This window comes from Talpa occidentalis, unplaced genomic scaffold (genome assembly GCF_014898055.3).
Source record: "Talpa occidentalis isolate TD23 unplaced genomic scaffold, MPIMG_talOcc4v2.1 talOcc4.15, whole genome shotgun sequence".
Lineage (NCBI taxonomy): Eukaryota > Metazoa > Chordata > Mammalia > Eulipotyphla > Talpidae > Talpa > Talpa occidentalis.
The window spans coordinates 5504967-5577055 of NW_023601543.1; the positions used below are offsets into that span (position 1 = coordinate 5504967).

General features: G+C 38.7%; 1 long non-coding RNA gene across 3 annotated transcripts; it reads right to left on the reverse strand.

Moving 5' to 3' along the window:
- Positions 1 to 7772: 7772 nt before the first annotated feature.
- Positions 7773 to 33141, reverse strand: LOC119246500 (uncharacterized). 3 transcript variants are annotated; one of them, XR_008551961.1, is made up of 7 exons: positions 32997 to 33141; positions 30739 to 30834; positions 14386 to 14447; positions 12451 to 12677; positions 10139 to 10211; positions 9250 to 9365; positions 7773 to 8574 (listed from the first exon to the last, which is right to left on the reverse strand). It is a non-coding gene; the product is annotated as an uncharacterized LOC119246500 (long non-coding RNA). The 3 variants fall into 3 exon arrangements; XR_008551962.1 differs by having other exon boundaries at positions 12506 to 12677; positions 14386 to 14484; XR_005125508.2 differs by having other exon boundaries at positions 14386 to 14484.
- Between the last annotated feature and the right edge of the window lie 38948 nt (positions 33142 to 72089).

The window sequence follows — 72089 nt, forward strand, 5'->3', positions numbered from 1 at the left end:
TGTGGATTCATGAGATGATGATCAATTAATGAAAGCAAAATGAATGGCCAGCATTGTCACAAGGCTGAAAACCAGAGAAATTTACAGCCACATTACTTTCCCCAGGGCTAGGAAAAGGCTAAAAACCTTTCTAGACTAATGCTAGCTGGTTAGCTTGCATATTTCAAAGGGCAATATGGTGTGAAAAAACATTAAACGCGTAGGTGAGGCAGATTCTGCAGATCAGCAGGCTGAGGAAGAATTGCTAAAGGATCTGTTAGGTGTTATATAAGAAAAGGGTACTGATCTCCAATGCTCACAGCACTGTTTTTTTTTTTTTTTTATAAGAACGTCGATGAGTAAACTGTAGTCCACAAATGTATTTTCAGTTGAAGAAAATGGGACCAGATACTCAAAGTAACTTCATCCTATTGTTGACCTCAAAGTGTAATACAGTTGTCCCCGGGAAAGGGGGAGGTTCCATGTTTCCTGCCCCACCCAAGATATGGTGGAGCTGAGCAGGGAGAGAAGAGGCTGCAGAGAAGACTGAGGAAGGAAGGAAGCAGGATGGAGCCAGAAGGAGACCTGCAGGAGGCACATGGAGCAGGTGAAGAAAATGCGCTTACCTTTTGGTTGGGGACTGGGTGACACAGATGTGGGTGAGAGACCCGTTGGGAGGTGACAATAGTGGTTTTTGTTTTGATTTTGATTTTGCTCTTTTCCTCCCAGACTTGTCTGGTTGTTTCTGACCCTTTTCTGTGGGTCCCCACTGGAAGGTGCTTTAGACTTGTGACGGGTTTTGGGGCCTTGCTCTGGGCCAATCCCGTTTGGGTGGAATTTTACCCACGAGGGGACGGGTAACTTTGGGTGCTTGATTTCAAAACCATATTCTTTGTCTTTCCCGTATTGTTTCCTAATTGTATTAAAGTTCCTTCCCATTAAAGTCTCATATGCTTTGTTTTGATGCAGCGGATAGCAGAACCTCTTTAGAGCAGGCAGGTTTGCAGGGTCTGGGCTGCCCCTCTCCCTGCCCTGTAACAAAAGGAATTAAATCAGTGGTTCCAACAACAAAATGGGTTTATTTGGAAATAAGCAATAGAAAAGAGAGCAGATTGTAAATTGTGTTTATGGTGAGATGTACTTGCATTGCCATGACTCAGAGGCTAACAACTCCTTAAATAATCTCTGAAGGACCTTCTGCCAAGTTCTGCTGGAGGAGGAAACAGCATCGCTTCCCATGGGAGATGCAAGGCGTGTTGGGTCCTGTAGTTAGCTGATTTTCATGTGTGGGCACTCTCTTTCTACTTAAGTAGGATTTCTGTATCTTTTATTCACACATGGCAACTTTATAGAACATAACTACCATGAATAATTAGTAAGCAGGAAAATATAAATTAAAACCACAGGATGAAATCATTATCCATGTCCCAGATTGGCAAAATGTTATAATCCGATAATCTCCAGTGGTGAAAAGGATATTATTCTAATACTCTACTGGTGGGAGTGCACAATTAATAGAACCACATTGGAAAACAGGGAGTGATGTAGTAAAATTGAAGACAGATACACTCTGTCACCAGGCAAGAGCACTCTTGTGTGGAAAAGTGCATGTGTACATGTTGCAGAAGACATTGAAAAGAATTCCCATAATAGCTCTCTTCCTAACAGCCCCAACTAGAAACAACCCATAGGCCCATTATTGGTGAAGCTAGGAATAATATGTGGTATTTTGTCTTATTGTGAGCAGAACTCCAAATATGAAGGAATGTACCTACATTTTCTGAAAAGATTACCATCCTCAAGTATGTTTTATTAAGTATGGAAAATGTTACTGCTCAGTGAGGGCTGTAGAAAATGGTAATATGCTCTAAGCTAGGAGCAACAGATGGTTTCCCAGATTGATTCTACTTTGAAAAGCATACCAATTTTCATTGTGTTAGCTTAAGATTGCACTTAAAATATTTCAGATGTAATTACATATTAAGATCTACCCAAAGCTAGAGAAGAATTATCCTGTTGCTCTATAAATGACCATATCCCATAACTCACTTAAATTTCATTTTCCTCATCTATTAAATGGTGACCAAACCCTTCATTGGGACTATATTAGCAAATGACAAAATACCTGACTAATGGCGACTCAGCACTCTCACAATAATAAAAAAATCCAAAAAATGTGCAGCTGAAGACATTGTTTCAGGGACTCAACAAGGAATTAAGGGACTTGGGCTCTTTCTAACCTTCTATTTCACGTGCATTCCCATGTGGATATAAGATGGCGCCTCTCCTTCCAGGCATCATATCTGTGTTTTAGAGGCAAAAGAGGGAAAGGGAAAGAGAAATCACTGACTTCATCTCTTTCCATCAGTAATCAAACTAACATCCTAGAATACTTAGCTTTTTCCTTTCATCCTTTAGACTAGAGCTATGTCATATGGTCAGCCTCGGAGGCAGGCAAGATGGGAAAACCAAGAATTCATCTTCCAGCCTCCAGAGTAGAAGAATGACTAAGACAAGGGATGGAAGAATGGACATTGTTTGAGCCAATGCAGTGCTGGGGACGCTCACTTTACCTACTTCAAATGGTTGTTTGAGGATCAATGGTACTATCAGATTTGAAAGTATTTAAAACGTACAAAGTACTAAACAGATGAAAAGATTCATTATGCTTATCTTTTGGAACAGACAGCAGAAGATATTGAAAAGAATCCCCATTATCATTTAGTATTTTATTGAATTCAAATTATGAATCAATGATTAATTCTTGAGAAATGGCTTTTTATGAAAATATTATACTAGATGATTTCCATCTATTTTTACCTATTTTGAACATAATCTAAGAATACTAACTTGGAACTTTGCTCAAGATAGAATACTTCAACCTAATGAACCAGTGTGAAAAATTCCTTTCTTTTCTAGAAGATGAATCTGGAAAGCTTGTCATATTATTTATCTCTGACTAAAGTTTCTACTGTGGATAGATGGAAGGCAAAGTGAAAATATTCCCTATAGAAACAGGCAAGGGAAAACTGATATTGATTTTTGCAAAATAAATTCAGAATAACTCTCACAGGCTTTAGGTGTATCTAGGTCACTGAGGAAAAAAAAAGACTAATATTTTGCTGACAGATAGGAGAAATATAGTTATTTCTTACACATGGTTATTAAATGGATTCAGACCTTTTTATTATTATACCAAGATTATTTCAACCAAGTAGAAACTACATATATATATATATATATATATATATATATAGAATACAAGAAAATAACTTTGAAAATATCATGCATTTAGATCAGTTTCCCATAGGAAACTCATGGTTAAATTAAATTTAAAATCATTTATCAAAAATTCAAATAATTTAAAAGAGGCATCTACTTCACATGGGATTATGTGGCCCCAATAGAGTATTATGAATTAGTTATTTCTCTTTCTCTTTGGACTCCAAAATCATTCAGAATACCCTGGCCATTTCAGGAGTCATCAAAATTACTGGCCTTCAGTATTACCCCAAGTAGTAAATTTAGCAATCTCTACATATGAATCCAGTGGATTAGAAAGAAAAAAAAGTCTTCATTAGCTCAGAGTAAACAATAAATATATAAATAACCTCTTTGATTACTTAATCAGTCAAAAAACTATAGTAAGCATGTAATATGTGCCAGGTTTTATGGAACACAGGAACATAATGATGAACAAAAAGACACAATAATTGTCATGAGTTTCCATGGTACATACAGTCCAGCATAGAAGATAACTTTTAGGCATATAGTTAAATGAGATCTTCAGCTACTACTACCATTGATGAGACAAAAATTAATAAATAATAAATACATAAATTAATTAAAAGTGCAAAGTGATATGAAATCATAAAATAGGAGGACTAAATCTACTTTAGAGAAGTCAGAAAATGCTTCCTAAAAGATGTGATATTTAAACTGAGTTCTGAAAGGTGAGTAAATATTAACTCAGCAAAAAGAAATATGTCGTATTAGTTTCTAAAATGAAGGTTGTATGCAGATTGTGCTATTCACCGATCCCTAATAATACCTTATAATTAAATGTCAATAACTGCTCAAATCAATATTTCCTCTTAAAGAGTGCTTACCTTCCAGTTTTCCACCAATTCAGATCTCATTTCTTTTTCAAAGCTTAAATGTGTTGAATTACTCTGTAAAAACTCAGCCTTCTTGCAAAAGTGACACTCAATCTTAATCATTACAAGCTAAAATATTTGAAACAGTCTAGTTTAATGGTTAAGAATATAACCCAGAATCTTCTTTGAGAAATACCTCACTAACCATATTTAGCAAAATAGACTCCAAATGACATTAGCTATATGTGAAGCTCAATTCCTTCTCAAAGCAAAACTTTGTCACCAATGAAGAGATTCAGTGGAAAACATCATCAGACCAAGGGACCAACTTATTATAAACCTAGGGCCACCCCAGAGCTTGATTTAATGAGACTGTGCTAATTTATATTCAAGGATAGTACAGTCTTTCATTCATTCGTTTGACAATTGCTAAGAGTATAGCAATGACAAAGAAAGGACTTACTATTTCTTGGACACTATGGTGAGCACATATCTGTTAATCTTCTCAACCACCTTATAGAAGGAGTATTATTTTTCCCATTTTATGGATTCACAAACTAAGGCTTAGGGAGATCATGTAAATTATCCATGGTCACCCAACAAATGACAGGCAGACTCCAGAAGAAATCAGCTTGTGTTTGCCACCAAAGTGCACTTTTTTTTTTTTTTTGGTCTGCCTGGCTCGCTATTGAACTTATCCTAAGTTTATGTTTGTTTTTTCAAAACAGAAAATAGTTTGCTTGATTTTTAAGTGATTTCTGGTACTACAATATTAAACATAGTTGAAAATTTTCATTCTATCTAGTTCATATAACACACTCACAATACCATATACCTATATGTACTAAGTAGCAACATTAATTCCATTAATGCAACAGTAACATTTACAGGCTCTTAGGTCACTCAGTTCCCTAAACAAAGCTTCTGCTTCTCTCTGTGAACACAGAGCCCACCCCCCACCACCCCCGACCCAGGCTCACTCTTCCTGTTGTAACTGGCAGGTGTCACCACTGAGTTGTTGCTGCTGAACCAGGTGACAGCCACAATGGTCCCTGGTGGAGTCGTACCCTGAGGTGGCCTGGAAAACAGTCTCAGATTCACACGAAACTCTGATTTCTCCTGCATGGCACTGGAAATGGCCATTTAACTTTTTCACCAGGCATTGTAAATACCACCTCAATTTAGAATCCATTAATTCATCATCAGGTTCGGCCTCTTTCCACCTAGCTTCCATATTCGGAGCGTTTGGGGGACAACTGTCTGTACCATAAACTTGGGGCCACTCTTTCTATTGTTGTCAACAGTCTTATTAGGAAACTCACAACAACTAACGAAAGAGTGAACGTGAAAATAGGTCAAACAAAATTATACGAATAGAAATACAAAAAGAATGAAGGAGAAAGAGAGGGAGGAATGGAGGGACAGAGAGAGGTGGAGAGACACAAGGACAGGACAAAAAACAAACATTGAGGATATATGGCACGGTATTAAATAAGTCTTATGATGGGTAATTGAACTCCCAGAAGAAAGGCAGACAAGGACAGAAAAAAATATTTGAAAAAACAATGATCAAAAATTTTCCACAATTAGTGACAACCAATCACAGGTCCAAGAAGCTCAGAGAACAAACACTCACACAAAACCCCACACGGACATAGGCATGTTATGTTCAAACTGCTGAAAAAGAAAAGACAATTTCATATTTCAGTTCCAACATGTAAAGATCCTAGAAGTCATTACATCCATACAGGAAAAAAAACAACTGAATAAACTTAAAATCAGTGACTTTTCTTGGAATAACTAGAGAAAAATGTTGCAGGGCAAACTGCTATCTCTAAATCTGGAAAGGTGAATTCAGAGAAAAATTGAGATCAGTTTACTGGGCATAGAAGCCACTAGAGACAAACTGGTAAGAACACAAGTAGTAACTTTGAAAAATAACTGGGCAGTGTGCTCACTAGAGTGAGAGTGAGAAACTCCTGGGGACTGCGGTCGGTCGTAGGGAGTCTATGCTTTTGTGAGATCGAACTCTGGCAATCTCACCAGGTTCTAATGTTAAAGAATCAAGAAAACATGTCTCTCATGTCTCTGGCAGGGGATGCAGGAAGTAGCCAAGACTGGTGGCTACAGGAAATCAACTCTAAAGACATGGGTTAAAAGTAAATATATGGAGATAGGTAAAGTATGGCATCATTAAGTTCAAGGAAGTTGGAGCAGCTGTATTAATTTTCAACAATGCTGACTTCAGAGCAAGAAAAAGTATCAGGGAGAAAGAGGGCCAACAAATAATCACAAAAAGGTCTGTTCTCCAGGGAGCAATAAAAACACTTCAAGAAGTGAGCACCTTAACAAAAATGTATCAAAATAAAGGAAACAAAACCTGATAAATTGCAATGAGAAATAGAGAAAGCAACTATGATACCAATACCCACCTTTCAATAGACTAACAAAATCAGTAAGAATATGGTTGACCTGAATAGCACTATCAAACTGACCAAACTGATTGTTTTCCTGGAAAGGATGAATCTGAGTGAAATTAGGTTGATTTCTGCATGATCAATCGATATTTTGATATATAAGCTAAAATTCCAATGTGGTTTTATTATTTGGAAAAAAAGTGAATTCACAAAATATTGCCTGCGATAATATGTATGAATAGAGCTAATCAACATAAACTACTGGAAAAAAAAGGAAATCTTTTATATACCAGATAGGAAATGGCATGGCAAAATTGCAATGAATAAAAAGGGGGCTTGAAATTCAGGGGAGGGGAGAGAGAGAATTATCTGGAGAACACTTTTAATATGCAAAACATTCCTGAATGAAATTTACCAGGCATGTTAGCATTGATTAAGAATGAAATATAGTATGAAAGGTCTGTGTTGGTGGAGGTTGAGGATTACTAATTTTTATTATATGGGTATATAGGTTTGTATATTTCATTAGGTAGATGTTGCTTGGTGAACTTCAATTACTTGGGTGAAATCAAAACCGACACCCAGACACAGAATGCACAGAGATAGAGAAAAGAGGCAGGCCACTACAGATTGGTAGGTAGTGGTTTTAATTAGCAAGGGGAATTACATGAGGCTTGACTTGGCCGACCACTAAATGAGCAGATCTCTGCCCCTACCTTACTGAATCTTAAGAGTTTATACAGACCAGGCAGTGAGAAAGGCCCTAATGCTTGCACCCAGCTCTCCATTCAACTGGCATTCAATACTCTCTCCATGTCTTCCTCCAGCCCTAGGTTTTCTTCCTGCTTTGCTGTGTAAGCTTTTTGTTTGTTTTGTTTTGGCTACATGGGTTGCTCTCTTTGGGAAGGTTGACCCAAACGACCTAGTCTGCAATCACCCCAAAAGAAAGTCCATACATAGTGTTTTTAGGTTGATTATGCTCACTGCAATATTGCAAACATGTCTATAATGTGGAAATTTACTAATTCCCCATTTAGTACTTTTTAATGACTAAATACAGCACAAAATGAACTAAGTAATTTGATGCTTTCAATGTAAAATTAATCCAATAAAATGGTTTTTGATTGCATAAGTCAATGTATTTATCTAAATAAACATGACTAGGTTTTTTTTTTTTCAGTGTGGCGTATGCTGTGGAAGGGCATATATGAGGATGCTAGCCAGGAACACACTCATGTACAACTTGCAATCAGAAGATAATGAGGGACATCAATACTTTTTCTGAATCTAGTTTTATACTATGCCCCTACTTCCATAACTAGATATTTCCAAAAGAAGTATGTGAAAGAGAAAAAAAAACAGGTTTAGTAAGTATCTTATGACAATTGCTTGTCTTCCTAACTTCATTGAGATATAATTGACAAAAATCCTATACATTTAAGTTGTAGAACTTGATATTTTGATATATGTGGACATTGTGAAATGATCACTACAATCAAGAAAATTAACATTTATTTTTTCACATAGGTCACCTTTTTCCCATGAGAACAATTAAGATTTATTCTCTTAGTAAATTTCAAGTATGCAAAATGGCATTACTGACTATAGTCATGACTGTAAATTAGAGGTCCAGAATTTATTCATCCTGAATAACTGAAACTTTGTACCCTTTGAGCAACATTTTCCCATTTCCTTAATCTCCCAAGGCCTGGTAACCACCATTCTACTCTCTGCTTTTATGAGTTTGACTTATTTAGGTTCCATATATATGTGAGATCATGCAGTATTTGTCTTTCTATGTCTGGCTTCTGGCTTATTTCACTTGCCATAACATCCTCCAGGATCGTGATGTTGTCACAAATTTCAGGATCTCCTTTTCTGGGTTCTTTTCATGTTTCCATACCTATATATACCTAGAAGTGGAATTGCTGGATATAAAAGTAGAAGTGGAATTGCTGGATCATATGGTGGTTCTATTTTTATTTTTTTGAGAAGCCGCCATACTGCTTTCCATAATGGCTGTGCTGATTTACATTCCCAACAACAGTGGACAAGGTTCCAATCCAATTTCAAACTTTCTTCTAATGCACAAAGGAGACAATAATATACAACAATGACAACAGATCATGTTTATGGTTGCTTTATGAATATTCACTGTGTTTCACATGTTGATGTAGATTATCAAGTTTTAATTTTACATTAACTAAATGAAATATACATTTATTACCATATCCAAAAGAGTAACATAAAAAATGAGGTGGCACATATTAAAAAATATGTATATCTCTAATAATCATATAAAAATAAATATTTATATTATAAATATATTATAAATCTATAAAGATTTAATTGACAAATCTAGTACATTAAAAACTAGCAATTACTTACAGGTTATGTATATATATATATAAAATATACAAACTCAGTCATAAGTAAGAAATGATTACAAGGTATAACACTATTTTCTAATTCCTCTATGAAGTTACCTTGTTAATATATGAAGTCTTTTCTTCAGTGAATTTAGGTCATTCACATATACTCACACAAAAATGGGTGAGATATAAATAAACACAAAAATATTTAACCTGAAGATCAGATAATAGGGAGGACCAAAAATTGTTAAAATCAAACCAAACACATCAGAGAGTCAGGCAATGGCAGAAATTCTTAGGTCAGATTAACTTTCTCCAAAATAATAATTACAAATACACTGGAAAAATCATAGAAACATATGCTGGAAAGCATGAGAGACCTACCAAGATAGAGGGCTTGTGATACCAACATCTTGGAGAAAAAAGAAGCGACCTCAATGATTGTGCCTGTTTCCTTTTCCCTAGAGGCATCTGAGTTTTCAAAATCAATGGCTGAGAGGCTAAGAATTTGAGGAGAACATTTTACTCAAAAAGCTTAAATATAATGAAAATCAAAATCAACAAAAAACTATGAACCAGAGACACTTTTTGGGGGGTGGGGGCGGGAGGGGAGGGATTGGGGTCAGAATGGGGGGTTGCAATTGTATGGGGAATATAAAAATAAAATTTATTATAAAAAAAAAAGCTTAAATACTGAGCTGAGCTTCCACCAAATGCACAGTGTTGGGAAAACAAAAACATTACTTTTAGAACCAAAAAAGGGTAATCCTGAAGAATAAGGCTGATTTGGGAAAACGCACTCTCCCCAAGACTGCAGTCTAATTGGAATCACTCACTCTAATTAGATGACATTTTCTCTACAGTATTTATTATTAAAATGTCCGATTATTTAAAAAGGATAAGAACTCACCAAAAGTGAAGAAAATAGAGGTAATAAATACAAACCAAATTCTATCAAACCATTGGATTTAGCAGACAACAACTCAGGAAAGATTTAGAGCATAAAGTACCTAAAACAAATTTTAGAACTTAAAACACAAACTTAATAGATGGCTTTACAATTGATAAAAAGAAGAAGAAAAGGAAGTTAATGAATTTGAAATAATTACCCAGGCAGAAACATGCACACATTCACTAAAGAGGATAAATGGATGGCTAATAATTATGAAAAGATATTGAACATCATTAGCCATGAAGGAAATGCAAATTAAGACTACTATGAAATATCATTACACACTATTAGAACAGCTAAAATAAAAAAGAGTGATATTACCTTATGCTGGTGAGGATGCAGAGAAACTGTATCTTTCACATGGGTGGGAGAACTTAAAATGGTTACAGCTGCTCTGGAAAATAGTTTGGTAGATAATTTTAAAACTAAATAGACATTTAATGCATTACTCTTCACTCATACTCATAAGCATTTATCCCAGAGAAATAAAAATTTGTCTGCAAAAACAGTTGTGTGTGAATGTTCATAGCAGTTCTATTTGTGGTAATCAGAAAAGGAGAAATAACACAGATGTCCTTCAATAACTGAATGATTAAACACACTCTGGCATATCCACACTCAACATTAGAAATGAACTCTTGATACACACATGTTAGATGGCACTTAAAATTAGTACACTGAGTGAAAAATAGAACCTCAAATGATTACATACTTATGATGCCATTTTTCTAACATTCTTTCAATGAAAAAGTGTAGAGATGGATAACAGATTCCCAGGGTTTAGAAATGGAGTTGGGTGAGGATTATGTGACTATAAAGTGGTATAAAATGGCACTCATTTGTGGTTCTAGAATAATCATGGATTTTTATTGTGGCAAGAGACTGCACAGATTCATATTTGTGATTCCATTTCATAAAACTTATATACAGAGAGGGAGAAAGAAAGGCGGGAAAAGAAAGAGGAATGAGAGAGAATAGCACATGTAATAACAAGTAGAATCCAAAAAAACTCTGTAGTCTAATTAATAGTATTCTGTCAACGTCAATCTCCTACATTTGATAATGTAGCATGGTTATGTTGAAATTAATAAGGGGATGCTGAATAAAGGATACATGGGAACACTGTATTCTTTTTTTAAAGATTTATTTATGCATACGAGAACTGAGGTACAGGCCAGAGGTGTGAGGGGTGAGAGGATTCACCAGAGACAGAGTGGGAAACAGAACAGGCAGATTGACTGAAATACACTGCTGAGGGGAGCAGTGGGCGAGTCAGGAGAGGTCTGCTGTGCCATGTGGGTAGTTCCCTGGCCAGGGATCGAACTCATGCTGCAATGGCTGTGGATAGCTTCATAGGTTTCATCTTAACCCCTTGCGCCACCAGGGAGGTCCCCACTTTGTATTCTTTTTACAATATCTTGTTTGTCTAAGTTTACTTCAAAACATAAACTCAAAGAATAATATGAATTATCACAGCAATTATGATCACTTGTGTTAGTATTTATAGATGGATAATCTCATATGATCCTCACAGCAATCCTATGATTTAGAAAGTATTGTTAATTCTACATCACAGGATTGCCATGAGGTGTCAATGAGGAAGTTCTTTTGGAAGGTTAAAAGTAACATGTCATTGCAGCAAACCTCCAATTCCCATACACATTCCCTATAAAACACGCACACACACACGTATACATACACAAACTGAAACACAATGTATAGAATCACTTTTACTATATGCAATGAAACCCTTCATTCCTTTGAATTATCGTTTATTCCTTTTAAAAATGATAACAAATCTATTACCTATTACAAATAGCTCAAAGTACATATTCTAAAATATGCTTACCTAGAAGAAAAAAATGACCATCCTGCATGTCTAAGGTAGAAAATTATTTGTAGAAAAATGTATATAGCATTGTTCTATATTTTACCAATAAAAATAAAGCAGTGATATCATATCTATGTCAATTATATGGTTTTGATGTTATATTACACTATGCAACATTGGTGGAGGCTGGTAGATGAATGATAGGTACTTACCTGTACCTTTCCCGTAACTTCCTGTTTAAGTATAATTATTTCAGAATCAAATGTTAGAAGAAGGGTTAAAAAATCTATAACGTGAAACGTAGGGGTGGGGTGATAAGCATGATGGTGTTTAAAGGTAAAAACTTATTGATTACTAAAGAAACTATAGAGAGCTGATGTGCAACACACATATCCAGACCAGCACAATGAAGCAACTATGGCTATAAAGTGAGACAGATGAAGTTTTTGGCTTCCTGCCTATATAATTCATGTCTACACTATACTGTAGTCTATTAAGTGTGCAATAGCATTATGTTTAAAAAAAAGTTACATACCTGAATAAAATGTGACACAAACACATGAAGTGAGCACATGATGCTGGGAAAATAGCATTTCACAGACATTGTGGATGAAGGATTAACATAAATCTGTGATTTGCAAAAATGCTACAAGTTTGTCATAAGCATGGATAAGGAAAAATGTAAAAATAGTATCATGAATTTCAAAGCAACACACAAGCAAGCAACTGTATCATGTTATCATTCAATTCACTAACAACATACATGTGTTAAAGAAATGTTGAGTTTGTGCTGAAAACTTACCAGTATGTCAATCACTTGAGTACATCTACCTATTAAGTTCTACTACTAGACTCACATCTTGAGGTTTTCTGGCTTTCAAGTGGGTGTGATGACAAGTCTGGATGAACTGGCATCAAAGTTACCACAAACTTGTTTTGTGAGGGTCTGGATCCCAAAATACAGAACAGCCTCCAAGATCCATGAGGCACAGAAGCACTCATCAAGCATAATCCCAAAATAAGTACCACCTGAATTTTTTAAGAGAAGATAAAGCACATAGTTCCATGATGATGTTGTGTAGGAAGGATTTTTTTTTTTTACTTTCAGTTCATGAAAAAGCTGTTATTATTCACCTAGGAAAACCTAGAAGTCCAGGTTGAACAAATTGAGAACTTATAGTTTGTTCAGGAAAGAAACAGGTAGACAGGAATTGTATACCAACCAATAGCTTCTCTAACTACCAAAGTTCATCTGTCAGTAATAAAAAATGGAAAAGCAAACCAAAAAAAGCCCAAAAAGGAAATATAAAATCTAAAATTCTAAGGGATGAACTTATCAGTATCTTCAAGGACATTTATGATGAAACTAAAAAACTTTCACCAAAAGACTGAAAAAAATGGAAAATAGTAATAAACACATCTTATGGAAAGAAAAGGCTCGGTACTTTAAAGTTATTAATATTTCATGAATTAATTTATAGTCAGTTTAGAATTAAAAGTCTGAATATAACCTAATGTACTTTTAGTAAATTAATAAAGTGAGATAATGGTAATATCCAAACATAGATTGGCAATATATGCCATAAAAGCAAAGAAGAAGTTGAATAGGAAAAACAATTGGCTAACAGGAGATTCATTACTATCACACTATAATAATACAGACAATCTGCAGCTTATGTAATCAATCGCCTGTGCAAACTCTTTGAGAGTCGTGTCACAAACTTGATATTTGACAGATGACCACACCAAAATACTCAATTTCAAATATATACCTAAATTCAGCAAAGAGGCATTAAAATTTACATTTTATAGTTTTCAAATATTTACAACATAATCCATAAAGCAATCTGACTTAGACATTGTATAGTGTATTTAGTTTTATTAGTGTGATGAAAAATGAATATATATTTACATAATATTGTCCATTGTAAAACAAATTTGCAAATACCTTAGGGTTTGTGTGTGTGTGCATGTGTGTGTTTATATTAGGAATTTTTTTTATGAGCATATAGAAAAGTATGGAGGAGATGCACTAAGTGATTTGCATTGGTTATAAAAGGACTGGAGAAAAATATGTAGGGTATGATGGGAAATTATTGCACTTTCATTTATATCTGTACATCATTCATTATTTAAAAGAATCAAACATTCCTCCTTAAATAGGACACAATTTAAAAAGAAAATTCAATACTGCACTACTGGCTTTTGATATCCTATATAGAATCTGTTCATATATTATTACTAAAGTTAATTACATTTTCAACTTCAATCCTGCAAAAAACATATATTCTATCATTCTCAGTCTACAAAAAGACAATAAGAAATCCTGCTTATCTGTGCACATTTGAATCCATGTAGGCATATATATATATTTTTAAGATTTTTATTCAAAAGAGAACATTAGGAAATATATCCCAATTGTGAACAATTCTTATTAAGAGAGGTATGAGGCACCCAAGGTTGGTGTGGGTGGAAGGGCAATTGTTAATTTTTATGATGTAGGCTTAGTTAGTTCCATTTGAACTGATGAAAGGAGCTATTTTGTTATTTAAAGTAGTAGAGATAGCAACAAAAATGAAAGATTCTATAGGCTTATCATTTAGTGTGGAAAATTAGAAAGTCACAACTTCTATAAATTGTAAGATTTCTATAAACCAGAGACTAAACATCCTTAATATTAAAATTGGACAGAAGTAACAATAGTAATGATGATTATGAAGATTTAAGGACTACTTACATGGTAGGCTGTCTCCTTGGTGTGTATTTGTGGATAATCTCACTTGAATTTTGTAAAAAGTTCTGTGATGAAGATATTAATTCAAAGGATTCAGTTTCTCTTGGAAATTGAGAAGAGATAAAAACAAGCTATTAAATTATCACATTTGCTTCAAAGTCAAAATACACATTTAATTATGCCATCTTGATATTCTCTTTGGAAGCCAATTATCCATATATCAGGATGTGATTATCTGGTGTAATCCTTTGTATTAGCTATGATTAACCACCAGCATTCAGTTAATTGTCCTTTTATGCCTCAAGATCTCAGATGAAAGTTAAGTTCAAGAGACTGCCACAGGCAAACATTATGAATTGGCTGCCATGTGACTCTGAGCTAATCATTTTACAATAGAGATGACGGCTCCAGGTCTAAAGAACTTAGGGCAAAGGGTGGTTAGGACGACCAGTCTCTGAAACCTGAATACTGTGTGAGTGAACCTGTACTCTTGTAATCACTGATTATGGTAGTATGTTACATAGTTTGGGCTCTAAGTAGTATTCATCTAATAAATCCAAGAAAATGCAGTAAAAAGTGCCCATTGGTTAACAAATCAATGAAGTGGTGTATATACACAATGGAAAACTACACAGCTATAAAAAAGAAAAAGCTGAACTATTGTCGTTTGCAACAACATGTATGGAACTGGAGGTGGTTATGCTAAGTGAAATAGGTCAGAAAGAGAAAGACAAATATTTCATTCATTCATTTGTGGAATATAAAGAAAGAAAGCACTGAAATAGTAAAGACATTGCACCTTTTCATTAAACTAAGCATGCCTACTTTTGAAAAATTTATGTGGGAATGGCTAGAAAAATTACCATTCACTAACACAGTCAAATATTTCATGGGTTATACTTATATCAAAATAGTACATAGTGTTTATCTAAAATTCATATGTAACTGGTATCCTATAACTTTTTTTTTTTTCAAAAGATGAGAACCATACCATTGAATAATATAGATTTAGGAAAACATACATTTATTTGTCAGTCACCAGCTACACTACACAGTCCCATGAACCTGATATTCTCAAATTTCCCTTCCAGTTAGGGGAGAAACAGCTTCCAACCTGTATCTCTTTGCTCAAAACATATCAGTTAGTATTTAGAACTACTACCAGGTATTGTGAACAGAAGAAATTGAAGCATCTTCAGTATCTAGTGAGCTTATGTACAAAATGGAGGAAGGCAAGGAGGCATGGAAGGATGCTTTATGTCAGATAAAATAAACTCTGACTCCTCAGGATATAATATTTTATCCAAAGAATTAGTAAAATGTCTCAGTGACTACATTGAGATGAGAGAACCATAGCTCGTGTAAATAAAAAGAGTCATTTTTCTTAGGGATTTATGTGCAGGAAAATAATTTGTCTCCAGGAGTTAAAGAAGTAGGCAATCCATATTTCCCCCTTGTGTCTTGCTCAGAGTTAAGAGGATTATAACTTTGCTTTCATGATTTTGAGACTTGAAATGAAATACCGTAAGTAGAGGATTTTGAGTGTGAGCACATTCGTTTTAAGTCACGTATCTTCGTGTAAAAATTCCTCTTGGAATTCACAAGAAGAGTAGGGCGACAGAAATACACACCTCTTATATGAAGCATGGAGCAGCTGCAACCTCAAACAATGAAAAGATGTCAGTGTAGCCAAATGCAATGGAGAAGAGAAGAGCAGTAGAATGACCCAGAGCTTTAGAGAGGATGTGCCAGGACAGCAGATCCTAAATGTTTCTGGCAATGCATAGCTCTTTTTAAAAAAAAATATACTTCTATAAATTTTTTAAAAAGATTTATTTATTGTTTATACAAGAACTGGGGTGCAGGCCAGAAGTGTGGGAGAGTGAGAGGATTCACCAGAGACAGAGCGCGAAACAGAACAGGCAGACTGATGAAATACACTGCTGTGGGGAGCAGTGGGTGAGGCAGGAGAGGTCTGCAGTACTATGTGGGTTTCTCCCTGTCCGGCCGGGAATCGAACCAGCGCTGTAGAGCCTGTGGACAGCTTCACAGCGCTGCGTTCAACCCACTGCGCGACCAGTTTGGCCCGCACCGCATAGTTCTTGAATTTGAAGACAAGAGCCTGAGTTGAAATAAGGACATGATTGTATGCAAAGACTGAAGATGTGGCTTGTTCTGAGAAGCATACAGCAAACACAGATAAGAAATGTTAGTAAAAAAAAAAAAAAGAAAAAGAAATATTAGTCAGAGGAAATTTTTTTTTTTTTTTTTTTTTTTTGTGGGACCCTTGCCAGTGGCCGGGGAACAAACCGGCACTTCAGAGGCTGCGGGCAGCCTCGTAGCCCAGCACTCAACCGCTGCGCCACCAGGGGAGGCCCAGTCAGAGGAAATCTTTCCAAGGAAGAAAGAAGAAACGGAAAAAAGAATGTATGGATGGATCTGTTACAATCTAGACAATAACATCCCTAGAATGATAGAAAAATGAAATACAGACAAGGAAGTATCTGGAAAGTCAATAGATATGCATTTCTAGGACTTAGTGAACCAAAAGTGTGACAAAATGGAAGAGATTCAGTTGACTGAAAAGGAGATATAAGTCGCAGGACATTCTCAGAGCTTGCAGCGAAACATAAAGTCCAAGCTTATACAATGATGCATGTCAATTATTTCTTAATAAAACTGGAAAAAAAACAAGTGATACTGACATCAGATTTTTGAATAGCAACACATGATGCAAGAAATTAAGGGAAAAGATGGCAAATTCAGCATATATATTTATTCAGACTGTCATTGAAATGTTAAGTACAAGATGAAATTATTCTCAGACATACAACATTGTTATAAGGTATTTAGAGTCAACACAGTTCTAGATGAAATACTTGAATAAGAGGAGAAAAAATTTAACAGTTGCTTAAGGACACATAAAAGAAAAGATGATAAATTATCACTGCAATGTTTGTTGTGGGAAGATGGATGAGAGCGAGAAAACCAGAGAAAATGGGAGAGTAAAAATAGCCATAATTACACTGAAATAAAGGACTACAAAATATCAACATGATGGAAAGTGGGAAAAGGGGGAAGCATGAGTGATATGATAGTATGACAGGTTGAAATAAAATATATCCCAGAGGAAGTTATAAATTGTTTACAAGAGACACACATTAAGCAAAAGAACACAGGATAGTTGGAAGTAAAAGCGTGGAAAAAAGATGTATTAGCAAGAGTGAAATAAAAGAAAGCTGGTGTAGCTATATTAGAAAGAAAAAATGTCTAACTCAAAAGAAGACAGGAATGAAGAGGTTTAACACATAGCAATAGCAATTCACTGAATGAAATGCAATTTTATATATGCATGGAACACAGAAAGTACGAAAATGTTTCCGTCAAATGAGAGTACATTAGGGAAATATAAATTAGAGCCACAATAGATATCACACACCTGTAGGAAGAGCTAAAATAGAAAATAGTGACAACACCAAATTCTGACATAGATGCAAGGAAACTGGATCTTATAATCTACATCAAATAAGAGTTAAAAATTGATACCATTTTTCCTGATGGGAACTGGCAAAACTATTTCTGTATTATCAATTTTCTTTTTAAATGGGTAATTGTAATTATCATTATATAATAATATACTAATAAATTATGTTGCACTAATAAAAAATTATGATTAATATTAAATGTTTACTCACCTGTCACTCATGATACTGAATATACATATAGAAGTCATTTTACATAAATTTGAAAATGCCAATAAAATCATTAATTTTAATAATCATTTTAATCATCATTAATTTTATATCACAGGATTTTTGTGAGGTTTGAATGAGGCAGTTTATCTATAAAATACTTCTGAGTAAAATATTTCTGTAATCTAAAACCTGCAATTAGGCACATCACAGAGTAATACATCACACTGTTCATTAGCATCAATATCAAGGCAAATTAATTATTAGCATTGTGATTTGCAATTTAGATCTAATTTAAAACACAAAAAGGAAGTAAATTTTGACTACTGTGATTTGGTGGTTCATGTTCAGCTTCCAAGACTCTCTCAATTTTCTGAGGGCAAGTGACTGGCAAGAACGAAATAAATCAAGGCATCTGTTGTTCCCAAAACTACAAATCAACCTTGTCCTATTTTGACAATTTCAAGTTACACCCCTTGTTGCAGGGCTAACCCAGTACTCAGAAGCAGCTCAAAGGAGGGAAATCATACAAAGTGCTGGTGGTCACGCTCAGCAAAATATATACTCAGTTCATAATGCTACCATTAAAATAGTGTGGTTTTTGGCTAAAGTCATAGCAAGGGGTACAATGGAACAGAGTGAATATATCTATTGTGGTGGAAAAATTGAGATTATTAATCACTATTAACTCTTACACCAGCACATGCCCTCTCACGTTAAGCTTAAACTGAATGTTCACACAAGCTTCTACAGTGTTCTAGAAAATTCTCAGATGTGAATAGTAAGTTCCATATGTTCCATACTTTTATGAAAAATCAAACTCTATACAATGGGCATTTCAATTTAGCATGGATATGTGTGTGACTTTGTGTGTGTGTGTGTGTGTGTTTCCTTGCACAAAGCAAATACTGTTGAGAGTGATATGAATGTGCTTGGAAATCACAATGAGCCCCCGTCTGAGGAATTTGACAAAGATTTTATCTCCGCAGAACAAGTAGCTATGGAAGAAAAGTTGGCTAATGAAGGCATGTCCCTCAAAGGTTCCAAATGAAATCATGCACAGTAGTCATTTATTCAAGTGTAATTTAGGCCCGGAATTTACCAGGCAATGAATGAAGCAGGAGTAATTAATGTGTAAGGTGAGTAATTTGGGTACTTGGGGAACAAGAGCACGGTAGCACCTCTTCCCAAGACCCAAAATGGACCAGAATCAATTGAAGAATTACATCTAAGACGTAACCACAATCACCTACTGACCCAGACCACTTTCCATGACCTATAGTTAAATGAGATCAATCATAAGTGACATAATTGGCTCTCATGTCACATAAGTGACAGACTGTGCACCCGGTTCTCCCTGACTGCAAAACACAAACACTTTACGTCCAGTGCATTGACCAACAATCACTGGTTTGCTCTGCTTTCCCTGTGCCATCACCAACAATGTCATAGGAACTGAATCAAATCATCTTTTCCTTTCCTGGTCCACAAGTTCCTTGATATCTCTGCAGTATCTGTCCTGACTTGCCCTTAGATACCATGGCACAGAACTCTCATTTCTTTGGCAAATTTAATATTTTAAGATCAGTGTCCTCAGTCAGTCCACCCCGAAATGTAGGTCTTCTGCAAGGTTCAGCTCTATGTCCCCTGCAGTCCTCTGCTCTTGTCCTAGGTCACATCACTGTAGCACATAGTATCAGCTCCATGTAATTCTTTTGGTATCATGTTTAAATGGTTCAAGTCATATCCAGTATGAAATGCAACAGATTTGACGTTGCTCATTTTCTGATATTTCCTGTAGCTCTGATTGGCTGAACCACCTGCTGTATCACCGAAGCTCACACTTGCATTCATTTTGGGTGTCAACTCATGGATTTTATGATTACAATCCTACCTACACAATAACTTTTGCATTCATCCTGGGTTCTCATTCTGAATTCTATTGGAACTATTTCTTGACTGTTCTTCCTGTTTACAAGATCTCCCCTAACCCACACTGATGGCAGTTTTTAATACTTTTAAATCACAGTTAACCATCTCTGGGGTCATTTTGTGAACCAATATTTGAATGTCTGCTATGTCCTATATTGTTCTGTTTTCAACATGAATATGGTGGTGGAAAAAATGACCTTTGCCTTCACAAATTTTACAAAATGTTATTTGGGATACAGACAATAAAGTCATCAGCCATTAATTCTCCCAGGAAAACATTCTTTTTTTTTTTAAGATTTATTTGTTTATTTATTTATACAAGCACTGGGTACAGTCAGAAGCAGGAGGGTGAGAGAATTCACCAGAGCCAGAGCGGGGAGCAGAGCAGGCAGAAGGACTGAAGTACACTGCTGATGGGAGCAGCGGGCAGCAGGAGAGGTCTGCGCGCCATGTGGGACCCTCCTCTGGTGGCCGGGGAGCAGCTGGGGATCTAACTGGCACTGCAGAGGCTGCGGGCAGCTTCGCAACCCAGCGTTCAACCCCTGCGCCACCAGGGAGGCCCGAAAACATTCATTTTTAATCGCCTGGTGTGATTTGTTCTTGCAAAATGGCATGTAATATTGTTTGACCTTAGACAATGGATGAGAAGAATTTGAGTACCGTCATGGTATATATGAATGTTTTGGGTTTAATTCTTTAACTGAGGAGTTGTTGAGCATTTATCATGTTATTTGACAATTTCAAAACTTAGTAAGAGAACTTAGAGCTAAATAATAACTTGATGTAACAGTTAATGAAGCATTCAACTATTAGAAAAATGACTACAAATTTTTTGGGCTGTGTTTCAATGACAAAAAGACATTGTTCTTCCTGAATAGTTCTTTGCCTCATGAGATCTAAGGTGGAATTCATTTTCTTCAGTTATCAGGTTGGAAGAATCACTCATCAATTTAAACTGTGGTTTGAGTGAACTTACATCCATATATTTGAGATTGAGTTTGTATCTTTGGTCTTATTTTACCACATTGGTCTCATTTTATCATGTTGACAACTTCTAGACTTGTCAAATGTAAATACCTTAAACAAATCATTATAGAAGACAACTGATGTATTGCATAGTGGACTACTGTTTCACTATGTAATATATAGCACATACCTATTACACATAACAGTATGTATGTGTGTGCATATACACAGTATATATTCTGGGCAAGAACTTTCAAAACTCTGTGGTAGAAGAGCAAATGATTCTATTGGAATATAGGGTAAAGACATAAAGAGACACTCCAGTCTCCTGGACTCCCAGGAGAGCCTTAGGAAGTAACTTTTTGGGTCTGAATCAGTCTGCTATTTAAGGCTGGGTGGCATTCAACCACTTGTAAAATCTGTATTTTAAGGCCACATTTTCTCATTTGCAAAATGGAAGTAATACTGGTACCAAACTCATAGTGCTATGTCCAGGCAAACTGCTTACTGTAGTGGCAGATAGTAATTGTTCAATAAACATCAGCTACTCTATTTTTATCCAAATATTTTTCTTAAAAGAATATAAAAGAACAACACTGACCTTACATGTTCATGTAATTGCAGAGGAGCTTTCTACTCAATTTTTTTGTTAAATTGCCAAAGTAGAGCTGTGAGCCAAATCTGGCCTGTTGACTGTTTTTCTTTTTTTTTTTGAGCCTGTGAACAATGAATATATTTTATTTATGGGGCAAATTATACTCTGAGACTGATATTGTCTTTGCAAATAATTATTCAACACAGGTTCACTGTGGAAATTATACTTTATAATATTTCACAAGCCAATAGCATACAGGATAATGACTCTTAAGCCAACGAAGAAATAATTTACTTACAACCAATGACAGATTAATTACACTATTATTCATGGCAAGAAGGAGGGATGAAAGAAATAAAGTGCAAATTTAGTTGAGGTGTATTTTTCTATGAATGGGTTCTCAGAGTCAGTCCTTCCAACTGAAAGCTGGTTATCAGCTGGCTTAGGTTCCTTACTGCGGGGGCACAGAACTAGTGGGTGATGGTACGAGTGTTGGCAGGCGAGGTAGGCTTCTAAAGGTTATAATCCAGGGAATGTTACCAAGTTGTGTCTTTGCCTAGAAGGAGTAGCCACTGACGCACAACACAGATACCCATTCTCTTGCTGTGATAAGGTTTAAACTGCCACGTGGTTTAGCACCACTGCCAACAAGCCGTCATCTTGCCATCAGAAAAGCAATTGTCTACAGATCTTTGGAAAGTTGTTTTGATCAGCAAAGAGCAGCCTTGCTCAGACTGAACCCTCTCAATGAGTCCTCATAAACTTTTAGTATTTGAAGATTATGAAATGTCCATGAAATGAGAGATACCAGCGCCATGGTCCACTGTATGGTCACATTGATAAGCACTCAGGGGCAGAGAAATTCCACTGAATTTATCCTGCTTGTGTTCCAAAACAATCTCCTCAAAATAAGATCAAACTATGTCTAAAACAGGGTTTCATATACACAATAAAACAATAGTTAGCTACATATATATATATATATAAAAGATGGGGCCTCCCTGATGACGCAGCAGGTTGAGTGCTGCGCTGTAAAGCTGTCTGCAGCCTCTGCAGTGCGGGTTCAATTCCTAGCTGGACAGGGAGAAACCCACATGGCACAGCCGACCTCTCCCACCTCACCCGCTGCTCCCCTCAGCAGTGTCTTAGGTCCGTTTGCCTGTTCTGCTCCCCACTCTGTGTCTGGTGAATTCTCTCACCTTCCTGTGCCTCTGACTGTACCCCGGTTCTTATATAAATAAATCTTTTTTTTTTTTTAAAAAAAGATGAATCCCTGCTATTTGCAACAACATGCATGAACCTAGGGGGTATTATGCTAAATGTGAGAAACCAGACAGAGAAAGGCAAACACTGTATGACTTCACTTATATGTGCAAGATAAAGAAATTAGGGGCCTCCCTGGTGGTGCAAGGGGTTGAGACGCAACCTATGAAGCTGTGCGCAGCCATTGCAGCACGAGTTCGATCCCTGGCCAGGGAGCAACCCACACGGCACAGCAGACCTCTCCTGACTCGCCCGCTGTTCTCCTCAGCAGCGTATTTCAGTCAGTCTGCCTGTTCTGCTCCCCACTCTGTCTCTGGTGAATCCTCTCATCCCCACACCTCTGGCCTGTACCCAAGTTCTTGTATGCATAAATAAATAAATCTTTTTAAAAAAGATAAAGAAATAAAACAAACAGGCAAAATACAATAAAAATAAACTCTTAGACAATAAGACCAAACTAGAGGTTACCAGAAGGAAAGAGACGAGGGATATATGTAAATTGGGTGTGGTGGAGCATGGAAACCAGACTTCTGGTGGTGACCATAATGAAGTATATACAGCTGTGGATTTATAATGCTGTACACCTGGCATCTATATAGTGATACAAACCAATGTTACTTGAATGAAATTTTTTAAAGTGTGGATTTGAAATCATAACAAGTCAGTACACAACAGAATGGACACAACAGATGGACATTTGCAATTTAGTGTATGATAGGGCACATTAATTTTGAACCCCAATTAAGCTATCACTGCCAAAAGAATTACATTCTCATTAGAAAGTCTGTATTGTGTGTGTATAATATAAACATATTCTAATTATATATGTTTTATTATATATTATATGTAACTACGGCACATATAACATATACTCAATTATCATTACTAGTATATTGTGAATTTTGAAAAGAAGGTTTGTAGAAACTTGTAAAAAAAAAAAGACATAAAGAGACATTTTACCAAAAGGATATACAGATAGGAGATAAGCACACAAAAAGATTAGCCATTAGGGAAATGCAAATGAAACCGTGAGAAACCACTGTGCATCTATCAAAATGGTTGCAATAAAAAGAATGACAACACCAAATGCTGGTAGAAATGCGAAGCATACAATAGTAGGGCCTCTGGAAAACAGTTTGGAAGTTTCTTCAAAACTAAACAAAAGGTCTCAACAGCTGCACTCATTAGATAAATGAAGACTTGGGTCCCTGCAAACCTGTACATGGATGTTCACCACAGTTTTACTCATAAAAGCCAAAAGCTTGAAGCAACCTGAATGTCCCTTAAGGTGTGAATTGTTAAGAAAAATGAGCACATCCATTTCACGGGATACAACACAGCAATAAAATGGAACAAACTACAATACAGGCAACATCCACAATCAATCTCTAGAAAATGATGTTGAGTGAACAAGTCAGTCTCAAAAGCTTATGAAGGATAGGCCTCTCCTAGCTCACATAGGCCTTCCCAAGACACCTAGATCAGCCTTTCTAAGAAGTGTCACGTTGACATATGGAGTTTTTATATAAAATTCTTGAAGTAAAAAAATTGTACAAATAGTCAAGAAATTAGAGGTGGCCAGGGGTTGAGGAAGAGTTGGGGTGGGAGAGAAGTGAGTCTATGGAAGAGCAACTTGGGGGGTCCTTGAGGTGATGGGAGTGTTTTATATCTTAGTGTTATCAATGTCAACACCCCAATTATGATATTACATTAGAGTTTTGAAAGAAGTTAAAATTGGAAACCCAAGGAAAACTGGATAATAATATGCCAGATATCTATTACTTCTTTTTTTTTAATTTAAGATTTATTTATTTATTTATTTATTTATTTATTTATTTATTTATACAAGCACTGGGTACATTCAGAAGCGCGGGAGGGTGAGAGAATTCACCAGAGCCAGAGCGGGGAGCAGAGCAGGCAGAAGGACCGAAGTACACTGCTGAGGGGAGCAGCGGGCGGCAGGAGAGGTCTGCGCGCCATGTGGGACCCTCTTTCGGTGGCCAGGCAGCAGCCGGGGATCGAACTGGTGCTGCAGAGGCTGCGGGCAGCTTCGCAACCCAGCGCTCAACCGTTGCGCCACCGGGGAGGTCCTATCTATCACTTCTTGAAACTACTTGTGAGGGCCTCCCTGGTGGCCTATGGTTGAAGTCTCAGTGCTATCACCGCTATGGCCTAAGTTAGATCCACTGAGTTCGATCCCCCACCAGGGAGCTGACCCACATGTGGCACAGCAGACCTCTCCTCTCTGGCCTGCTGCTTCCCTCAGCAGTGTATTTCAGTGTATCCGCCTGTTGTGCTCCCTACTCTGTCCCTGGTGAGTACTCTCACCACCCCCCACCTCATACCTCTGGGTTCTTCTACTAAATAAATGTTAAAAAAGAAACTACTTGTGAAATCTAAAATAAAATGTCTATACTTTGCCCTGTTAATAGAATTGTGGTGTGGTTCTAGCATTCACTTGCACCATAACCTTGGTGAACTCATGTAATGTTTCTGTTTTCTCATTTTTAGAATGGTTATGAGAATGATAGACACTAATATTGTAAGAATTAAAGGACAGACCATATTCACAAGCACATCGAAAGAAAATATAATTCAATGCACCTGGTATGCCTCAAGTCTTGTTTTTTTCCTTTTTTTGCATGTGGAAATAATTTTCCATATTCATCCTTTTCATTATTCTTATTAGTTCAAGAGTCTAAGTTGTGCAAACCAATTATTCTGTTATATAGATTGATCAAGCCTATTTAGTTCCATCTGAACTGTTATTACAAAATACCACAGACTGGGTGGCTTAAAAACAACAGAAATTAAGCTTTCTTACAGTTCTGGAGGCTGGAAGTCAGAGATTGAGATGCCAGCATGATTAGATGAGGCCTCTCTTCTGTGCTGCCAACTTCTGTGTCATCAGAGAGTAGAAGGGGTAAGGGAGCTCTCTGTGGCCTCTTTTATAAGGGCACTAATCCTATTCATGATCTAATCACCCCCTCTAAAGCCTGCACCTACTAATACTAACACCTTTGCAGATTACGATTTTGCCATTTGAATTTTGGGGGACACAAACATTTCAATCACAGCAAGATCCCAATGGAAAATTGTCACTTTTTTGGCTGCAACTATGTGAAGGGCCATTAAAATAAAGAGGCATTTATAAATAAAATAAAAATCAATATCAGAATAGTAGTATAGTGGCAATGTGTGTCTGGCAAGCCACTCAGTCCCAAATGTGCAGAACTAGGGGGAAAATAACTGAGGATATTAACTCAGAACATTATTAAGGTCCATTAGTCATTATATAAGGATTTTAATTCCTGCTTAATTAAACCTGAGTGGAAATTTTCCATATCACATGAGATTAAAAACCCTTTGCGCTCCTTAACACTGTACATTTTCATAAAGACCAAAGGGAAGAAAAGGATTCATGAAATCACATACACAAAGCTTTATGAATAAAGAGAGAACTTTAATCATGTAGCTTTAGTGCTAAATACATAAACCAAAGCAACTTAAGTGGTTATTTGCAATGTCTTAGTCTCATATTCTATTTTAATATCCTGAGTATAAAGCTTCCTGCTCATTTAAAACAATCTATTATATTACATGAGTTGCATGAAGATGATAGTGTTAGAGGAATTGTTTCTGGATGCTTACTTTCACTTAGTCTTACTATCTGCAAGGATAAGCTGACATGATTCTCATCTTTCATTCTCATCTCTAATGGACCATCTATAATGGACTCTATGGGGAACCTAAAAGAGTTGTAATGCACATATACCTTAGTTTTAGTTCTACTGTAACCATTAGTAACTTTAGTCAATTAATTTCTCTAAGTTTCGGTTCTCCCATCAATAAAATGAGAATACTACAAACTCTCTTGTACGATCTTTAATAAGATGATACCTGTCAGGTGCTTAGCATTATATCTGAAAACAGCCAAAATGTCAGCTATTAATAGGATTAGGTCACCTAGTAAGTAAAATGTATTAGAGGACTTTTCCAATATGGTTAAATAGTAAAGCTGTTAATTTGGATGACTGAAAATATTTACCAGGAAAATTCCTTGTAAGGTGAGTTTTCAAATGAGAATGATTCCAAAATATACTTCATTCATTCACTTTTTCATCCATTCAAAAGGTATATCATCATCCCACTAAATAGGAGGGATTTGAGTATGAATAAGACAGACAAAATTCTCTGCTGTCATAAATTTTATTTTCTAACTGGATGAGACACCATGAAAAAAAGGGGTGGGTGGGTGTGAGTGTGTGCACGAGATGTTTGCAAAGGCCTGAAGTGGAAGCTATTGTGGCATTTCCTGAGTCCAGCCAGGAGCTGAGGTAGCTGGATCAGGGCAAGCAAAATGGAAAATAGAAGGGGATAAAGTGAGACAGTTGATGCAGAGCCAGGTCACATGGGGTCTTTAGGAGACTGGAAAGTCTTTGGCTTTATCTCCAAATGAAATGAGAAAACTTTGCAATGTTTTGTGCGAAGTGACATAATGAAACTTAAGTTGTAAAAGGACTTCATCACTTCATCTAGAAAATTTGAAACTGTTGACCTCAAACAAAAAGCTATCAGTTATTTCACCAACATGGGTTTATTTGAACAAAAAGGCAATTTGGAAAGTACAGTCTTATGGTGAGACACTAGTGCTCTCCCCCAGAACAAAAAGAAACACCCCCTTATTTACCCCGTCCAGGGACCATTACTGTGCATTAGGGACCTTCCCTCTTCCTACTTCTGAGGTGAGGAAGCAATATCACTTCCGGTTGGAGAGACAAGGCAGGCTGGGTCCTGTACTTTGCTGACTATGCCTGCCTGGGGACTCTCTTTTAGCCTCCTGATGTCATTTGCACAGGATTTCTAGATATTGATTTTCACAAAACTAAAAGCAGTTTCAACAGAGGGCCTGGGTGCAAAACGGTATAACATCAGAACCACTGCCTAGTGGAAAAAGTGTTTTAAAAGTCACCTTGTTGATGCAGTCATCTATTTTTGGGCATTTGGGTTGTTTCCATAGCTTAGCTATTGTAAATAGTGCTGCTATAAACATAGGGGTGCAGGTGCCCTTTTCAATTAATGATTCTGTGTCATTTGGGTAAATACCTAGGAGTGGAAATGCTGGATCATATGGAAGGTCCATCTTTAGCAGGTTGAGGAATCTCCACACAGGTACATATACACAATAGAGTATTACTCAGCAATCAAAAAAGATAAACTCATGCAATTTGCAGCAACATGGATGGAGCTGGAAGGGATCATGCTTAGCGAAATAAGGCAGAAAGAAAAAGAAAAATACCGGATGGTCTCACTCATAGCAGGAATCTAGAAAACCTAAATAAGGGACCAGGAAAAAGACTAATTATAATAAAGCAAAAATCAAAATCATCAAGCAACTATAAACCAGAGACACACTACAGGGGGTGGGGGTAGGAGGGATTATGGTCAAAATACGGGGGTGGGGGGGGTGGGAATTGTATGGGGACTATCACCAAGATGAAAATGCACGTATTGTGCAAAAATGAAAAATGATGTAAAAAATATATAAAATAAAAAAAAAGTCACCTTGACTCTAACAAAACCCTAGGGAGATGTGGGGGTAATAAAATAACTCCTTTTCTCAGCCGTGCTTGTTTTGTACTAGTTGGAACATGGGCCTAACATAGTTAGAACACAGGCTTAGCACAGTTAGAATGTGGGCCTAACATTTTCAATTATCTAAAAATAAAACAAAACAGATGAGGAGTCAGTAATGTTGTTCCTATCATAAGAGTCCCATGGTGTTGGTCTCAAATGAATCCCAGTAAGAGAGAGCTGAATATTTTACATTGAAATGTGAATTGATCTGTGATCAGCGGTTGGTAGTTACAATATTAAAATGTCATTCACTCAGTCAGTGAATATTTATTAAATGTTTACTCTGTGTCAGATGCTGGTATAGGATCTTGAAAGTCAGCATTGAACAAAAAAATAAAAATCACAGTTACTGGATTTTAATTCTAGTAGTAGGATACTGAAAATAAGCAAATAAATGATGTATCAACTATTGATAAACACTGTGGAAAAAAAAAAACACTCAATAAGGGCATAGGGACTTTAGAGGGAAGATTGGTTGTGTTCAAGAGACATCTCCATAAAATGTGGAGATACATTCCCCATTCCCTGGCCCCCACTTACATGCCTATTTCTAAACTTTGTTGCCTCATCCAGCCCCCACCCCTCTTTTCAAGTTAGGCAGCAACAACAGTAAATTATATGCTCATCCTACCTGTGGAACACTTAAAACATAAAATGAAAATAAAGGGATGGTAAATTATATGAGGCAAATGTAAACTGAAGAAAAGGTATGATAGCAGTTTTATATCAGAAAAGATATTGAAGACAAAACATCAAAAAAGACAAATGGGATAGTATTTTCTGATATCAGGGAAAATGGGTCAAGAAGATAGAAGGATCATGGAAAGAGTAATACTGGCACCTTTCTATTGGAAAGTGATGGCCAGTGATACAGAGAAACCTCTAATTAATTGAAAGATTTAAATAACACATAAAAGAAGTGATTTAAAAATAGCTAAATGCGGGCCTTCCCTGGTGGGGCAGCAGCAGCCTCTGCAGCGCTGGTTTGACCCCTGACTGCCAGCGAGGGTCCCATATGATGCGCAGACCTCTCCTGCCACACCCGCTGCTCCCCTCAGCAGTGTACTTCGTCAGTCTGCCTGTCCTGTTCCCCACTCTGGCTCTGGTGAATTCGCTCACCCTCCCGCACTTCTGACTGTGCCCAGTGCTTTTATAAATAAACAAATCTTGAAAAAAAAAATAAACAAAAAAAACATTTATAAAAAAATAGCTAAATGCATATAGTTACAGCAGACACCCTGGGTTCAAATTCCATCTCTACTGACTGTGAAACTTTGGGAAAAAGAATTAACATATTTTTGCTTCAGTTTTTTTAGTGAGGACTGAATGAGGCATAGACAGGGCTAACACATTCATTATTATCATCAATAAATACATAAATTTATACCTATCAGTGAATATAATTTGTTTTCAAAGATATAATTGACATCTAACTATGTATTCATATTAGGTGTGCAAAAATATACATTATCTTTTAACACAAATGGAACATTCACAAAACTCAGTCATGACACAAGTCTAAATAAATGGTAAAGAATAAGCATCGTGCAAGGTATGTTCCCCTGACCGTTACAAAATAAATTCAGATATATATGAAAAGACAGGACCTAAAAAGGAAAGATATACTAAAAAATAACACTTGCATTTACAAGTATAAAATAAGAGAAATAACGGAATACTACAATGGTAAGTGCAAAATGTGTGGAAGCAGAACCATACAGATTATGGTAGCCACAGGCAAATGAACTGCCATGGATCATAAACTGGAAGCTACTTCCAGGACTGGGCTTAATATGCTGCCACTTCTGGGGCTGAGCTTAATATGCTCCTACGCAGCACACGGCGTGTTCCTGAGCAGCACGGCTCGTTTCCCCACTGGGGGATTTCCACATCTGCTCTCATAGATACATGTTGTGTAGTTACTCTGTGTGGTATGCTCTGATTCTGTACAAGGAGGGCAGCTGCCAGCAAGCCTAGCTTAAATTGGCAATGTGGGACTTTGGTTATGTAACATCTGTCTCTTTTATTATAAGGTTAAGGAATAATATAAATTTAAATTTTCCGTTATAAAAATGAACTTCACTGAGGCTGTTGTCAGACTCTTGCTTGCTAGTATCAGCTGCTAAATCTTCAGCCACTGGCCCCTGTTCTCCCATTCTGTGGGGGTACTCATATTACAAGACCCTGGCCCTAAGGTAGGCCTTGCTTGTCTCCTCCAGCTGCCCACGGGTTAATAGAAATTCAGCCCATCATCCATCACCAGTGACTCACCGTCCTTCCACCCTGCGGAGGCTTCCTGTCTTTGAGCAATGGCTCCAGAACCAGCCACAGAGACCCAGATGGCAGAAGACTGACCTAGGACTCACACTGAGACATGGGAGGTGTGAACATGTGTGAGTCTTTTTTGCCCAGATCCCAGTATAACCTGACCCAAAACATGCCCCTGGATACCCCACCCTCGTAACCAGCCCCATAAAACTAGGACCCCCGCTGCTCACAGATTTCTCGTGGCTCTAGCACCCTCGGTACCCTTCTACTGTGATTCACAGTAAACGTTCCAAGCTTGAAACCTATTGGTTCTTCGGGATTAACCGGTGAAAGCAAGACATTCAGGATCTGTAACATTATGTTTGAATTTACATGGAGTATGTGCAAAGGTAGCTAGAGGATAAAAGGAAAGACAGGTACCAGCACGAATGACTTTCAGAGGTATGGGAGCACACCCCCAAAAGATTCAAAGAGATTCTTCAACGTGCCTAGAATAGGACTCTTGTCACATTGGTATGGAAACTAGAGGTCAAGCAGGGCTCTGTGAGCCTCAAGATGTTTACTACCTCTACTACATGAGTACAGATTATTGTGGTGGAAAGCAGTGAGGACCCTGAAGCTAGAAGAAGCTTCTGCACTTGCCCAAGTCCTTCCTCCCTCCTTAATCACAGAAAAGAGACCAATGTGTTCTAAGCTTCTGCCCTTTTCCTAATCAGAGGAGTAATCCCTTCTTTCCCCTTTATGACCTAAAAGGATGTACTTTGGGGTCTCATCCAATCCCGGGTTTATCAGTAAACATGCTCTCTCCTAAGAATCTCATCTCCACTGTAGAGTGAGGATGAGGTCATCCCGTCCTGGTCTGTCCCTGATGCCCCCGGTCCTAAAACACAGCATAAATATCCCCGGGCTGCTCCATTATTCTTTAGAATTTATAACCATGTGAATTCTCCATACGTATGTTATTAAATTCATTGCTTTTCCTTTGCTAACCCATCTAATGCTGTTTTGATTGCTCATCCAGCCTGAGAAGAACCCTGAGGGATATGGGATGATTTATTTTGCACCCCAGCAGTAAAAATGTATTTCAAACTAGTGTCAAAGATAAAGCAAAGCCAGACTCAGTTAAAGTGGTAAGGATAGATTTTAATCAGTAATACCCTATTGCGGTAAAGGAGAAAGTCCAGTGTGAACAGAACTCAAGTTCGATTTGTACAGAGATGCTGGGTGTTTTATTAAAGAGAGGACAGGCAGGAAGGGGGCACCAGAGATTGAATAGAAGAAGGAATAGACAAAAAGCAGAACAGAGTGCATGTGAAATCAATCTGGGTTTGCTAATTGGCATTCTTCAAATTAGTTTCCTCCCATCCCACAGAGAATGGGAGGGGGGACTTTCCTCAGGTGTTGCTTGGAACAAGCGATACTTTCTTTAGGCAACCTTGACTTTGCAAGCAAGTACTTTTAGGAAGGTGCTGGGGCATAGAAGAATGTGCCCCATCTGGGTTATCTGGAGGCTGGGTGGGTGAGCAAATTAACATCAGACAGAGGAGAAAAGGCCTAACTTGAATAACATACATATGGAGAGTTTACCTGGTTGTAAATTCTAAAGAGTAATGGGGGGGGGGCAAGGCTGCTTCATCCACCCAGTGGAAGGCAGAAGGAGGTTCAGGCCTCAGGGTGCTAACTTCCACCAGGGGGGAGAGGTTCTGTTTAAGGCGCCAGCCTATGGCATGTAATTGCACTATGATTCGTTGGGGGGCATCCACATTGCAATAACACCAACATAGCAGGCGAGTGGTGGTAAAAGGGGGAGGACACAAACTGTTAAGACGAGGGTCAGGAAAGCAGCAAGAGTGGGTGGCGTGGAGATTTGAACATCCTTCGAGGCATCAGCTCTGGGAAACAGGAAGCCTGCTCCCTTGAGTGTGACCTCCGGAGACTGTCGAGAAGGCTTCAGACGCCCACGGGCATTGAGTGCAAAAGCATCTGAGAGTGCCTTGTACGGGTGCGTTCTTGCTAGAGGGCAGATCAGTTAGCAGGCAGAATGAGGGACACCCTGAGACCCCCAAACCTGCCTGCTCTAAATGGGTTCTGCCATCTGCTGCACAAAGACAAAACACACACTTAGTGTACATCCTGGTGGGGACCCACAGGCAAGGGGCAGAAGGGGCAGAAGGGGCAGGCAAGTCTGGACGGAAAGGAGCAAAATCAAAACACAAGTCACGACAAAGGCGGCATTGCCAGCCTCCCCACGGGGCTCTCACCCGCGTCTCTCTCTCTTCCAGTGTCTCCTTCCATGTCCCCCGACTCCCTGGCGCAAGTCCCAGGCCGAGAAGCAAGCGGGGGCTTCTCCCTCACATGGTTGTCTGCTCTGTGCCTCCTCCAAGCCTTCTCTCCTGCGTCCTCCGGCCCAAGTCCTTTTTAAGCTCCTCTGACCACCCAGACCCTCGCTCCGTTAGGTGGGGCAGGGAGCGTGCAACCGCCCCCTTTCAGATTACACTGTTACAGTTGCCACTGCTCATGCCTTGCTTCGGAGCCCAGTTACAGCATCAGCAGTTTGGTGTTACTGTGCCTTGTTCCGGCCCGGGGGCGGGCGGGTGGGGGAGCTCTCCGTTTAACTCCCATCACCGACGACAGCGCCCCTTAGACTCCCAGAACTCAATGCACACTATTTCTCTAGCTGCTCCCAGGACTCAGTCCTTTCTCTTGTTTCCATTTTGTTTCCTTTCGTCCATCCCTTGCCCTGTAGGAAGCAATTTAAAGCTGCTGAAGGAAGATGACCTCCTAATAATTAAATTTGATTTTCAGTCATCTTGTACTCTTGGCTGTTTAAGTTTTGTTCAGACCATGTAAGTGAAAATGAGGAGAGAGATAAAGGTATGGATTAGATAGATGACAGACAGACAGACAGACAGACAGACAGGTGACAGTCCTGAAAACTTGGGCTGTGGGTAATCCTGAAGAGCAGTTAATCCAGAAATTCCTTATTCATGAATCATTGAATGATACTTTGGTTAAATGACGTCTTTTATCTGTGCTTGTGGTCGCTCATATTTGCATTTCTTTCTAGCACAAGAGAGACGCCACATAGGAACCCTTGACTCCAATCCACAAACTTCACACCGCGAAAGCCAGGACTCATAGACCCTAACGAATAGCCGTGGGAATTGCCTTGCTAGGATTCTGGAAATGTCTCAAAATATTTCTTTGAGATGGGATTGATGGCAGAAGCGCCCGCCCAGGACACCACACCCAGGGCAGAGCAGTAGCTCCCCGGCCTGTAACAAATGCATCATTCTGACAGCCGGAACCTGGGGACCGAGCCAGGGCTCTTTATGCAACTTGCTGTTTCAAAACATGTAAAGGGAAGGAACATTCGTTCTATGTGTCTTTCTCTCTGAATTTCTTTGTAGTTTACTGGCAGGTGACCATATGGAGAAGGCTTATTTTAAAAACACCATGTCTGAGGGCTTATTAAAAATAGGAATAAATCTTGGAAAGGTAAGAGATGCTGGCACTGGACATATGTCCTGCATTAACAGTCAAGTCACTGGAAAAATTTCAACTTCTCTCTGGCATGCTTTGGTGCTAACAGCACATTTCTGGAGACTAAATAAGTTGTGTGAATCCATAGTAATTAAAGAAAGGGAAAACAGCATTTCCTCAATGTCTTATTAGCTACCTTACCAGGAAATAACTTCTAAAAATGAGACTTTTCCTTTGGCAAACAACTTCTCAGAAACACATTAATCCCCACAGGAAGCAATTAAAATAGGTAAAGTCCAGGAGGCCTGCTAGAAGAAGGTGACTCTTGTATTTCAATACGTGCCAGCATAGAAGGGACCAGAACCAGAGTGTGTCCTAAGGGTAATTAAGGTCACATAGGTAACATTTACTGAGAATCAGTCATGGCAAGGACATCTTCTAGATGCTTCGCATGGACCTATTCTAGGTACTCAGGAAATACCTGCCGATTGTATAAGTATTATATGTTGTAACCATTTTCACAACCTGAAGGAACATAAACTAAGCATTCTAATAATATATCAATAAAGGCACCTTGTGCCCAGTGGTGTTCAGAGAGAGGAAGGCCCATGCCCAATCAAGGTCAAGTAACTTGGAAGCCAGTGATCAGTTTACACTGTACATATCCATTAGGTTGGGATTATTTTCCTTGTCTTATACTTGAAGGAACTGAGATTCAGAGAGACTAAGAAACTTGCGAAGTCATCCAGAAAATAAACGGAAGAAGGAAAATGTAAACCAGATGTGCTGAGGCTAAAGACTCTGTTAATAACTTCAAGACCACAGAATGATGTAGCAAAATTAAGCCGTTGCCTGCATGCCCACGATCTCTCCCTATATTCACTTTCAGTAGTCTCTATGACCCTGGCCATCTCTTCCACCTTGACTGAAATTCTCACAGCTTCTACTGGTTACAAAGCAAATGAGGATGGTGCATTATCTACGGAATACACAGTCAGTCTATGTGCTGGAGTATTGGGATAATTACTTTTATCAATTTAACTAGACCAAGGGAGGCCCAGATCGCTGATAGAATATCATCTCTGGGTGTGTGTGTGAAGGTGTTTCTGAGACAGATTAGCACTTGATTCAGCCGACTGAGGGAAAGCGCATGGCCCTCCCAATGCAGGCAGACACCGTCTAATCCATTGAGGGCCTGATAGAGTGAAAAGACAGAGGAAGGGGGAGTTTGTGCTCTTCCGGAGCTGGGATGTCTGTCTTCTGTTAGCAAACATCAAAGCTCCTGGTTTTCAGGCATTGAGACTCGGGGACTTACTTGGCATCTCCAACCTTTCAGGTCCTCAGGCTGTTGCTCTTACATTGGGAGTTAAACCATTGTCTACCCTGGTTCTCCGGCCTTTGCAGTAAGGCTAATTATACCATTGGCTTCTAGGCTCTCCAGGTTGCACATGGAAGATTGAGGGACATCAATCCTTCCATAATCAGTCGAGTCAATTCTTACGATAAGTATTATATATAGCTCTTATATTATGACTAATGTAAGTATTAATTACCAGATCAAACATACAAGCCAAGCTCTACCATTAGCAGACTGGCCAATTTTTGCCTTGTGCCTAAAAGGATAACACATATAAGGTGTGCATTTGGAAATGCAACATGAATCAAAGGTATTAAATACAGGGAAGACAATTTAGAATACTTCTGTGAAAAGAACTGATGACAGTCTAGGTGGATACAATTGGAAGGGAAAGTATTCACAAGAGAATCATGACGAAAGTATGTGAGAAACATAATTTGTGATATACATATGTGTAATTCTAAGTTATCAGACTTCCACACATGCTAAATTGAGGTATGTGTAATGACTGAGACAAAAAAAAAAAAAGGATTTTACCTTTAAAAAAAGTAATTTGCGGGCCTCCCCAGTGGTGCAGTGGTTGAGCGCTGGGTTGCGAAGCTGCCCACAGCCTCTGCAGCGCCAGTTCGATCCCCAGCCACCGGCGAGGGTCCCACATGGCGAGCAGACATCTCCTGCCGCCCGCTGCTCCCCTCAGCAGTGTACTTCGTCAATCTGCCTTCTGCTCTCCCCTCTGGCTCTGGTGAATTCTCTCACCCTCCCATGCTTCTGACTGTACCCAGTACTTGTATAAATAAATAAATAAATCTTAAAAAAAAAAATAAAAAAAAAAAAAAGTAATTTGCGCTACCTTTGAGGCTAAATATATAAGATCAAGTGTGACCTTACTATAAAGTTATTTACACCATTCATCTCAAAGATGGTTTCCATTGGGAGAAAAAAAGATTGAATCCATAATATTTTAATCTATTGCCGTTGGTGTGCATAAGTCACACGTTCCCACGCTGAGTGTTTGCATATTGATTGTAGCGTGACCTTAACAATTTATCATTTAGTCTCATACCATCACCTTTCATGATAAATGTTACAGCTAAGAGTCTAGCTGCAATTTCATTATAAACCTTACGTTTCAGGGTTTCATAAATAAGCAGTCAAAATCTACTGCAGGCTATGGGATGTTTTAGTTTGCATATCCATATTATCATTTCAGTTCCATATTGTGACTTACATCCATCATCTATAGAATCATTTTCCTTTTCAGAGGCAGTTCCTATAGGAAACCATTTTAATGACCATCAAGTGACAAGAAATCTTGCAAAGAGAAGGGAAATTTCTGAAATCTCATTCCTCCCAATATGTAATATATAAATACATAAATTGAATGAACACATGAATAATGCATCGCCTTCTCTGTGATCTACACAAATGAGGTTTCCAAGTGCTGATAGAATTAATCAACACGCACATAACCTGACTGCTCATTGATGGTCAAGCATAGTCAGTATATGCTTAATGAGAATATGACAAGTAATCTAAATATTGTGAAAGATATAAAATTTAAGTCTATGCCCATGTCCTCAACCAGCTTACCATCTAAGACGGGAAGGGGAGATATAGGGAAATCCCATTCTGGCATGGGATTTGATATCTTTCCTTTCTCTTTGCATGCTAAATATCAAAGAAACAGTATTATATGAACTGAGAAAAGAAAGAAGATCTATTTGTCAGGGTCTATCCAAATACATCTCCTCTGTCCAGCTACCCAAATAGCTACTGGAGAGAAGGGTAGGGTGGCTCAGGCAATCTTCAAATCGCTCTCTGCCTAACATACAGTCAAGCACCCACGATATTTAGGTCAACACAGACTGTATGTAAGATGTATGTATGTAGATGTGGCCCCAATATACAGCCTAGCTGTAATAGGTAGGGTCTACCATCTAGGTTTCTAAGTACACTTGATGACATCTGCACAGGAATGGGGTTACCTAGTGACACATCTCTCAAAACACACTCCTATCATTAAGCTATGATGGTCTAGCTGAAGTATGGGATACTTCTGGTCCTGCCTTGTGGACTGCTACTACATGAAACACTCACCTCTCAGCACCTACTTATATCCATTATGTTTCTGCTCATACAAGCACTTCCTTTTGCCTATGGTGCTTCAAGCAAAATCTCTTTCTCTGAACTTAGCACAATTAAATTTTACCAAGTTTCTTATTTCTCTGTTTCAGGATCTTCATCTTCACAATGCATGATAATGTTTATTCTATGATTAGGGCAGGCAATGTACATAAAAGAAAGGTGCTCTATTAAAGGCAGTAATAATGGTGATGAATAACATTCTGTTATACTTATTATAGTTAATATTACAAAACTTGTATTGATAGGGAGAGTGGGTTGAATAGAATTCCTTCATAATTCATGTCCACCTAGAACCTCAGAATGTGACCTGGTGCAGCAGTGCCTCTGACTATGCAGGTGCTTTCTTTCATCAACTCTCTCCCTCTGCAGGGCATCAGCTCTTTGTCTTCTTATGACTTACATCCATCATCTATAGAATCATTTTTCATTTTATGCAAGTCTATGCAAGTATCGTTTACTTTTCTGTCCCTTTTCAAATAAACCTGTTTATTAAATATATATAAAAAAAGAATGGGACCTGGTTTTGTAATCGGGTCTTCGCAGATGCAATTACTTAAGGCTCTTGAAATGACATCACCCTGAACTTAGAGTGAGCCCTAAATTCAATGGCTAGTGTTCTTACAAGAGAGGGAGCTTAGGCACAGAGACGCAGGGGAGAAGCCCATGCAAAGATGGACAGAGACTAGAATGACCCAGTTACCAGCCAAGGAATGCTGAGGATAGCTGGGTGCTGCCAGAAGCTAAGAATAAGCAAGAAGTATTCTTTAGAGTCTTCGGGGGAGCTTGGCTCTGCCTACATCTTAGTTTTGTACTTTCAGCCTCCAGAATCATGAGACAATACATTTCTGTTCTGTTAGTCCACACAGTGGCAATAATTTGATACAATAATCCCAGGAAATTAACATAGTAACCTATTTGCTTATTTTCAACAAATATGCATTGTTCAGTGGATAAAGAATATATTCAGGCACCTAACTTAGTGGATTTTGTTGAACTATCTGAGTGCCAAGACTGGGCCCTGGCTTCAAATGCAAAGATTGTGCTATAAGCACGACCAGTGATGCACCTAATTCCTTTCCACTTCATGTAGTAGATTGCTGAACTACGTATCCTTCCCACAAAGTACAGCAAGCCCTCACTTAATGCTATTGCTTGGTTCTAATAAACTACAACTTTAAGCAAAACAATATATAATGAAACCAATTTTAGCACAGAGTAATTGATATAAGCAAGAGTTAAGTTCTACAGCAAATTTACGGTCACGAAAACATCACTCAATTTCTAAATGAAGACCCAAAACACCTGTATTATTCACTAATCATTTGTATATAGTCATTCCCTTTCTATCCTGCTTATGTCAGTTCAGGGACCCTTGTGGTTAGAGTCTTTCCTGGCAGCTCAATACACAAGGTGGAACCCAATCCTGGGCAGGTTGCCCTTCCATTGCAGGAAATAGGATTTAAACTTCTGTAACACTCATGTGGAGACACACGACACTCACTCAGACTGGGACAACTGAGATATGTCAAAAAGCCTCACATGCACGTCTTGAGAAATGAGAGGAGAGTGGAATCCCTAGAGAAACATGCAAATATGCAAACTCCATGCAGACAGTGGCCCCAGCCATTAAGTGATTTTTTTCCCCCTTCATCGATAGTGTAAGGAAACAACTTTCAATGAAACACATTATTGGTCACTGGCGCTAAGTCCAGTGTTCAGTGGAATGGGGACAGCTATGGTGTCACGGAAGGAGACATTGCAGCCTGAGTCAGAGACAGAACATGCTGACTATTAAAAATGTGCACTGAGATATGTCGCAGTATGTGGGTGTTGGTTTCATCATCTGTAAAAGGAGGATAATTTTTGATTCACAAGATTGCTAAGGAAATCAATGGAAAAACAAGTGAAAGCACAAAGCACAATTCCTGACCTTGTGCACAGTTCATAAATCTTTGCCTTATTCCCTCAAGGGGAGCAGAATAGGCCACCCCAAAGTATGCCACTCTGACATGTTGATTATTTTGATTTAAAGTTACTTGGGAAACAGCTGGTGCAAGGACACCCTGACCTTCTTCTTTTCCCTTGAAAGCAGGAGATAAATCTCCCAAGTTAAGGGTATGCTCCCTGTACTAGGAGGTAGACGGCATCCTTATCACCAGAGAGAGGGGATTTAGGGCCCAGAGGCTGTATAAAGAAATCTTGTTAGCATTTCACTAATTCACTATCCAGAGCCCAAACCCCTTTGTCTTGTCCACTTTCCACAAATTTAGTTTATCCTTATTGAAAGGGTATAAAAGCTTCCTGCCTTGGTCACTTCATTGAGTCTCATATTTTTATGGGGCTCCTGAGTGTATGAAATTAAATTTGTTTTTCTCCTGTTAATCTGTCTTATGTCCATTGAGTTATTAGGATAGCCAAAGCATCTTGAAGAGAAGAAGGAAAGTTTCTCTGGCCCTATACTTCCATTACGCTTTTCATTACCTCTTCCTCTGTTTTCCTTTGCATACCCCCGCTTTTTCACAGTGGGGCTATGGAGCATATTATTTTTAAAAAGATGCAGTATTATTTATTTATTTATTTATTTATTTATTTATTTATTTATTTATTTATACAAGCACTGGGTACAGTCAGAAGCGCGGGAGGGTGAGAGAATTCACCAGAGCCAGAGCGGGGAACAGAACAGGCAGATGACCGAAGTACACTGCCGAGGGGAGCAGCGGGTGGCAGTGGAGGTCTGTGCACCATGTGGGACCCTCACCCAGCATCCGGGGATCAAATGGGCACTGCAGAGGCTGTGGGCAGCTTCGCAGCCCAGCGCTCAACCACTGCGCTACCAGGGGAGGCCTGGATGCAGTATTTTTTTTTTTTTAAAGATTTATCTAAGCATACAAGAACTAGGGTACAGGCCAGAGGCGTGGGGGTGGGGGTGAGAGGATTCACCAGAGACAGATTGGGGAACAGATCAGGCAGACCAAATGACATACACTGTGCTGAGGGGAGCAGTGGACAAGACAGGAGAGACCTGCTGCGCCATGTGGGTATCTCCCTGGCTGGCTGGGAATCGAACCGGTGCTGCATAGGCTCTGGACAGCTTCATAGCACTGCGCTCAACCCACTGCACCACCGGGTAGGCTCAAAAGGATGCAGTATTAATTGAATTATTGACAATTACAGAAAGTTAAGGTTTCCCAAAAACCAATAAACGCAGCATTCAAATGGCCATCATTTGTTAAATATCATTTTTCATTTTTAATTATACGCCCCTGGGAAATAAAAACACAGCTGATCCCTACCCCCTACCATCATATTTTAGGAAATTCCCCCAGAATGAATTCTAATAACATTCATTTGGAGTATCTTACATGTTTACTAGGTATCTGGAAAATGCTGTGTATGACTTGAGGCAAAAATGGATTGCTTTCAAAATGAGAAAATGAGATGCGAATCTCTATTGACTAGATTACCGTTAGTGTGCAGACTGAGGGGTACCCCTGGACCCCCAAATTTGCATGCTCTAAACAGATTCTGCCCTCTACCTCGTAAAGATAAAGCATTCTCTTAGTAATAAAGAACTTTAATAGAATTAGTATGCATAGAAAGAGAAGAAAGGGCAATAGTTTTCCCAATCAAACACACAAAGCTACCCATCCCCTCGTGGGTAAGTGTCCAGACAGACAAGGTTGGCTTGAAGTGGGGCCACTGGGGTCCAAAAGCTTGCCACAAGTCTAAAGCACCTTCCGGTAGGGACTCACAGGAAGGGGCTAATAGGAGCCTGACAACAAAAGGAGCAAAATCAAAACAGAAATCAAGGTAAAGGCTGCCATTGTCAGCCTCCCCTCGTATCTCTCACCCATGTATTTCTTCTTTGTCCATCAAGTCCCTAGTGCAAGTCCAAGGCTGAGAAGCAAGTGGGATTTCTTCACATGTCTCTGCTCTATGTGCTTCCTCCTGTGTGCTCCAAATCTTCTCTTCCAGTCTTCAGCTTCTCCCCACTCAGCTCCACACTTCATTAGGTGGGACAGGGAACATGGGGCCTCCCCCTTTCGTGGAGATTACACTGTTACATAACCACAAGAAGTAATTAAGGAATATTATAAGATAATTGTAAGTAGTCTGCAATCACCTCTGAGAAGCAACACACAGGAGTTGTTATATATACTTGGTGTACATTTTGCTATAGAAGTTTAAATCCAATTTTAAGAAACATTTCTAGCTTAGATTATTCTCCTCTCTGTCTTGCATTATGATCCCTCACACCATTCCCCAATTGATATGCATAAAAGATAAATGAAAGAGAGGACATTTTGGAAAGGTCTCAGTAAGACTGACACTGAGTTTGAAACACTCTTTCTTTGCTTCTATATCTATATCTATATGTCTATATCTATATAGCTTTTGGAAATTTTTCACATCACCCAGACTCACTTTCTGAAATCAAAATTCTTTGCAATGATAATAGATCCTCTATCACTTTTTGGTGAAGGAGGGCATAAGTAAAAAGCAGTCAGGAGTGTTCTTTATTCTTTTTGGTGTTTGTTTTTCAATTTTATCTTGTTGAATTTGTCATTCCTGAGGGATAATTTTTTGCAAGGTCTTATGATTGTCTCTGAAAGATATGCATTAGGGAATGTGTTAACCCTGCTGCTGAAAAATACATAGAAACAGAGAGAACATCCTTTTAAAGGTTTAGTTCAGCTTGGAAAAATACAAGGGGTAGCCCTAGAGGCCAAACGCAAAGGGAGATGGTACGTGTATCCTTAAAAAAAGAAACTTGGGCTTTAATGGTTTCATGTGAACCAGCATGAGTGTGTGAGCTGGAATTCTGCCCCTGCAGAAATGAAATAGAGGAACAGCAAAAATGCACTGGCAAAACCACAGGGAGATGAAAAAGAAGTTTGTCAGACTCTACTGGATCTTGTTGGGGAAAGGAGTTTCCTTGAATATGTGTGACCAGAGGCCTACCCTCTAGTGGCTGTTCAGGTTAATCTGACACTAAATGCAAAGCACAGAAATTCTCAAGATGAGAAAGGAATCTAAAAATCTGTATAAGCAGAACTAATGTGGGGCCTCTGCCCGCTGTGTACAGACAATAGACAAACACTGTGACAAAGGCTTTTACAGCTGAGAAAGATGCTTCAGTACATGACTGGTCAAGTATGGAGGCAGGTATGGCTCAAGTCTGTCTCCCCACACTTCACAGTGTTTGGTTTTTAAAGGATGAATAGTGAGTAGGGAGGTTTCTGGATGGGTCTGGGAGGAGGAAGGAGGGGGTTCTGGGTGCACAGAAATAGCAGTGGCTCATGCCTCTTCCTGGGTCAAATGTCCATGGTTAGGGGTGCTAAGAAGTGCTCCTGAAACAGAGCAAACCCAGAGACCAAAGAAGACCCAGTGAATCCACATCCATGAGCTTAACAATGCAGGACATACCGAAAGAATTAAAAAAAAAAAAATTACATACAGAGTAAGAAAAAGACAGAACAGAAAAAGTCAAAAATTTATTGGTCAGTTAGTGGCCAGACGCTGTCTGTCCTATCCCCAAATAGTATCCGCTGAGCATAGACCAGGGCAGAGAAGGAAGCCAGGCAGAGACCAGGCATGCCCGTGTTCCATGTTATCAGGTCAATATGGTGGATCAGCTCCAGCCCTAGCTGCCAGTCTCCTCCGTGTCAGGGAGGCAAGGAGTTGAGTCTGGAAAGCTCCACCTCAGCTATCAGCTGGAAAAATCTCCCCACTGGCTGAGAGGTTGCTCCTTCACTGCTTCTCTAACACTCTGGGGAGATCTGGAGAGCTTGCTGCCACAAGGTTATTTTCAGTCAGCTTTTCAGGGAGTGGAGCTGGTATCTTGGGGCCTAAGCTATGGAAGGTCATTCTAAATCTGCCCTAGCTGGTTCCACTGGTCACACTGATTGATTCTGTGAAAACAAGCAGACAGAGGTGGTAAAAGCTGAGGAAGGGAGACAGGCAGAAGAAAGAACAATGGGAATCAGTCATGTTCACAAGCTGAGTGTGGATCTCTTTGCAAAGCAGATCTCTGTGCTTTGTGAAAGTGCTTCTTCTGTGTGTGGTTAAACAACTTCTGTACATTAAAGAAAAACAAAACACTCTTAGGTCTCCCTGGTGGCGCAGCGGTTGAGTGCTGGGCTGTGAAGCTGCCCGCAGCCTCTGCAGTGCTGGATCGATCCCGGCCAACCAGCGATGGTCCCACATGGCACGCAGACCTCTCCTGTCTCGCCCGCTGCTCCCCTCAGCAGTGTATTTCGTCAGTCTGCCTGTTCTGTTCCCTGCTCTGTCTCTGGTGACTCCTCTCACCCCCCGCACCTCTGGCCTATACCCCAGCTCTTGCACGCTTAAATAAATATAAATAAATAAAACTTTTAATTAAAAAAAAGACAAAAAAAAAACCACTCTTACATTTCACAAAACAATCTCTGGCCACGGCTTCATGGAAACCAGTCTTTAAGTGCAGACACAGACACAAGCGCCCTCCTGAGGAACATGCAATGAACTTGAACATCACAAGACAGCAAAGCCTCAAACTGAAGGTGAATTTGAAATCCAAAATTCTAAACCCCCAAATAGTCAACTGACATGAGAAACAGCAGGATTATATCCCCAAGAACTTCAGACAATAAAATAGTCGCCCCAAAGACCATCACATAGGCATGTTTAAAAGAACTAAAGCTAAGGGCTTGGGTCATAATCCTAAAGGACATCAGCCCTAATGTTAGCACCTCAAAGGTCGAAATTCCCTGAAGTCTGAAATTGTGAAGATGACAGTTCTCAGCCATGAAACCCCCCTAACTCACCATTCCTAGGTGAAAACAGCAGAAAGATTATCTAAGGAGCTAGAGCATGAATCAGGCCTGGGTGGGGGCTGTGGATGTTGATAGAGATCATTATTGAGCTGATACCATCTTGAGATATTTTCCTCTTTTTTCTGGGTTGGATGTGTGAAGTAACTGGCTGGGGGAGGAGACACAGGGAGGACGAAGCTTCTGTAAACTGATGCTAGGAGGTCCTAAGAGTAAGGAAACAATATTTTCATTATGAGTTCAGTCTTTGGCATAAACTCTGTCCCTCCAACAAAAGTCAATGAACTGTATTCACATGTTAGCAAAAGCTATGTTGGGTAGGGGGTGGGGACCCACAAAAAAAGGTTGATAATGAAATGACTATTTCAGTGTTTTACCTCAAAATGCTTTTATGATTAAAAAAGAAGCCCTGTCAATTGCATTAGGTGTCTACAACTAGCTTTCTCAGCTCTTTTTTTTTAATTTTTATTTTTAACTGACATCTAAAAGAACTTTGACTTAATGAATATTCTTACTGGCTGCTGACCTCCATGCCAACCTTGCCGTCCCAAATGCAGTAAGAAACTGGGTAAAAGCCTGCTCACCATTTCCGAGGTGGGGTTAGTGAAATCTTGATCTAGAACATTCCCAAGGTCTTTTATCTTCTGTGCCACAAGACTTTCTGTTTAATAGCACTTAGTAGGAAGCACTGACTTTTAGCCCAATCTCGGCTGAGCAAGATGCAGCTTTTGAGAGGGTTCAGGAAGGATCACTGTTGATTTCTGTATGTCCCTGCAAAGCCGGTCTCTGAAAGACAAAAGAACATAATATTAGAGTTGCCGGCAACGCCTCCCCACCTCCAGCCCCCACACAAAGCCGACACTGCAACCACAGAGTGCAGCCTGTGAGACCTAGCCCCGCGAGCAGCCAGCTCCACTACCCCTTCCGCAGGGCCTCTTCAGACCTTAGGCGGTGACCCACTTGTTGGGGGCCTATGCCTCCCAGGTCTGCCTTTGACTTCAATACACCATGGCCTTGGTTGGGTTATTTTCAAGACCTCAGTTTGTCCATCATCAGTAACATGAAAGACTTTGGAGGCCTCCTCCAGGCCAGACCTGGTAAGTTTCTGATTCCTGCTGATTTTATGACTCTACCTTTCTGAGGTATGTTGGTAGAACCCATCCCCAGAAACTTCCTGGTATTTCTGATAGCCTCTGCTGAGGGTTCATTTTTTTTTCTTTTTCTTTCTTTCTTTCCTTTTTTCTTTGACTAGGAGAACACCAGGCCAGCTGGAACCGATTGTAGGCCGCTGGAGCACCAGCCCTGTCAGAGGGCCCCTGTGCAGGTGCCCAAAGAAGTGAATGACTGATGGTGAGCCCTCGATGTCACAAAAATACCTGCATGAGACCCCGCCATTGTACATGTGACCTGTGAACCGTTCTGTCTGCAAAGGACCCCTGAAACTTGCCTTCCCCTTTTGCTGCTCATTTTCTTGCCTCCATAACCCCTGCTGGCGAGTCCTGCCTCAAATATCCTGCTTGAAAGCAGTTCCAGGAGAGGATCTGGGCCCATTTGCTCCTGGCTCAGCCACCCTGCAAAAGTACAGTCTTTGCTCTCTGTATAAAAACCGGCATCTCGGGATCTGCTCTTTCTGTTGTGGGTCCAGTGAATGGGCCCACGTGTGTCGATACCATCGGCCAAAGACCCTAATCAATGAATGGAAACACAAAACCAAACCAAACCAAAGCATTCATGCATGTCACAGTCGTGACTCAGAAGCCCACGAAAAAGCATACAACACAGGCATCCAGCTGACCCTACCTCTCATTTGTTTTTCCATTTTTACCAATAGTATAGGATACGCATCTTTGAAGGAAACCTGAAAGTTGTATGGCGCCACTGTGATGGTCCAGCTGAAGAGTATTGACAGCAATCAATCTGTAACTGGCAAAACAAACCGGCAGGGCAAGTTTTCCAGGAAGGGATTTTTAAAAAATACTGTATTGTTCTTCTGCCCTCTTGTGGAAGCTTTGGCGTCCTACAGAAGCGGGGGCGTGCATTCCTTGCAAAACAGGCTCCCTCAGCCCCAAGAGGTTACCAGGTTTGCCCTGTAAGAGCCCAAAGGCCACTCTATATATTTGCAGGAGGTTTTGTTATCATTTTAAATTTTGTGCCTTTTAAAGCAAACGTTTTTTTTCTGCGCACCTTCGACTGGGAAATTTTCAGAGAGCTCTAAAACTGATTTCCAGGAGAGATCCACTCAGAAAGAGCGTTTATAGTTCCCAAACCTGCCAAAGGCGGTGGAGACTATAATTTGAAAATTAGTAGCTACAAAACTGTCATGTTTTTGAGGAAATCAGTATGTTTTGATTCTCAAATACATGTTGGATAGAGAAAAATTTTAAATCATAGAAAGGTATAAAGAAAAACCATCAATACTTCCAATAACCACTATGGACTCTTTCAATTGTTTTTTCCGGATTATTTTTCTAAAAGTATTTACCTGTTGCACCTGTAGACACGTGGTAAGCAATTGCCGAGCATATAAGAATATACATATACAGGTACACATGTATGTATAAGCATTTCCTCCTTTCATGAACTGTGTTTTGTAAACACATTTTTTCTTATTTAAAATTCATATGTATTTTATTCCTCATTTTTATTGTTATATTATTTTTAATAGATGTTATGTTGATTTACAACACTGTGATTCAAAGGCAGAATTCAAATTAATGTGTAGTTTATCACATTCGTATATTCTCATGCTACATAAAAAGCATATTCACATATATATCTATATATACTTAATATTAAATTACATTATATATATATATATATATACACACATACACGTGGGAAGGGAGAGGAAGGCCATGTGATTGGCCTTTAGTTTCGTTTGTATGGCTTGTTTTTAAAAAAAATCACTCATCGAGTATGAGTCATAGTAGAAACTTCAGATGAGGCATTCTTTTTTTAAATTCTTTCTTTTTTTTTTTTTTTTAAGATTTAGTAGGTCTCATTAAGCACATGCAAGTGGAGAGACGTCAAAGGACGCCATTTTCTTTTTTGTATTTTTTTGCAGTATGCGGATTCTTTCATTTTCCTCAACGCAATCCTGTGATTTTAATAGAACAATTTTAAAAGCACACAAAAATACGATCAAATGACCTACAACCTCACTTTTCAAAAATACAGAAGCAGATTTTAATAGTATATCATGTTGCATGTTTTTAAATTACTGTATCATTCACACTTTATGCTCCCGCTATATTAATTCTATAATTATTTTTGTTAGTCATTGAATTGGCCTGTTAAATATTTATAATGACAGCATTCAGCAAATTTGGTGTATTTTCATTTCTCCTTGCAAGCTAACAGATCATTGGTTGGTTACTCACAGAGTTTTTGTTTTAATTAACAGAATGAGTCCCCGAAAAACTCAGTCGTTGAAAGTATTTTCTTTCGCTTATGGTGCCGCATCTGGTATTCCTTTGTCAGTTCTCTTATTTTTAGTCCTTTGGCTTAATTTGGCTTTACGTAGGCTTTTTTTTGTTAGCTCACTCTATTATCTTTCTTTTAATAGGTCCCACGCATTTTCTTTATTGCCTTTCTTCTGTTCTCTTGTTTTAAGCTTGCTATTTTTAATGACTCTTACTATTTTCTACTCTGATTCCTTTTGTTGTTCTGATTGTTTTCTTTTCTTCAGCCTCTTTTCTGCAGATTCTTCTTTCACTGCTAAATAACTTGCAAGCCAAGTAAAGATCATCATAAATTTAAATAACAATAACAACTGAGACAAACTTATAGCAACAAACAAAACTTTGGGATTTTGTTTGTTTATAAAAGCCCAAGTCAACAGATCTATTTTCAGAAATTGCTTTGTTTTTATTTCACAAAATGTTCAAAGCAATGCCAAATCAAATTCATTGAAGGGAATAAATTCCAAATTGGTGAAAATAATTTTACATATGTAAACTGGCAAAAATCATCACCTTGAATATTTTCCAAGAATCAAAATAATTTACAAGTTCTAAACCATTCACAAGCATGTAATTTAATTTTTAAAACTTCTGTAAAGGTCTGCTCCCTACTGATAAATTGGGGGTAGAGGGGTAAAAAATATATTACCTCTTTTGAATGAGAATTTTATTATTATATCATGTACTGTGAAACTTAAAGATTGTGAAATAAGGGCAGACAAGGTTATACCTAACCTATTTAAAAGAAGCTTTATCATGTGCAGTGACTAGGTCATGGAAAAATCCAGCAATAATTTTTCATGAGAAAAACAAAGGTCTCAAAGCATTTTGTAGCAGATTAATTAGCCTGAGTTCTAATCCCTTGATTTTCTCTAGGAAACAGCATATCATCTACCCTGCATTTAACCATCACACGATCAATGACAAGTGCAGGCAGAGCAACATAGCACTTCCAATTTTAGGATAGCAGAAGGAGGACAAATAATTTGTGTATGATCTCATAGTATTTACAGAAAGTCATTATCTAGCTGAATCCTAGGACTCGAAACTCCTTAAGCCTTATGCAATTAAAACTTGTTAGTTTACTTTAAGGGTTATGTATCCATGTTTTTCCTCCATAACATTGAGGTATTATTTTTATTGATTACATGTTAAAACCACAAACATATGGACGCAATTCTTTTAAGTATAGTTGAAAAATCTTTATATTGAATTCCCTTAGATCTATGGACTAAAGACAGTCCAGTAAAATGTTTTTTCACTGAAAATAGAAAGCATTTAATTAAAAAGAAAATGAGAATTTTCCAAAGCTTGATGGTCTTAGGCAGTTACAGCATCTCAACAGAAATCCTTTAAAGCATGTGCTTAAGGATGCAGGTGAGGTGACAGGTCCTTGCACTCCTACTTCCCCCAAAGAAAAAGACACTAAAAAATGATACAGTGGGTTCTCCATACTCATTCCAAATACTCTATTTTGACTGTCATCATTAGACCCAGTAACTTATACAAATTGCAAATTAATACCAATGTGAACCACACCCTTCTGTGCATTGTCATTTGACCTTTTGGGTTTGCGGCACTAAGACATCTCTATTCCTTTTCTGGTATGCTGGCCATTTAGAGATTCCCCCCTCTATCCAAATGTAGGGTGTTCCTATGAAAACTTTCCTAAGCAGACATGATGTAAAGTGAAGAAGCAATTACCATTTACTTCTATGGAAAATATTTTGAGACTTCAAAGACCTCTAAAGCCAGCTACTGAATGATACAAATGACACATAAAAACTAAAATCACCCTCCCATATAGTTACGAGGAATGTATGCCTGTGTATACACACATAGGTTATATAATATAAATGTATACATATGATATAATATAAATATATAATACAGATGTGTATATATGTATTTATTTATCTATTTATGCATACAAGAACTGGGGTGTAGGCCAGAGGTGGGCGGGTGAGAGGATTCACCAGAGACAGTGGGGAACAGAACAGGCAGATCTACTGAAATACACTGCTGAGGGGAGCAGCGGGGAGACAGGAGAGGTCTGCGGTGCCATGTGGGTCCGCTCCCTGGCCAGGATTGAACTCTTGCTGCAGTAGCTGCCAATAGCTTCATAGCGTTGACACTTAACCCCTTCACTACTTGGGAGGACCCTCCCTCTTAGTTCTTTTTGTTCCCCAGTGTTTACCCGGGACCTGGTATAGCACGTGGGCAAAGAGCTTTCCACAAATACTTGTTGAAAGGATGGAAAAAATAAAATTATCCAAACAATAAGAGATCCACATTATTTTTAAGGTTGGTTAATTAATTTAGCCCATATAAGCAGTCAATACATTGCATGTACTCTACTGATACCAGTTTTTGCCTTGTTCCTACTATAATACATGATTGAAAGTTTTCTTGGGCGCTCCTGGTGGCGCAAGGGGTTGAGTCGCAGCGCTATCAAGCTATCTCCAGCCACTGCAGCATGAGTTCAATTCCTGGCCAGGGAGCTGACCCACATGGCGAGGCAGAACTCTCCTGTCTTGCCTGCTGCTCCCCTCAGCAGTGTATTTCAGTCAGTTGGCCTGTTCTGCTCCCCACTCTTGTCTCTGCTGAACCCTCTCACCACCACACCGAACCTCTGAACTGCACCCTGGTTCTTGTATGCATAAATAAATCTTTTTTTTTTAAGAAAAGAAAATCTTTTTTTTTTTTTTTAGTTTCCTTATCCCAGAAATAAAGTTCAAATTAGCTTTAAAATATATTGGATAGTAGCCCTGTTTGTGTTCTACACACCACTGGTCTATGGAGATACAGTTTCTTCAAGCTGAGAAAAATATTTTTTGTTAGCAGCTTATGAAAGTTGTCCAACTGTTAGAACACCAAACATTTGCCTTTAGTATTGTTGTCTGCCAACAAAGGCAGTGGTGAGTACAGTGGCCCTGGCAGCTCCCTTATATCTGTAAAAATAAAGTAAAATAAAAGTCGTGTCTTTCTACGGGGAAATGAGGGGTGCTCCCACCACATTTTGATGGAATCAGCAGTAAAGGAGGAAGGTGGTGGAGATTCCTTTGTTTCTTTCTTAAATAATAAATCATGAACTGAAGTTTTAAAGAAGTAGGAGAAAATGATTCTGTTTTGGTAATGAAGGCAGCTGGTTCCAACGCTACAGGAGTTCTTCCAACTCTGAACATAGCAGCGACTCTGCAACTTTCGTGAGCTCGTTAGCTGGAGATGAGTTGACTCTCCTAGAATAACAGGAGACATAGATCCTAAGGAACCAGAGTCAGTTGCTTTATTTGCCTTTCTTTGTCAATTACGATCTACAGCTTGTAAGAGAGTAATGATTTATTTATTTATTTTAAAACAGATTTTTTATTTTTATTTTTATACAATAACTGGGGTATGGGCCAAAGGTGTGGAGGGTGAGAGGATTCACCAGCGACAGGGTGGGGAACAGAACAGGCAGACAGCCCGAAAACACTGCCGAGGGGAGCAGCGGGCGTGGCAGGGGAGGTCTGCCGTGCCATGTGGGTAGCTCCCTGGCCAGCCAGGAATTGAATTCCTGCTGCAGAGGCTGCGGACAGCTTCACTGCGCTGCGCTCAACCCGCTGCACCACTGGGGAGGCCCGGAGCAATGATTTAATAACAGGTTCTTTGGGGGAAGGACTAACTGCATTAAATATATACATTTAGTGTAGGCCATATATCCTGGATTCAGAAATGTTAAAGTATGAAAAATAATTTTAGAATTAAAAACACAGTTATATCTTAAACTACAAGGGAAAACACAGCAATGGGAAGAAGGAAACTAAGAGAAAATACCTGGAAACACAAGTCCCACCTTGCCAGAATTCTACACATGATTATTTTAAGATTCACTTTTTAGTACAACCTCAGGGTTTTACAGACTGAATTGACTGAGGCATTAAGTTCACCCAACTGATTATTTTTCTGACTAAGAAATCTATTATATATTTATTGTCAAAGCTTTATAAACTGCTGAAAAGCGTAATAGAGAAAATAAAATCATCCCATATAATCTCACAACCCAGAATTAACATAGCAAAAATATGTTCTTTTATTTGTGTACGTGTGTTCATAAAATTATTTTAAAGAATTGTACTGTAATTCCTCCACAATTTCATGCCCTTTGGGGAAAAAAGCATCTTGGGATCATTTTCCAGTGCCATTTTCCCAAATGCATTGAAATATTTTTATGCGTGCGTAACTGTGCATTCTGTATATGGATCATAATTTAAACATTACCTTATTAATAACTACTGTGTATTTGGTGAAGTAGAGATGCTTTGGTCATTTCTATACTCCATTAGAAACATTATCTTTCAACTAGTCAATAAACTCTTAAATTCTGGAACAACTTACCTATATTGTTTTTTGCCTCTGGTGCTTAATTTTTCTGATATTATGTAAGAAGATCCTAATTAGATAATTTAGATCCTCTCTTAGTCAGATTTTAGAACACTATCCAAAACAACCTAAGTCAGACACATGATACAATGTGTTCCAGTTCTTTTTCTCTAAACTACCAGTTTAGTTTAATCTAAACTTACTGTTGGTGCTCTATGATTATTGTGCCTTGAATGGAATCCAGGTAGACCAAACTTTTGAGGGACTCAGCTGGCCAGGGAGAAACTGAGGAAGGTAGACAATCTAGAGCCAGGCACCTCCAGCTCTGAAAGACCAATCTGCCAATCTCCCTGCTTACATTAAGTAATGTGGGTGCAAAAAGCATATTTTATGTGTGTCTCATGATATGGACATGGTTAGAAAGCATGGATCTTAAGTCTCAGCTCTTAATATTGAATGGTTAGCCTTCAGCACCTGTATTTGGGAATAGGCCCCACTGGCATGGTGATGATTGTTGCTCGGCTTTCTCAATACCCACTCCCAAGTCCATTTTTCCTTGTCATCAGCCACCATGGAAGCTGAACAACTGGGCAATTACTAAATTGTCCAGATTAATATTTAACTCCACCAGCATCTTTGGAAACTCAAAGAGACTTAGTCGCATGATTTCCCACTGAAGAGCCATACATAGAACTCTACTGGAGGTTTCTACATAAGTTTGTTTCTCTGATCTGAGGAACACATGTAACTATCACTGTTTGGAGACAGCATGGCGATACACGTAGGACGCCTTAAAGAGTTCACTCAAAAACTATTAGAAACAATAAGTCAGTACCACAAAGTGGCAGGCTACCAAATCAACCTAAAAAATCTGTTGTGTTTCCGTATGTAGACAGGAAACTCAAAGAGAAGGAAATCAAGAACAATCCCATTTGTAATTGCATCAAAAAGAATTAAATACCCAGGCATAAACTTAACAAACGAGGTGAAACACCTATTACAAAGGCGGGCACAAAGGGAAAATACGAAAACACTCACATGCAAAAGGAAACATTACAATGCATGGCCTTGTTTTTATAGATGGGATTTTAATGTATCTGTGGTTCTTAGGAGAGATGAAAATGGCCCTGTTTTGTTACCATCAGTGGGCCATCTGTAAAAATATTTCTTTTCCACTAAGAACACATCACAAGAGACCTACATGCAGTGATGGCCAGTGTTTCTGTGTAGTATGTTCTCATTAACGAAAGATATTCACCCACATCTTCCTTTTGGCTCCTCAACAACCACTCAGGGAACTCTTATCTGGCATTTTAAAAATGAGAGACCTTAGATTCAAATTCTCCATCGTTCATCCAGTGCTATGTCACCAGCTAACTCAAATGCAAGATTCAGGAAACTGATCATTTTGTTCTGCAGGTTTCACTGAGATCTCTGGATCAGTATGTAAGGGAAATAAAAGTATACTCCTTCCTGTAATTTGCAGCTATTGGCAAGTCTCAATTTATTATTAAAATAGAAAAATATTCATTTTGATAAGAATACATACTAACAACAATTGAAGATAGGATTTAAAGCATGTGCGATGAATGTCTTCCTTTTTTTTGATCTTCAATGGGTTGAGATCGAAGGAAAAGAAAGGCAAGTAGAATGGATGTAAAGAGGGAGGAGAAGTGGATTCTGGGATGTGTACATTACAGGCCATTGTCACTGCTCTCTCAAGAACTCTGTCTGCTAGTGTGGGGTGATGGTCCCGATGCTCATACTAAGCCCTTGTCTCCTGTAACTCACCCTCATAAACACTGCTGATAAAATTTTGTCTGCAGTTGTCTTCCTCCTTCCGGTCTACTCATTTATGTTCCTGCTAAAACACATAGCAAACAAGAGAATTTTTCTCCATTACGGAGTCTGTGTCATTTTTGTCTCTGCCAGATGACTTTTCGCTTGCTTATTTGGCTTTCATGCCAAGTGCTAATGGCATCTGGGCACATGACCATTGCCACATTAAACTGAGAGACATAAATGAATACTTTTTGCATGTTTATTGCTTCTCTTTGCCTACAATTTCCTGTCCACTGCAGTACATTAATAATAAGGCATATTTCAGGAGGGTTCTTCCCCATCACTTAATTCTTTTCCCTTTAATGGTCAATAAATTAGACTACCATTTGCCTTGGTCTTTGACTTTATAAAGCAATGTTGTCATTTAAAAAAATGTTTTGAATAATTTAAAAGTTGTTTCAAAAGGGTAACATTTTTCCAAGTGGCATCCATGAGATTTGGGTTGGTTTTACAACTTTTGCTACTGATAGTTCTAGTGCCTTAATCGATCTCCATTAATGGATAAATTTTGACCATTTGCTATGGGCAAGGCATTCTGTTAAGCACTGTACCAAACTAATATATGCCATCCAACTGGAACAAGGAGATAGAAATTTGAGGAAAATATCAAAGGTACATATTTAAGCTACCAACAAAATCAATTCAGCATGATTATTGTCCACGGTTATCCATATACCACATTCCACACTGCTTTACTTTGCTAATGGAGATTTCTATTTAATGTTCCAGATACCACATATACCGATACATTCTGTAAAATCATCTCCAAACTAGTTTTTTGTGTAATGAAGAGAGAAATATGAGCTTCTTCGGTAACAGCACGACACATTCAGAACTCAATATTTCTTCAGTCCCTGAATGTGCCTGTGTGGAAAATGAGGTAGTTGAGATCACAGAGAATACACAATTTTATACTCTGGATTGTTTTGACTTTAATACTAAAAATGAGTATTTTCCCCCATGTAATTATAAAATAATTTTGAATCCTATTTTTAATGACTGCCTGATACCTCAATGAGAAATGCCACACCAATCCCGTTTTTTAAAGTTTCTGGTGTGTCTAATTGTTCTTAAAGGCTTCGTTGTTTCAGAGCAGTTCACGCTGTGTCAATGAGTTCACAGCAACATTGAGAAGAAGGTTCAGTGGTCCCCATATACTCCTGCCCCACATATACAGGGCCACCCCCATATCAACAGCCCCCAGCACAGTGGCACATTTGTTACAACTGACACCCCACATAGACACCTCAAGACCCCTGGTCTATAGTTCACCTTAGGGTTCACTCTGGTGCTGTGCATTCTACGGGTTTGGACAAGTGGCTGTTGAATGACATGTATCCATCATTATGGCCCATGCAGGGTGTTTTTACTGCATTTAAACTCTTCTGTACTACACCTGCTCATCTTTTCTCCTACCCCCAGCCCCTGACAACCACTGATCCTATTGTTTCCATAGTTTTGCCTTTTCCAGAATGTCTTATCGTTGGAATTACATAGTGTTGGGTGTCTATTTTTCGCTGTGGAAATTAAGCTGCAAGAAAATATCTATCCTATCAGGACTTTCCCAAACTCAGGATTGTTCTATTAGGCTTGATTTACACACACACTGGATAAAAGAGATTCACTAGACATTTTATTTAAAATATTGACTATTTTAGTATGTAGAAAGCAGAAACATATATTGTTTACCTTGACGAGAAAAAAATGAGACTTTTGTTTTATTTATTTTTGTTTTCTCCTAAGGTTGAACTTTCCCCCCAAAATACTTATCACCAATTTGCTTTTTATCAGTGGTAAATTGCCTGCTATATGTCATCTGCTGAATTTCATAAGAGTTTTAACACCTTCCTGAAATGCATTGAGTTTTTAAAATAAGTTGCCATGTTCATTACATTTCTCAATTTAGTGTCTACCTTTTTATTTTCCTAATTATATTTTGAAATTCAGAAATTTTGTGACTCATTCCCAGTCATTTATATCAACATTACTTTATGATTTCTTTTTGCCTTGCAACTGAGGAAGTTCCCGTGCCCATACTTGAAAAAAATATTCATCTTCTTGTTCTACCTGGCTGGTATTTGTTAATTTGTTTTATATTTATTTTTGTAATCCAGCTGGAATTGATTTTGCTGCATGAGATAAGATGAATATACAAAAACATATATAAAAACAGTACAGTATCACATCAGTTATCTCTTCCCCACATCATATAGTATAAAATGCATCATATATTGCATTTATAGACCAAAGATTTCCTTCTAGTCTACCTAGCAAAGAGGTCTCCAAACGGATTTTGATCACACATGTCTACCAGTACAAAGAATTTATGCATGCACCATCAATGCATGTATATTTACTTTCATTACATTCCTGTACTCCTGCCAATCCAATGTTAACAAACAATAATATTAATTTTTATCTTGAGATCAAATGTAGATATATTTCCTAATACTTTTCTTCCCACCCATGGTGTTTTTTTTTTTTTCATATCACGCACATATCATGAGATTTCCATTATTTATTTAAGCTTTATAACATGCTTTATTTTCTCCTATATCTAGTTTTCCCCCTCAGGATTATTCTTTCTTCATTTATTTGACATGCACTTCTCGCTGTGTCATTTTGTCAAATTTTCTGAGTGGACTTTATGAATCCCCAAATGGATCCAAATGGCATTTGCTTGATAATGATATTTTCATCTAACTTACATTTTTTTCTTTGCCATCTTAGTCTATAATTCTCAGTTATGGTACAGCTTATCATCTTTGTGTTCCTTTGTAGAACTCTGAAAATAACTCTTAAAAATGGTTAATGTTACTTAATCCTAAACACTATATTTACATATTTATCCATTAGTTGGTATGTGAATTGGATCTTGATTCCAAATTATTTTTAACAGGTTATTGCAGTATTGGGGGACCATATAATTTTATCATCCAGACCATTATATTTTTGAGAGTGAGAAGTGCCAACATTAATAATAACACTACAACGGCAGGTGTAAATGAGACTCCCAATGGGAGCCAGGTTGCCTGTTAACTCCAGGAATCTAGTGAGCTTTCTCAATGGGGAATTCAAATGTAGACAACTCTCAAAATAACTTTTTCTGTAAAGGGAAGAAATAAGAGAAATGGTAGATGTAGGGCAACATAGGATTAAATAATGCTACTTTAAAAAAAAAAAAGATTTATTTATTTATACAAGCACTGGGTACAGTCAGAAGCGTGGGAGGGTGAGAGAATTCACCAGAGCCAGAGCAGGGAACAGAACAGGCAGACTGACGAAGTACACTGCTGAGGGGAGCAGCGGGTGGCAGGAGAGGTCTGTCGCACCATGTGGGACCCTCACTGGCGGCCGGGGATCGAATTGGCGCTGCAGAGGCTGCGGGAAGCTTCGCAGCCCAGCGCTCAACTGCTTCACCACCGGGGTGGGCCAATGCTACTTATTTTTAATTAGGCTTATTGAAATATTAATAGGAAGGCAGACATAAATAAACAGATGTACAAACAATACCAGAAGTTTGAGGAATTCATGAAAAGAAATGAAGAGATCACAGAGGGTAAGATTCTGACCACAGGAGGAGGAGTAAGCACTGTGTTGAGAAGGAAAAAAGAAAAAGATCTTTGTATGCAAATAAATTGCAGGTAAAGGCTAGATAGCTGATTTTATCCCCATCACCTGTCAAAATATGTATCACCTGATAGTACCGAAGATACATTTACCAATATAGCCTGTGGCACTTGTACTGGTAATGAGATGGAATGATTTCTGTTTTGTTTCAAACACGATTTCAAAGAAAATCTCTGCTCATTAAAATAACCCTGTAAAAGAACACACACATTTTGCAAATGGCCATCTATGTTTACTGCTATGTTGTCATTTTACTGTATTTCACCTTTAACCCTTTGGCCCCTGCAAGTCTTCCAAAGATCCATTCCTCAGAAAAAAGAGTTCACACACCAAAAAGAAGCAGTGTATTCTGGAGTTTATCTGTTTTTCTTTTAAGCCCTTGGCACTCCATTAGTTTTACTTCTTAGAAAAAGTCTGCAGTTTTTGTTACACGAACCTGTGTTACTTGTGCATTCTGTATAAAACTTTTCTTTGGCTATGTACATTGTGTTTAGCCTGCAATTCGGATACAGCTGAACACATTTGGAGGGCCTATCAGGGAGGACCTCTGGGGATCCATCTTGCATGAAGGACTATGGTGTCCTCTTGGAAGAAATTAATCCTAAGGAAAGGCAGAGTTCAGGTATCCAAGTTGATTCAAGGGCCCTGAGTTAGTGGCCAATCTGAGTGATAGGAAATACACTGTACTTGGCTTCATTTCCCTTTGGGACTGGAAATCCTGTCATCTGGAGCCTCTGCCACCTCTTAAGATCCACAGTTTTCTCCTAGGCAAACTGAAATTTCATTCTAACCTTAAGCACCAGATCTTCCTTTTTTGCCCTATCTCAGCCCTTCCATATGCCATGTTCTTCTAGGTTAGAGAGAGGTGATGGGGGATGCTAAAGTTTTTTGCTTTTTTAAAATTATGACTATTTTTTAATTCTGGTTCTTTTTTTATGCATACAAGAACTGGGGTGTAGGCCAGAGGTGCAGGAGTGGGGGTGAAAGGATTCATCAGAGACAGAGTGGGGAGCAGAACAGGCAGACTGACTGAAATCCACTGCTGAGGGGAGCAGCGGGGAGCCAGGAGAGGTCTGCTGTGCCATATGTGGGTCAGTTCCCTGGCAGGCCGGGGATCGAACTCATGCTGCAGTGGCTGCAGATAGCTTCATAGTGCTGAGACTTAACCCCTTGAACCACCAGGGAGGTCTGGGTATGTGTGTTTTTAAGCAAGCCATTTTAAAGTCTTCCTAGCTCTGACATACAGGCATTCTTACAAAGAAAAGAGCAGTTAGTACCATCTCATTTTATCTACAGGTCAGAACGATGGGCTATAAAGCAGTATCCAACCAGGTAGTTTGAAGGATTGTGTGCCAGGGACAATTTATTGCTTTTGAATTGTTTAAAAGAAAAGAATCAGATATATATTTTTTTCAGTTTTAAAAACAAGCAAAATTGATATTTGGAGTTAAAAAGAGAGTGTTATTACAGAGTACATTTTCTTGGGTAACTGATAACAACAAAGATATGGACATCCAAGACTGAAAGAAAATTATTTGACCGTAAAAAGAAAATTATGTGACCATAAAAAGCCTTCAACAAAATCCCATTGTAAATCATAGCGCAGACTGTTCCATACGTGAAAGCCATTTCAGACCATTTTATCCAAACTGTTGAATTATATTGATAGAGATGTGGTATTAAGATGTGTGAGCTATTGGAATTTGCACTGTGGCCTGACAAATTTAGAACAGAGATAAAGATACATTGAGTTATTTTTCTTGCTAGGGAGACAGCATGGTGTAGTCTCACAAGTATTAGCTCTCAAGCTTCATAACCATGCTGACTTTATATTTATATATTTTAAAGATTTGTTTATTTATTTATGCATGCAAGAACTGGGGTGCAGGCCAGAGGTGCAGGGGGGGTGAGAGGGCTCACCAGACACAGAGTGGGGAGCAGAACAGGCAGATCTACTGAAATACGCTGCTGAGGGGAGCAGCGGGCGAGGCAGGAGAGGTCTGCTGTGTCATGTGGGTCAGCTCCCTGGCCGGAGATTGAACTCAGGTTGCATGGTGATAGTGTTGAGACTTAAACCGTAGGCCACCAGGGAGGCCCTAACTATATACTATCTTAAATGCAACCTGAGTTTTGCTGGTTATGTCATGGTGACAATAAGGAATCTTCTCTAGGTATTTTGCAACAAATGCCAAGATGGATAAGCAGCAGTTATGTAAATTGTTATATACATCACATCTATAAATTTTCTATGTTGTGATATTGGTTTTTAACCTTTCTCTGGATGGGGTTATAAACTGCCCAATCTGGAAAAATAATATTTGCCCCCATGCTTCTGATGAAGATATTTACAAGTCTTTGTATTCCTTAGTTGAAATGAGGTCACATTGACCTGTTTCATTTTTAAACATTTTGTTCTGACTTTCTTTTTGTAAATTAAATTTTATTTGCATTATTGTTGGCAGTCGTTTCTTTCTCTGAGTGCCTGAGATTGATTTAGATACTTGAAAAGTGTGTTAAAGTTTCATAGCTAAGTTGGTGAAAAAAATTCGCAAACTGGTAAATTTATAGGAGGTAAAAGTCTTGGTTTCCTATCATGCAATTTCATCCGCCATGTTATCAACTCCAAACATCAGAGTCTTGTCCAAGGACTGGCTTGCTACGTTTTCACAGTTATGCTCTCAGGCCTGCTGACCTACTTCCGCCGACTCTCATTGATACCCAACTTTTACTACTATTTTGTTATGGAGCAAAAACCTACAAGATTTCATTTATTCAATAAAAATTTATCATTCATATATCCTGGGAAGAGACTGTGCACAGTGCTAAAGATTCAGAGGTGAATACAATGAAGGACTTGGCTTCATAAAGGTCAGGATGTAGTCATGGAGATAAAGTCATAAACAATTATAGTGCACTGTGTTCAGAGTCACACTGTCACGGCCGGAAAATGGGGGGCGTAGGACACCCAGCCTGGGCCTGTTAGGGAAGGCTTCCTAGGTATAGAAGTGAGAGCTGAACTTCATCATTCATTCATCATCAGCAAATATGCATTTATCACTTACTATCTATGTGCCAGGTATTGTTCTAGATGTGAGTTATTCAGTGAGCAAATTTAGGTATAATTCCTGCTTCCTTGTCACTTAGTTCTTTTAGGAGACACCGGCAATCGGATAAATAAAAATTAAATATATGAAGAATTGCAATCATGGTAATTTGTGCCAAGGAAAATTATCGAGTACTAGGAGAACTCATAATAGGCATATTTGTACTTGTTTTCAATTAAGGTCAGGGGCAGGGAGGAAGGTTTCTCAGAAAGTAACTAAGATCTAAAGGATGAATAGGAGTTGATTTGTTTAGGTTACATCACAGGTGGATCCCAGGCAGAAGGAAAACTGGCATCGAGCTGGATTAACATGAGGGTCACTGGACTGACTGTTATACAACTACTTTCATTGGAAGAACATCCCTATTCAGATGATTTTTTTAAGATTTATTGTATTTATTCATGCATACAAGAACTGGGGTATAGGCCAGAGCTGTGGGGGCGGGGGGTGGGGTAAAAGGATCCACCAGAGACAGTGAGGATCGGAACAGAAAGATTTACTGAAATACACTGCTGAGGGGAGCAGCGGGTAAGACAGGAGAGGTCTGATGAGCCATGTGGGTCATCTCCCTGGCCTGGGATTGAACTCAGGCCGCAGTGGCTGGTGATACCTTGATGGCGCTGAGATTTAACCCCTTTGCTACCAGAGAGTCCCCCTCAGATGATTGGTCTTGTTGATTATTCTTGGTCTCTGTGTTTTAGATTTTGGTTTTTCTTTAAGGGGAAGCTTTTTTTTTTTTTTTTCAAAAAAAAAAAAGTCTCCAACACTTCTTAGGTTTATAAGATCTCTTCCCAGGTCAATAATTGCTTCTACCCATCACAGAGGTCTCTACTCAAAATCAGGTAATTTCTATGAAATTTCACTTTGACAGAATTATTTCTGTATGCCTATTGACTAGCAAAATACTTGCTCTTGGTATATTTTCATTATAAGTTTTAGAAGAATGTAGATTTAAAGAAAACAATAAAATTGAATAAAATGATTTGAAATAAAAAGGTTTCTCATCTTCTACTATTATACATGGTTAACTCCAGAGTAGGAAACCTTGAAAGATATTTATAAACTATTACTTTCTTACTTCTGGATTAATTAGAATTGACCAGGAATAAGTTCTTACTATGAGTGCTCTGACAGATACATTTAAAGAGAACTAATAGAGATAAGACTCTATTTTCAGTATAATAACAATGATTATAATAAGTGTACAAATATTTGATCTAAACAGAACTTGAATACATTTACTTGTGAACTCTAGTACATAGACAAAACATTGAAGTGAATGAAAAGTTAGATTTCTAAGAAGAGTTTCAAATGAAGTTAACCCTGAGGATATAATTGAGAAGCTGTTAAAGGAAGTATTTCAAATAAATTACAAATGAATGTCTTATTATATAGTAGTTAGATTTCGTTTTTGACCTAACAAAATATCAAAGGCTAAATTAAAAAAAAAAATAGCATTACAAAGTAAAAAAAAAAGGCTTGCTTGTATATAGTTGATTATCTATTTACTTGTTAGCTGTAATTGCTCATAATTTGTATTCTTTCCTTGCTTAACACCATCCTAATTCAGTGGACCTTGCCTGTTTTTGAGTGATTTTCACATCATAATTTTTATTTTTATTTTATTTATTTATTTTTAAAGATTTATTTTATTTATACAAGCACTGGGTACAGTCAGAAGTGCAGGAGGGTGAGAGGATTCACCAGAGCCAGAGCGGGGAACAGAACAGGCAGACTGACGAAATACATTGCTGAGGGGAGCAGCGGGCGCGGCAGGAGAGGTCTGCGCTCCATGTGGGACCCTCACCGGTGTCCGGGGATCGAACCTGCACTGCAGAGGCTGCAGCAGCTTCGCAATCCAGGTCTCAACCCCTGTGCCACCAGGGGAGGCCCTCACATCATCATTTTTAATACTATTTTGTCAAAGATAGTCCACTTTTGTTTGTCTGTATCTGTTCTTGTATTTGAAGTTAAATGATGCACCATTATTTCTCACCAATGAGATCACAAATTGAAGAGTATGTAGAAAATTTAAGAAATCATTTTCCAAAGAGTTTTAAATGGGTACCCTTCTGGAGGTTAGGATTTTTCCTTTTTTTGTCATTTCAGTTCCGGCTGGCCTGGATTTACCATAGTCTACACATCAAGGCAATGCATGTGAGCTATACGTGTCTTTGGCCAAAGAGTAAAATGCAGAGCGTCAGGTGAAGCACCCTAGAATAATTCCTATTTATTTCAGGGAAAAAAAAAAAAAAAAGTCAACTGAATGTTGTAGTAACTTTTGTCTCCAGGGGGCAGTAGAAAATAAGAAATGAAAAGGCTTTCCCTACTCACATTTTCTATTTATTGTAATTATCAAAGCTAGAGGGAATGGATGGATTTATGAAGCCAACCAGGACTTCTCTGTGTAAGTTACATTCTTCTGGGATGGCTCTTTAAATGTGGGAGCCGGCGAATGTGCGTGGAGGCCAGGTACTGCTTGCTGCCGTGTTTCAGCGGTCTCATTTGCAGTCCTTTTGATTTTAAAACAGACACTGAGCTTCTTCTAAAGGACTTGTTTAAAATTCTCCATATTTCACATGGACCTTTCCGTATGTGGACAAATGGACACATGGCCATGGCGACTCCCACACACGTATCATCACGACGGCCAGTGAGTGAGCAGCCGTCAGGGTGCTAGGACATTAATATTTGAAATTTCATTTAATCTTGTAACAAAATCCCCTTTTTACAGGTAAGTAAATTGAACCTCAGTAATTTACACAATGACTGTCAGCTAGGAAATGACCAATGAGGATTGGCACACATGTTCTTTTAATTATGGCTATCTCCATGCTACACCACACTTGGTATACATTATGTGAGAGAAGACATCAGTGCCAGGTGGAAACGGATGTTTCGAGCCCCTCTCTGAATGTCTGTTCTAGTGCCATAGCAGTTATTTGAAAAGATTCTTAGTTTTTGTTTGAGTAGAGCAGATTACCCCTTCAGTATTCAGTCCGCACTTGCTACAAATGACATCTCCAGACTAATGGGTTTTATGAGGCCACCTTACTCCGAGAGCTCCTGGTGTCAATACCTAGTTTCGGGCTGCTCTGAAATTGGTTGTCATTGTATGATAAAGACATGTGAACAGTGTTTCTGGCTAAAGAACCAGGGAAAGGATATTTGGCCATTTCCATCTTTTGATCGGCTCATGACACATCCTGCCTTACCTACTTCACAGGGGCGTGCTAAGGATACCCAAGAGCATGAGCACCTGGGGGTCTTTTTAATAATAAAAAAGAAAAAGCAAACAATCTAGAATCCACCTTCATTTTTACTCTCACATTACCAATGATCACATACAATGATAATGTGAGCAGAGCGGATTAAATTAGGAACTAAGGTTGATAAATGGTGATGGCAAATCCCTGAAGAACAGGTGGTTAAGTCAGAAGGTAACCAGTATTGCTAAATATTGTATTATACTTATTACTGCTTAGCATGACAGATTGTTAGACCCAATATAGAGCAGAAAGTTCAGTTGAACCCCCTCCTTTTACAGATGTGGGAATTGACCCATGAACAGGCTTTAACTTGCTGATGTGTCTACAATCTGCACACCGAGGCCCTGGTTACACGACCTTGCCAGTGCAGCCCTGAACCTGGATTCTAATTGTCAGTTCAGATATTGCTAGCTCAGATCTCTATGGAACAGGAATTTTTAATAAGGCTTTTTAACTTGCCATTTATAAAAATAATAAAATGTTTGAGAATAAAGCAGCATTCAGGTATTAGTTTAAAATTTCCACTGAGCAAGAAGAGCTGGAACCCAGAGGAAGTTAAGTTTCCCTTCTTTGCTCCTTAATGGACAGATTTCACTTTGGTGAAATCTAAATTGGGGTCTGACCTACAGAAGCATCTGCCAGTAGCAAGAGACACTTCACCGCAGCACGTTATACAAATACAGGGCCACGTGCTCTGGCATCGCCTGGCGGTAGCAGGCTTGAAATCTATTCTTATAGTCATTGCTAGTTTGTCTCACAAACATTAGGATTTTGACAATTTATAACTATTAAGTTTAGTTTTACTACCAACTGACTAAAGGCATTCGCATTACTTCACACTTGTCACTCCCTTCACTTCTACTATTGCAATCTAGTCTAAACCACAATTACTTCTTCTCAATTGCATCATTTTACATTGATATAATATTGTCTACAACACTATATATGATTTAGGGGTACAGGTTCACACCTCTTTAGATGTATGTCACCGCACCCCCAAGACCTAAGGACCCAGAATCCTTCACCCTACGCCACTGGGCCCCTCTCTCCTTTATTGCCCTAAACAGCCATTTCTTTTCTGGGCTTAACTAATCTTGTTTCTCTTGATTGCCAACGTCATCTTGGCAGAACACAGAGCAGGTCATGCTACTGTTCTGCTTAAAACCTTACAGTGGCTTCCCGACTCTTAGGATAAAATCCCAGCTCCTTCCACTGACGGCTGATGTAGCTCTACTCTGCCTCTCTTACTTAACCATCACCGTTGCCTCTTGGCCATCCTGACTTTCCTCCTGCTTCTCCAACACGCCAGCTACCTTGCCTCTCAGGGGTTTGCACTTCCTATATGCTCTTGCGGGAATGATTTCCCTCAAGATCTCGGTAGACTTGTTCCTTCCCTCTCATCATCTTAGCCTCAGCACTCCGTGAGGATGCACCTCCTTTCCTTAACACACTGTCACATGACACTGTTACTTTACAAAAGTGTCTTGCTAGTGGGCCTCCCTGATGGCGCAAGGGGGTAAGCGTCAGAACTGTGAAGCTATCCCTGACTACTGCAGCATGAGTTCGATCCCCAGCCCACATGGCACAGCAGACCTCTCCTGTCTCCCCGCTGCTCCCCTCAGCAGTGTATTTCAGTAGATCTGCCTGTTCTACTCCCCATTCTCTCTGGTGAATCCTCTCACCACCAGCATCTCTGACCCGCACCGCAGCTCTTGTATGCATAAATAAATAAATCTTTAAAAAATAAAGAAAAAAGTAGTGTTTCTATCTGTTCAGAAGCATGTATTTTTAATGCTTCAGTGATGGTTATCATTTTGTTGATCTAATTTCAAGGTGATATAGCAATTGTCCTTAGTATTTGCTTGCTCTACATTTTGTTTGAAGAACAGAGTTTGCTATATAACTACACACACACACACACATGCACACCATGAAGAACTAGCTGTATTTGCTTATAATAACACTTTTATAAATTTGCTCTTTCATTATGAAAATATTTTAATGTATAGGAAAGTCAGAAAAATTTTACTGTCAACATGCACATACCCACTACTTAGATTCTAATAATATTTTCTGTGCTTGATTTCTCACACATCAACCTATGTATCCAGCCTTCTTTCCATGTAGACATATTTTAAGGGACTATTTCACTTAAGATGGTGACTATTTTTTAAGTTCTTTAATTTCTCTCAGAAAAGAAGCCAGTGTTGCTTATTTTGGCTCCCAAAATGTTTTGGAATCTTGTGGTATGTAAAACCATGACACATTTGACTCTTAAAATTCACAGAAGTCAAAAAGGAAAATTACGCTTTGGATCTGGTATTCATTCTGCGTGAATTACAATGTATTTTACCCATACCAGTGCAGGTGGGTAAGGATGGAGCCGGGTTAAGATGGATTCTAGAATTTAATTGAAGCTATGCATACTAAGCTAGGAGTCATGGGAAAACGAAACATTATCATTAATAAAGCTGTTAGAAAAATAACCACAGTTGACTTCATTCTCCTCTTGGTGGACACTGATTGCCATTGTCTCTTTTCTTCTTTTATTTAATTAGTCTGTTGCACCACTCATTGACATTTGTACGAGTGAGTAGTGGGGCAGTCTAAATGACAGTATCCAAATTGATTTCAGTCATGGAATAAGATAATGAAGTATCTCATTGCTAATTAATTCATAGAATCATAAAATATTGATTAACAGGATCAGACATAAAATGTCAGAACCAGAAGGCACTTCACAGATCTTCCAGTCCAATCTCTTAATTTTACTGATAGGCCAACCAAGGCCCTCAAAGGGGAAAGCAGATTTTCAAGGTCATATTTTCCCAAATCACTGAAACAATAAGCTAGAATGTCTAGAAGTGCCTTTGCCTTTTTTCTTTACTTGCAGAAAGCCATAAAGAAAGATTTCACGTTCCTGGCCTAGATGATCACTTGGGTTCTTTGAGTTTTGACATTTGTTCATTATCTGATTGGACTTCAATTGCAACCTGTCGTCTTCTATAATTTTAAATTACATTTATAATATTTTAAATGACACTACTACTTAGGGTTCAATTAGCAATAGAAATTACTAGTTTAATGGACAGCGAGTTTCAGTGTAATTTGCATATTCTTTTGGTTGTTCCTACTGAAGCTTTTACCAATTTTCCTGAGTTAGCAAGACTTGAGTAAAGGAAAAGGCTTTATGTGCCAGGGAGGCAGATCCAGGCTTTGTGGCCCTAATGTTTATACAATTGGGGCATCGAAACACAAAATTAAGAGTGAGAAATAATATTTTATAGGACCCATGTAATTGAGGGACCCTGAAATTTAAGCTCCATTAACTTTATTGTAACCCACCTCTGAACACCAGAACAAATAACTTAGCTGGGTACATAAATATTTTTTATTGCACAGGGAAGTGAAGGGATGGAAGGAAGCTAATATTATCTAAGTATCTGCTGTGTGACTGGCATTATGCTAAGGCACTTTACACGTAGTACCTTATATAACTGTCATAAAACCATCATACCGATTATTATAAATGGGCTAAATTTCTTAAGTTGGCCATGTCTATAAATGTCCAAACCTGGGCTGGAAACTAGATCTTTCTGATTCCCAAACCTGTGTACATCCCTCTGTACCATGCTAGGACAACAGCTGTCATCACAATGCTCCGTTAATCACAAGGAAAACAGGAAATAAGATCAAATATGGGTATTGACAGTAGAGGGCTTCCAGTCATAAAGGCTAAGAGAAATGCTCAAAAAAAATTCAAGATGCAGGCCTCCCCTGGTGGCGCAGTGGTTGAGCGCTGGGTTACGAAGCTGCCCTCAGCCTCTGCAGCGCCGGTTCGATCCCCGGCTGCTCCCCGGCCACCAGAGGAGGGTCCCACATGGCGCGCAGACCTCTTCTGCCGCCCGCTGCTCCCCTCAGCAGTGTACTTCGCTCCTTCTGCCTGCTCTGCTCCCCGCTCTGGCTCTGGTGAATTCTCTCACCCTCCCGAGCTTCTGACTATACCCAGTGCTTGTATAAATAAATAAAAAAGTAAATAAATCTTTAAAAAAAAATTCAAGACAGAATGTTTTATTTGTCGCAAGAAAGGTTTCCAGATAGAACCACAGCCCTGGATGCTTGGAAATGTGCTCTCTTTTACTCCCAGTTTCTCAGGTTTGTGCCTCTGCTGCTGTGTGGTCTTTGCCTGTGAAGTGTGTGGCTTTCTCGAGCTTCTGTTCAACATCATCCAGTCACCTTCTATCCATGAACATGTTTTCCAGTCACAGAAAGTGGCCACAAAATGATGTAAAAGAACTCAATGCCTATCCTTCCCCTTCCTTGACCCAACACCAAAACAATTCATTTGGAAAGCGGAGTAAAGTAGAATACATTTCCAAACACCCATGGTCATGACTCCAACCTGCACTGGAGCAGAACATGAAGCATCTTATTTCCTCAATATCTTTTTAGATAGAACACAACATCTACCTTTCATGCTATGGTTCTCTTCTAAGTCCTCCAAGTCTATGACTGAGAAGACTTCCTTTATATTCTTTGAAGACATATTTTGCCATAATCTCTTTTGGCCCTGCTGTGTGGCTTCAGTAGGGCTCCTACATTAGAAATATCTGTACCAGAAATTTATGTTTCTATGCTTTCTTATGCTTCCAAAACTATATGGGCATCTCCCAAGAGCTCTCACCTTTCTCCTGTCACATGGTGTTATCAGGATGTGATCACTAGTTCGCCTTGGCATGAGGAACATTTCATCTTCTTGCAAGAACCCCCACAAGTATCTATGAATGAATATTCCTGTGACACTGTCTTTTGTTCTCACTTGACTGTGTTAGTGGCAGAAAGCCCACCATCCACTCTCCCAGACGGAGAGGAAGAAGTACTTTCCCAGTGTAGAACTCATAGAGAAGTGAGGTGTCTGCTACCAATTGTTACCTAGTCATGTATAAATAAGAGTGCTTAACAGTTCTGCTCCAGCTCTAGGTTTTAGTCACTGACATTTTGTTAAGGGATTCTTTGGACTAGTAAAAAGAGTTCACATCTTCTTTTTGATAAGGGAAAACAGCGAACCATGTATGAGAGTCTCGATAGGCTACTTGGAGCAATGCCATTTGAACTATTGTGTATCATTGACGAACTAATGATGTCTTACTAGTTTGTTCATCTGTACATATGGGTGCCATAGCATAGTGGGCCACAGTTTGGGTTCTAGAGTTCAGAAGACTTAGATTCATGTTACATTACTTAGCACCAGGTTTACATTCAGAGTAAGTTTTGTCAGGCTGTGTTAAGACACATTTCTTTACAGGCCTTCTTCATAGACCATAGAAAGTTTTACAGACTATTAAGTCTGTCTATCTGCTTCCTCCTATAGTATGTGTTAAAACAAATTCCCAAAGGTGGGACTTATAAGAAATGATGAGGTCATGAGGATCGAGCTCTCATGAATGAGATTAGTGCCCTTCTAAAAGAGAACCCAGGGTGCACCCTTGCCCCGCCTGCCATGTGAGGACACAGTCAGGAACATAGCTTTCACCACACACTGAATCTATCTGCACCTTGATCTTGGACTTCCCAACCTTTTGATTTGTGATGAGTAGATTTCTGTTGTTTACAAATCACCCAGTTTGTGATTCTGTTACAGCAGCCAGAATGAAGGAAGACAGAACACAATAGCTAATGTGGCAAAGATGTTAAATCAGTGGTTCTCCACCATGGCAACACTTTAAAATCATTTGGGGAATATTTTATTTATTTTTTAAATGAGGTAGGTTGGTTTACAACACTGTATATATGCAGAAGTAGAGGACCCCAACTCTTCAGATGTATGCTAGCACACCACCCCCACCCCAAGGCACCCACCATTTGGGAATTTTTTAAAAAACACTTATGCTGGGCCCAGAACATCAAAACAATGAAGTCAAAATATCTGAAGATGTGACACAGGCCCTATTTTGAATGTGCAGTCAAGTTTTGAAGCCACTAAATTAGGCGAATCCATTTGTCTTTGCAAAAAAGATTACCCCTGTGATAAGCACCAGGGTCACTGTGTGGCATAGCTCCAAGGAGCAAAATTCACAGCTCAGTTGGTGTGAATGACACCTGCTGGGCTTGTACAGAGCAGACCGTGTGGCAATAAGAAAAAATGGAGAATTAAAGAAATTAAGAATTAATTAAAACAAATACAAGAATTAAAGAATTCTGAAGAATTAAACAAATAATACAAGAAAATATACATAAGCTATGGATGTACTGCATCTGCTGGTTGAGAGAATTTAAGGTTGGATTGATGCGAAATATAACATTTTCTGGTAATGTTCCTCTACCCTGGTGGTCAGTAAATATTTCTGATAAAGGGTCAGAGGGTAAATATTTTAGTTTTTGTGACACCACAAAAGGTGTCCATTGCATATTCTTTGTTTTTGACAACTTTTTAGAAAAGTAAAAAACAAACATGCAGATACACACTCAACACTCACAATTATAGATCATGCAGAAGTAGGATGTGGGGGCTGTAGTTTATAGAACACTACAAAGATAAAGAACAATTCTAGAAACATTAATGCAGAAAGAAAAAAATCGCCTAGAAAGTGGAAAAAAAGATGAAATTAGATTTCTCATTTGCAACATTGAATATGGAAAGCTCTTGAATGGTATCTATAGACAGCTGGTCAAAAAAACTCCCATAGTTAACTCTCTCAACCAAAGAAAAAGGACCCTGACCACAAGCCCTGATCTTCAAAACTAACCACTCTGTCCTTTCTCTGGCTTGGGTCCTCCTCTCGGGGCAATGAGTCTGACGATTCAGAGGGCTATAAGTACCTGGAGCCTATGTTCTAGAAGTAAGCAACTGGCCTGCCTGTGGCCAACCTGGTAGAGAACTGGAGTCAGAGGACTTCTTCAGAACCAGTCATTTGAGACCACTATGAAGGTGTGCTTATCAAGGAAGGATACTAAAACATGCTTGATGGCTTATGAGATAAGTTTATGGCTTTTACATATTTAGATAAATGGCATGTGCCCATATAATTTTATCCTTGCTCTGGGTCATAAAAAGGTTAGAAGTAGGGTTAACCGTAACCCAAGAATTATACTTTGTCACCATATCAATGGTATGTCAGGATGAAACAAAGATCTTTGGGAATATTTGAACCTCATATGAGGAAAAGACTTGAAAGAAAAAGAAATAATAGTCAAACACTAAAGGAACCAAAAAGAAAAAACTCAATAGAAGAGAGAAAACCATGGTGAGCAAGGTTTTATATAGAAAATGTACTTTAAGGGTAAATTAAGATCTCTAGAAATAGGATGCAATGTAAGGGGAATTTGAATCACTACTAAATCATCATGATAGAACCATGGGGAAAGCACAAAATAAGTATCTTCCAAAGGTAGTTTTTCAAAGGTGGTACTGCTGTGGGAATAACTACACACAGTGAGGAACATATGAATATGTTCAAGGCCTTGAGTCATTGAAGAAGGGAGGGGGATGAGAAAGGACATGGAGCATCATGGCAGAGGACATATTGATTGTTGGTGGAGAATATGGGAGTGGCTTAAACAGTGATAATTAGATTCACAAACATGATCACATTACATGTCACTCACATGATTACAATACATTCCCATGTGTTCAGATGATGGAACAGTATACAGCTATTCATACAAGAATCAATTAGATTTATATTACTTGACTTGGGCCCTTTCCATGGAAAGTAAGATATATCAAGAGTGACCTCACTGTTGTAGAACAAGCCATTGAGGGGAGAAAACCTTGCCTACATATTTATGTTGTGGTAGAGAATTATATGGACTCCCCACATATGGACTGATCCAGACATAAAAAGTTGCTAACACACGTTGTTGCATGGGGTGTAGTGGGTATTGGACGG